This window comes from Podarcis bocagei, assembly GCF_964188305.1.
Source record: "Podarcis bocagei genome assembly, chromosome: 1".
In the NCBI taxonomy this organism is placed as follows: Eukaryota; Metazoa; Chordata; class Lepidosauria; order Squamata; family Lacertidae; genus Podarcis; species Podarcis bocagei.
This window is the reverse complement of record NC_138125.1, coordinates 22093880-22165712: the sequence shown is the minus strand read 5'-3', so window position 1 is coordinate 22165712 and position 71833 is coordinate 22093880. Positions and strand designations below refer to the sequence as shown.

The window sequence follows — 71833 nt, the reverse complement described above, 5'->3', positions numbered from 1 at the left end:
TTCAGAATTGGCAAAATTAACACAAAAAATCAGAGACCAGAAAGAAACAAAGTTTATTAAAGAATGGAATAAATTCATAACCTATATTGAAGTAGATTTTAAAAATCCAAAGATCACAGTAGGCTTAATATAACCCTTCGACATACAAAAGTTTTAAAGATAAACTGCGGAAAAAATGTATTACATAACCCAAAACTGAGGTGGAGAGAAGTCAATAACTTACATGTTTGTCTTTGGCTTTTTTTTAATAATTAAGTTTTGTTTTTGTTCTTATTGTTTTTCCCCCGTGAATAATTTATTTTCTGTACATATGTGTGTATATGTGTGTATGAAAATTAATAAAGATAATTTTTTTAAAAAATAGAGTGAAAAATACGTAACTGTAGCGGCTGCTTGCAAAACAGTACACAAAATAGTGAAAATGTCAATGGGACACAGTGGAATACTCACAGAGTAAGTTCGTTTGCCCTCCTGGGGCAGGTGGCCCTCCTGGGGTGGGCGGGCACTGTGTCTCCCCTGTGAACTGGCCTATTGCCAGCCAGATTGTACTCCTGCCACCAAATTGGCCAATGGTGGCAGTGATGCATGGGGCATCACCTGGCCACGGTGCCAATGACCAGTAGTAGCACTTGGTAACTTGCCCAGGGGAAGGATAAATATCAAGCCAGCAGGGTCTTTTGGCCTCTCTTTCTGTGCCGGTTCTCCCGCCCACCCTCCCTCAGATTAGGGTTGGTGTTTTTTTTACCAGTGGTACGGCCTTGCTATGGACAATGTTGGTCGCTAGATTCAGGGCCCGGTCAGGAATTTATTTCCACCTGGCAAACTGGCTTTGGGTTTTTGGCTGCCTCATAGCAATTGTCACAACTTTGTAAGGTGGTTAGGCATTGGGTAAACCTAGTCTTGGTTGGAGGGGAGGTTATAGCCTCTGTCTGCCCCTCCATGAGTAAGGAGATCCTGTTAAAAGGCAGCTCCTGTACGATGCCCAGATGGGAGCTAGGGCCATCCCACTTTTCCAATGCGGACCACTGGCTTCACCCTCTTGGCGGACGGGCGGGAGTGTCATGCGCCATTGCTTACCTCAGTGCCTATGGCCAAACCTTTCATATCTGTAACCAATAAAGTTGTGGCCTTACTTGATCCCCAAAACCCAATAAGCTGTGTGTTGTCTAGTTATTTGCACCCTAGGGAACAGGGTGGTCATGGGGCCTTGCCATGCAAAGGGATGAAGCTTCTACCAAAAGAGTCTCTTGTCCTCCTCTCTGACTTTGAGCTAATCGTTATGTTGAACCTTTCAGCATGTTTTATTTTTTTTTCTTTTCAACTACTCATGTTTACTGGAAGTTTGCTCTTCTTAACAAATTAAAATTTGACATTCCATGGCAGGCTGCAATTTCATTGGCACTATACTCTGCTCTAAAACCCAACTACAAACACAAAAATTTGAGATCTCCACTACCCTTCTCTGTTGTTTCAGGAGCAACATTTTTTTCAAAAAGGCATAAGCGGACAGGCCATTGGTCTGATCCAGCTGGCTTTTCTATCTAGTCCATCATCCTGTTCTCACAGTGTCTCACACAAAAGAAAGATGTGAGCACAACAGCTCTTGCGAGTTTTAGATGAATGAGTATTTATCAGAGCCTTAAAAAGTTGCCATCGTTACATGTTTGTATGCCCACCTAACAGGGATATATATCTGCAACATTGTGTTTCAGGTCCCACTTATTCCCTTTAATAGTGATGTCAGCTGGTTGAATGCCTATCAGCTTGGGAAAAAAATGATCACAAAATGGAAGCAACAGGAAAGGTGGTTTTTAAATATTTGGGGAGGACCCCCTAGGTATACAGAAATGTGGTTATTCTTTTAAAAAAATAAAAATAAAACATTGTCTTTTTAAAAAAAATTAAAGCTACATAAATTCCCTGAGAAGAGCGTGTGACAACAGGTTCCTTTCAGAAGATCAATGGTACTCCAGTCCACAGAGAAAGGGAGAGAGAAACAGTCTAATGAAAGCAGGAGCCAGGCAGATTCTATCTCTCTTCAGATATTATAATGGTGGAAGGGCAAAAAAAGTAGAAAAGAGCTGTAGGGCCAGAGCTTTAGCCCTGTCCCTACTGTCATGTGGGTGCTTTCTGCTTCTTTGTCTTCTAGTGTAACTTGTGGAGCAGAAAGGCTCCTTGCGTGATTAAGGACCTTGGAAGATCAGTTTAATCACAGTGAGAGAGTCCACTGGATGACAAAAGTAAGCCTCAAGATGCAGCCACTCAGCACTTTTCTACTCAAGTTTCCCCTCATGACTGCAATGTGCCTAGGGCCCCATCCACACTGTAAATTTAAAGCAATATCATGCCACTTAAAACAGTTCTAGCTTCCTCCAAGACATCCTGGGAGTTGGAGTTTAAGAGGCCCCTATTCCCCTCACAGAGTTCCCTGGGAAAAGAGATTGACTGTAAAAGCACTCTGGAAATTGTAGCTCTGTGAGAGGAATAGCACCCTTAAACTACAGTTCCCAGGAAGCTTTGAGGGAAGCCAGGACTGTTTAAAGTGGTATGATCGTACTTTATACGCATAGTGCTCAGGAATGAGAACAGCAGGTATGCAGTATTTGGGTAGGTATGCTTATACTAAGCATCTTGGGTGGGGAACTGGGATTAGGGCTGGAATTTGCATGCCCTAATTTATGAAGATATTAATTTTCTGTGCTGCCTGTCCTGCCAAAGGAGCCCAGGATGGCAAAGAGCAAAGCAGGATGACAATACAATTCAAAAAATAATAATGAATAAGCACATAAAGATAATTAAGAACACATTTAGAACATCTAAAAACATTTACAAACAGTGGCCTATCCTTACAGCTCATAATTTCAAGGTTGCCAGGAGCAGTATCTGTTAGCAATCAAATGCCTGGGTGAACAGGGATATTTTAAAATTTCTTCAGAATGGTAATAATAACATTATTAACACAATGAATGCTAATGCTAATTATAATAGCTCCCACTCACCCCTTGAGTTATTATAGGGAGGTTTCAGGAGGAAGAAAGGAAAATGGAACCATTTCGTCTCTCAAATAAGAAAAGAGGCACATCTTTTCCCTTTTCTCAATTTCCAGCATGGAATGCCCATCTCTGCCATATAACTATAAAGCACTTAGGTTTGGGACTGGCAAACTTCTAATGGTACCCAGCACAGCAGGGGAAGTGTAGGGGGGGCAGAGAGAAAAGGTGTCTCTTTTCCCTTCCCCAGTACTGAAATTCCCTGAACAGCACTGCAAGCGTAAGAACATAGGAGTCTACTGGATGAGGCCAATGGCCCATCTACTGCAGCATTCTGTTCTCACAGTGGCCACCCAGATGCTTGTGGGGAAACCTGCAAGTAGGGCATGAGTTCATAAGCAATCTCCACTCTTGAGGTTTCCAGCAACTGGGATTCATAGCCAATAGCTAGGAGCCATTGAAAGCCTCCTCCTCCATGAATTTGTCCCACCATCTTTTAAAGCCATCCAAGATGGTGGTCATTACTGCCTCTAGTGGGAGTGAGTTCCAAGGCTCCTAATTCGGGGCTGACTGGAGCCCTGAACTAGAGCACTCCTCTTAAAGGAAATTTGTGTTGCCAGTCCCTTCAGTTAATTACTCTTCCAACTTACCTTTGAAGAAGATGTAGTTCACAAGAACCAGTATAGTGCTTGGATCGAGGTCCTCAAGCGCATGGGCTATTTTCCCCTGAGTTTTGTTCTGCACGTAATCATTTATCTGCCTTTTAGCCGCTCTGGGAATGGTGAAGTTGGTGAGGAAGCCTTCTGCTTCATAGAAGGTTTTGACATCCTCCAAAAACTTAGGCAGAAACTTCAACGACTGCTCAATGAACAAGGCATTCCCCATCTTCACCTGTGCTTTGTTATCCGGGCGGTGAAGGGCATGGATGAGGTGGCGGAATCCTTTGTGTATCTCATTCTCTTCAGTCACTGACAGGTTAAACGCGAGTCCTTTGTGAATCTGACTTTGGGTTTCCGACTTGGCACCCAGGGTCAGCAGTGCAAAAGCTGCAGAGATGCTGATTGGGGAGAAGAAAATGTTCCTTGAACCCGCGCCTGAAGCTATGTTCCTGTAGAATGCGAATGCAAAGTCAGAGTTACTGGGACCTATCTTAAGATAGCTGGAGGAATCCTGTCTCTGTTCTTCTGAAGAAAGATGTGGATGTTCCAGTAATGTCTTGTCTCCTTGGCTAGGCTGGTCATTGTTGTGTCCTGGGAGTTGATAGCACTGGACTTCAAGACTAATCAGTAACAAGGAGAGGGTGATGACCAGCTTCATTTGGGATTTGTAATTCTGCTGATAATTCCCACACAAGATGTTAAAGGATCAATCCAAAAATGCATGTGTACTCTGCAACAAAGGCGAATTCTGCCCTAGACCTATACATTTATACAACAGAAATAATTCACCTTTCCTGTGAGTGGCGTAAGAAAGAATGTTGTTAGTTTCACTAAATCACATACAGAATAGAGTTTTGATAGAAAATGGTTTCCACATTTGTGTTTTTCAGTGTTTCAATGGTTTGTGTTGGTTTTTTTAAAAAAGTTTATTATTTAAAAATAAAACTGGCACATTCTAACCATGGAATATTTCTCTGTGATACTCTCAAGTTTTCACACTTTTTGAAATTTAACATAGTAATATTAATTTTGACAACTATGTATCTATACCTATATATGCCTGTATCTATGTATATAGTTATTTTCACATATCATTTTGAAATCAACTTTTGAATAGCAAAGACTATTTCATTTTCATTCTGATGCTTACCTGAGAATCCTAACTGACTCCCTTTAGGCAACTTTGGTTTATCCCTGCTCTGTCATAAAATTAATGAAATTCTGCCATTAACTTGAATGGGATAGAACTGTGTCAGTAGTTCCAGTTATTTATGCACCTAGCCACACAAGAAGAAGGGGACGACAGAGGACGAGATGGTTGGACAGTGTTCTCGAAGCTACAAACATGAGTCTGACCAAACTGTGGGAGGCAGTGGAAGACAGGAGTGCCTGGCGTGCTCTGGTCCATGGGGTCACGAAGAGTCGGACATGACTAAACGACTAAATAACAACAAGCCACACACAGAACCAAAGAAATGATTCATATTCTTAGATGCTGGCCCGAACATGCAGGCACTTGTTTAAGAAGTGTGCAGTGGTACCCTTTCCTTTTACATAGCAGAGGAAGATTCTGACATCTGCCATATCCATGTGGTTTATGGTGCAGCAGTTGACGCTACTGGGCTGCTCTGTACCACCTGTCGTGGAACTTCTGAGCTTCCAGTTTGATGAACCAGTCCTGTAATAGGAGTGGGTGAGATTTCATGCTACCATAACAAGTTGCTGCATCTGAGATTAAGCCCCACTTAGAATATAGCCATTGATCTAGCCTATAAATCCCGATCTGTCTGAACATTAAACAGAGATTGATTTAGATCTGCATGGATGTTAACCCAGAAAAGGAAATGAAATAAACACTGGATATCATAAGCTATGCCAAAACAAGCTAGAGAGAGGAGTGAAAAAGAATGTATAGCTTACTTACAGATCACCAAAAGAATATTGCAGCACCCTTCTGCACTACAATCCTCTTAAACCTGTAATTTATATACCAGGCTTGTACGCAGTATTTATTATTAACCATTAAGCAGAGCAAATATGGGTTGCCAAAGGGAGTCGGGTACAAAATGTGATGCAAGGGATTTGTAGCTTCCGGCCGACCTTTGTGCAATGGTACTACAGGTTGATAAAGAGCTGGATTTTAAATAAATAAGCATGAACTTCCCTGACCAAAGGGATCTCAAGCCACTCGTTTCTGAGTAGTCCAAGCTCATATTGTGGCCATTTATTGTGGCACCCACCACTGCTTGCTCAGAGGCACAGATACCTGACTATATTCCTGGACTAGATGGTCCTCATGGTTCCTTCCAACTCTACAATTCTATGATTCTATATTTCATTATTATTTTAAACCATGTGCAGAGCCTCAGTTGTTGGGCAATCTGAAAATACTATAAATAAGGGATACCTTATTGCACCAGTCTGAATCTCCTCCACTTATAACAATGCCTCAGGAAAGGCAGATTCCCACTCCTCCACTTCCTTGACAGAGCAGCTAACTAAATGATAACGGTATGGGAGTAGAAAATGAAAGGGTTAAAGAGAGCAGGGGTATCTGGAATAATGGACTAAGGGGGAGAGAGAGAGATGTGCAAAGACTCCATAGAGAAGGTGACAAAGTGAGAAAGAGGAAAGGGGAAGGCGGGGATAAACACTGAGAGGGAGGAGTCAGGGGAGAGCCCATGGGCTATGGCGGGTAGGGGAAGACCTTTCTCAGCTCATGGGTCACATTTCCTTATGGGCAACATACAGGGATCACATGCCAGCCGCGGGTTGGACAAAAGTGGGTGGAGTAACAAACATGCCTCTGATCTTTCTACAGTAGGTTACATTCAGTCAAGAGGTTTCTCTATGTCCATGCCTGCATCTCTCCATCCTCCAACTAGGGAAGAAAGAGAAGCAAATGAGAATTCCTAGATGACTAGAATTTATATCTTTAGGTCTAGAATTTATATCTTCAGATTTAAAGAAAAAGAGAGGCGTTGAAATATACGTTAACCCGAAATTTGAAGCAATTTTTTTTAAGGACAATGAAGGTAGAATTCTGGGTATACAAGTGGGGAAAGGTAACGAAAAATTTGTGATAACAGGAATTTATGCTCCAAATAGGAATAAGACAGAGTTTTTCAAGGTAGTGGAAGATAAGTTGTTAGAATTTATAAATGAGGAGATTATATTGCTAGGAGACTTAAATGGAGTTACCTCTTTGGAATTTGATCATACAGACGCAGGAGGTAGACCAAGAGGAAGACTCTCCCCTACTTTTTTTAGTATGGTGGAGAGTTTGAATCTGAAGGATGTGCAGCGTTACAAGCACCCTATAGAGAAAAAATTTACCCATCATTCCCAAGCAAAAAAGACAACGGGCAGGACTGATGAAATATGGATAACTAACAATATACTACTGAAGATAAAGAAAATCAGATATTATATTTAGATCGATAACTGTTCACAACTTGGTTACAGTAGAACTAAGAAACAGGAGAAGGGTAAACTAAAGATGGAGAATGAATGAGAAAATCCTAAACGATGCCATTTTTTTTGGCAAAGCACAAGAATTACTGTATTTTTCACCCTTTAGGACGCACTTTATCCCCTCCAGAAATGAAAGGGAAATGTGTGTGCGTCCTATGGAGCTCCAGGAACGTTCCAGGATCTCCAGACCTGTTCTGGGGGCTGGGGTCGGGGGAAGCTTGGGCTTCCCCTGCCCCCAGCCCGGCAAGCTCCGGGAGTGAAGGCGAGGTTGCGTGCAACCTTGCCGCCGCTCCCGGACCCGTTCTGGGGTCGGGGAAGCTTGGGCTTCCCCCACCCCAGCCCCGCGGCTAAAAACAAAGCCACGACAGCTATCTTGCTGCTTGCTGTCTTGGCTTCTGCCTTCTCCCGGCTTCTCTCCTTGGCTTCTTTGCTCTTTGGGGCTGGGGGGGGGAAATATATTTTTTTCTTTATTTCCCCCCCTAAAAACTAGGTGTGCCCTATGGTCCGGTGCATCCTATGAAGCGAAAAAATATGGTACTTATGGAATTCTTCCAAAATAACATGGTGCAGGATACGGATATTAGGGTAATATGGGATGTGAGTAAAGCATTTTTAAGAGGCTTTTATATTCAACAATCAATTCAAAAAAAGAATAGGGAAGCAAAGATGGATAAAATTAAAAAGGAAATTGAAGAAAATGAAAAAGTACTAGCCAAACATCCTAAAATGAGAAAGCAAGCAAAAATGGTAAGCTATTACAAAATCAATTGTCAGCATTAGTTAATCAGGAGATAGAAAATAACTTAAGGTGGATGAAACGGAGGTATTTTGAGTCAGCAAATAATACCGGGAAATTACTGGCATGGCAATTGAAGAAAAGGCAGAAAGATCTACTAATAGAATAATGGATGAAGGGAAGATCATAGATAAAACGGAAGAAATCACCAAGAGGTTTGTTAAATATTTCAAAAAATTATACAAAAAATGTAATGAAAAGGAGGAGGAGATAGCAGAATACTTACAAAGCAGATCTCTACCCAGAATATCGGATGAAAAATATATATATGCTAAACTTCCTGGTTACTATGATTATTGAAAATAATAAAAATTAATAATAAAAAAGAGAGAGAGAATTCCTAGATGCCAAGATCCAAGTTTGGGGCAAATGCTCTTTGGTGAAAAAACCCCCACAGAGATTTAAAATCACAAAACATTCAGCTAAGTAAAGCGTGGAAGTATAGGCTATTATACCTTTAAATTACACAGCGGATGCAGAATGCCGTGGCGAGACTCCTTATGGGGTCCTTGCCGCGGGATCACATTCACCTGGTGCTATACCTACTGCACTGGCTCCCGGTGGAGTACAGGATCAGGTTTAAGCTGCTGGTTTTAACCTTTAAAGCCCTATACAGCCTAGGACCCCCATACCTACAGGACCGCCTCTCCTGGTATGTCCCATGGAGGACTTTATGGTCTTCAAACAAAAACACCTTGGAGGTCCCAGGCCACAGAGAGCTTAGGCTGGCCTCAACCAGAGCCAGGGCTTTTTCAGCTGTGGCCCCGGTCTGGTGGAACGCTCTGTCACAAGAGACTAGGGCCCTGCGGGACTTGACATCTTTCCACAGGGCCTGCTGTTGTAAATAAAAATATGCCCTTTTCCCTTATGGGGTATCCAAGAGCCCATATAGAGTCCTTACATAGGTTCCCTATTGGTAGGAGAGAATAACAGAGGCCAACCAGAGAATATTGAGAAGCAAAGCAGCTAGTAAGCTTGAACTTTATTGATCTGTTGCAACAGGGTGCTCCCCTCACTCGCAGGAAAGGAGGAGGACCCACAAAAATGCTGTGCAAAGGCTTATAAAGACTTGAAATTCCCATCCTGTAGATCAAAACCACCCCCAGAAACATTATACATACATCACAGAAGGGGTGTAACCTAAGACTACCCCTCAGATACATCCCATCTACATCACAGAAATTTAAATGTTGTTTTTCTCTTGTCCTTGTTTATCTCCTGTCTGGCAAGTTACTTGATTGGATTTCCTTGGTAGCCTGGCCAGTCTTTTGTGGTGATAAGGCTCACACCCTTATTCAAACACAGACATACCCCCAAGACAGGACTTGTGAAGGAAAAGGACAATGGGGAGGTTTTTCCAGTTTGACCTTGCAGAGAAAACATTTGCTCAGTTTAGGAATCAAAATGGTTCCACATTGGCCTTCCTGTGGTGATCTATGTATGTGAGGTTATGAACATTACCATATATCTAAGACCATAAAATTCCTATCATATTATCCCCCCCTTTGGGCTAGAATTTTTCTTAAAAATTTTTGCCCCACAAATAATAACATCGCATGTTGTAAATGGATGCCTTTGTGTAAAAAAACCCACATGTTGCGTTTTGTTACTAAATTACTTGCGGCATTCTAACACTTTGGGAGAGACCATTTACTCAATAGTGTTTTATGCTTTACACCTAGCAGGAAGGTCCACTAATGACTGAAAAATGCAGTTGGTGTTTTATCCTTCGCCATTTTTTGTGTTCTCAGGTGTCAAGGTAGCTCTTCTGTGGTCTCACACCGGTATAGTAGTATAGCAACATATCCTCGGGGCTTTCATTTAACTATGTCGGCTGGCATTCACCATAGCTGGCACAGGTTTGGACACCTCATGAGAGAGATGTCTTTGCCTTGGCCTTTCTATGAGATTTTATTATTTTATTGGCGTTGGTCTTGCACTCTACGAAAGTTGCTCACTTGCTCTTAAAGGACCAAAAAGCTAATTGCAGCCTGGATACACTTGCCCAATTCAAACTGAGTCCAATTTGAATTTTTATATGCCCATGGTTCTCAACTTATCAAAGCAAACTGTTAAAAGAAAACCATTCTTAGAAGGGCACTTGTTCAAGTAAGTCAATTTAACTATATAAGGGATTATTCCTGCTAAACCAAAGCATATACACCTTTCTGAAGCTTCTCCTTGGTAAAATCAAAATTCGGTAGAGAAGAGTAAGCACACAATTTGGTTGTCCAATTGAGATGAAAAAATGAGAGCAATTATGGGGGAAAAACCTTAAGATTCACTGTGTGCAATCTGGGGGCGAAACTATATGAAAATGATATGCAGATATTAGCAAAAATAATAATAAAATAAATAATAATGTGTTGGAGATGTAAACAAAGTGAAGGAACCTTATTCTACATATGGTGGATGTGTCCTCAAATAAATAAATAAATAAAATTTGGGACATTAACCACACCCATTTCCATTTGGCATTATAATGAAAACATCCCAAATAATAATAGTGTTGCTTCAAAACTACCTGATAAAATATGGTTCCAAGAATAATACTTGGTTGTGGTCAGATTAATTTCACAGCTATACGGGAAAACCGAGATTAATAAATAAACACAGAACAATTGCTACTTAAAGACAGTACTGAATCTGCAAGGGATACAGAGAAGTCATAGAAGGGATTCAAAATAGTTTTCTGGAAGATTAAGAAAGTGACTGCAAAGAAAGAAAGAAATAGTAAAAAGCAATTTCTTTCTGGGAACTTCGTGTATAGAAAAAACAAATCACTATTTGTGTCCTTTGAATAATAATAAAAATTATTTTTTGTGACAAAATTAAAATAAATAAACAAATAAACAAACAAATAAATAAATAAATAAATAAATGGGTAGAGAAGGTTGGCACACTGCAGAGTGCCAGGTGGGACAAGCAAATATGATCATCACTGATCTATCGGAAAGCATGTAATATATGAGAATCCTCCATGAAAAAAACTTGGGGTGTAAGCCAAACCCTTCTGTTCATAGTTATGCACCCTACATTATACAGAAACAATTACACACAGAAATTTTGTCCCCCCTTTGTGGGGGTAACACACTATCAAACACATCTCAGCATTCCTACATAATAACACATACTACACAACAAACTAATTAAATATCAGTTGCATATCTTGAGACAATCTTCTCAATCCTGGAGCACAGTCTTAAGGTTCAAAAGTGAGAAAATGTCCTTGCAATTCAACTCCTCCCCCCTTTGTCAGCCCCACTCCCCCATCAGTCTATATCCTTTGAAAGAGATAGCTGTGGGCACTTTGAAAACTTTGGTGCTGCTGTTGTTGCAGGTAATAGTCTTGTGGTGGCGAAGCTTTTTCATCATAGGTCTGTAGTAACACATCTGTAGAAGTGACATCCTGTAAGGGGGCAGGGTTTTTAAGGACTTAAAAGACAGAAAAGGAAGGGGCAAAAGCCCCCCAATCTCCTTGAGTTATCTTAGCACGTTAAGCATTTTACTCATTTTAATATTATTATCACATTTCCATATAATTACTGTTATTATCTGCTAAGTTTGTTTGCTTTCCTTCACTTAGGTTTATTATTATTATTATTATTATTATTATTATTATTATTATTATTATTATTATTATTATTAAATAAAAATTACTCCACATGTATAGAAAGAGAACTGTAAAAAATACAAGAAAGTTTAAAAAATAAAAAGAAACCAAAAATTAGATTACCAGTCAGATGAAAATGGACTTGACACAAAGACATCAGATTCAGAAAAGAATTATTATTAAATAATACAAAAATATTATCAAAACCACACAGATTACTACTGGACTAAAAAATGGGAAAACAATGGGAAAAGGCTTAAAATTCAGCATGTGCTATCTGATAAGTAGAACTTGATGAAAATGACTTTCAACATGTTATGGACATGTCCCCAAAGTAAACACACACACACACACACACACACACTGACCTATGAGGAACCAAAAATAAATAAATGCTAAGACACACAATTTTTAAGAAACCTGAAGTAACCTAAAGTAACCTGTTTTGGCATTCTAACATCCGAAATGAAAATAAAAGAGTGTTTTTTGATGTGACAACATCGGCTAGAATGTTAATAGCAAAATACTGGGAAATGAGTTAATACCAAGAAAAAATGAATGGCAATTTAAAGTAGTGCAAGTACCTTGAACTAGCCAAAATGACAGAATTAATAAGAAATCCTCAGGCAAAAAGGTAAACAAATACCATTCCACAAACAATGTTTGGTTGTGCTTCGATTAATTTCATAGATATAATGGAAGAACTGATTTAATAAATGAAAACAGATTATTTGTAACCTAAAAAAGTGTCAAAGCCACAAAGAGATAGAGGGAAGTCACTAATATAGCAGGGATTCAGACTTGTTTTGCAGAACAGAAAGAAAGTGACTGTTTGGCTGTAAGGGAAGAAAGATGAAATACAAATGCAATTACTTTTTATAGAGTATTTAAATCACTGTTTGCATTCCCTCATTATCATTTGTGCAGTTATAAAATTTAAATCCCATTGGGGAGGTGAACTACTCAAGAGAGGAACTCACAGTGTGAGTGCTTTGATATTTACCTGTGAAAAGAATTTGGCATGTTAAGATTTGAAACTTGACTTTTGATGGTCCAGTACTTAACCCTTTTGTCTTAAGTAGCCCCTGGAGCAAAGGACACATTAAGGGTGATTTCCCTCAATGGTTCCAAGTTTTACATAAGGAAATTTGAATAGGTTTCTCCCTGCAGCACATGCTCTCCAAACCTCCTCTCCCCCCCTTCCTCTCTCTCTCTCTCTCTCTATTTTCTTTTAAGCTGATCTAGCCTCTGTGCATGTGCAGAGTTCATGTCTCAGCAAACCTTTTATACTATTGAAAATGTTGCATCTTTTGGCTAAATTACCATTTGAATAAAGGAAATGAAAGGTAAGGAGTAGATTTAAAAAACAGGGCTAGATTTTAAACAAAACAAACTCAGCAATTCAAGTATTCACCAAAGCTAGCAGTTTTTTAAGGGATCATGTTTCCTGCAGCCCAAGCAAAGAGTGCTTCCTTTATTTACAGGAAATTGATAGCAGGTGTTATTAAAAAATGTGGGCTATCATTTTGTGTGATTTCCCTCTGGTCATTCATGGAACAATCAGCCACACACTTATATATGGAAAAAAATGGCCAGAGGCAGAATTCATAGGATCTTTAACATTCTCAGTCATTTCAGCCTTACTATTTGCAGACAAAAAAATGGTGTGGGGGCCCCTGCTATACAAGAATTGTGTAGCCTTTTTGGATGACGTCTTAATCTATTCGGACAATGAGAAGCAACATGTCAGAGACATCAGGGAAGTGCTACAGAGACTGCAGAAGCATCAGTTGTGGGTCAAGCTGGAAAAATGCCAATTTCACACCAGGGAGGTCGAGTTTCTGGGGTACAAGTTGTCAGACAAGGGCCTAGCTATGGACCCAGGCAAGGTGAAGGCAGTGCTGGAATGGAAAGCCCCCAAAACCCGGAAAGATGTGCAAAGGTTCTTAGGCTTCAGCAACTTCTACAGGAAGTTCATAAAGAACTTCGCTCACTTGACAGCGCCCATAACAGATTGTCTCAGGAGCAAGAAGATCACCAATAGTCAGCATGGATTTCTGAAAAATAAGTCATGTCAGACTAACCTGAATTCGTTTTTTGACAGAATTACAAGCCTGGTAGATGAAGGGAACACAGTGGATGTAGCCTACCTTGATTTCAGCAAGGCATTTGACAAGGTGCCCCATGATATTCTTGTAAAGAAGCTGGTAAAATGTGGTCTTGACTATGCTACCACCAGTGGATTTGTAACTGGCTGACTGATCGAACCCAAAGGGTGCTCATCAATGGTTCCTCTTCATCCTGGAGAAGAGTGACTAGTGGGGTGCCACAGGGTTCTGTCTTGGGCCCGGTCTTATTCAACATCTTTATCAACGACTTGGATGATGGACTCAAGGGCATCCTGATCAAATTTGCAGATGACACCAAACTGGGAGGGGCGGCTAACACCCCAGAGGACAGGATCACACTTCAAAACGACCTTGACAGATTAGAGAACTGGGCAAAAACAAACAAGATGAATTTTAACAGGGAGAAATGTAAAGTATTGCACTTGGGCAAAAAAAAATGAGAGGCACAAATACAAGATGGGTGACACCTGGCTTGAGAGCAGTACATGTGAAAAGGATCTAGGAGTCTTGGTTGACCACAAACTTGACATGAGCCAACAGTGTGACGCGGCAGCTAAAAAAGCCAATGCAATTCTGGGTTGCATCAATAGGAGTATAGCATCTAGATCAAGGGAAGTAATAGTGCTACTGTATTCTGCTCTGGTCAGACCTCACCTGGAGTACTGTGTCCAGTTCTGGGCACCACAGTTCAAGAAGGACACTGACAAACTGGAACGTGTCTAGAGGAGGGCAACCAAAATGGTCAAAGGCCTGGAAACGATGCCTTATGAGGAACGGTTAAGGGAGCTGGGCATGTTTAGCCTGGAGAAGAGGAGGTTAAGGGGTGATATGATAGCCATGTTCAAATATATAAAAGGATGTCACATAGAGGAGGGAGAAAGGTTGTTTTCTGCTGCTCCAGAGAAGCGGACACGGAGCAATGGATCCAAACTACAAGAAAGAAGATTCCACCTAAACATTCGGAAGAACTTCCTGACAGTAAGAGCTGTTCAACAGTGGAATTTGCTGCCAAGGAGTGTGGTGGAGTCTCCTTCTTTGGAGGTCTTTAAGCAGAGGCTTGACAACCATATGTCAGGAGTGCTGTGATGGTGTTTCCTGCTTGGCAGGGGGTTGGACTCGATGGCCCTTGTGGTCTCTTCCAATTCTATGATTCTATGATTTCCACTGGTGGTAGGTGGGAACTCATCATGCAATCTCATCTCTCATGGAAAGGAGGAGCCAAAAATATTTGCTATTCCAGCTATGATAATTAAGAGGCACCAAAATCCTATCTCTCCCTCTGCTATAGCCTAATGGCATGAGTTGAGATGGGACTTGATGAGATGGGACTTGATGACAGTTGAGGGGGGAGCCCCAATGCAGCTGGTCTCCCAACAGAACTGATGGAGAGACTCTTAAGCCCCAGCTCCCCCTCTTCCCTTGGTCATGCTATCTGGGGCTGATGGGATCTGTAGTAACGTTCCACTCGCCCACACTACCCCTCCATGACCTGACTCTGCTCTCCGGCCAATTCAGGTTTCTGGAGTAGGTTGGCGAGGGAAGTTACTTTTCTCAAACACAGACTGAAATCACACCGGTAAGGCTGCCACCACTCCCTTTAGTTCAGGGGGAACCCAGAGACACACTCCAGGGAGAAGAGTGTGTCTAATTAACCTGGCAATCCCCCCTCCTTACAAGCTGCATCCACAGGCTTGCAGGCAGAAGTTCACTCGGTAAAGCGTGACTAAGCAGAAGGCTTGGATTTAGCTATTCCCCCGGAAAAGGCACAAATACCAGCAGGCTCTATTTTAAAAGTTTATTTTAAAAGAATAACCAAAAACATGTGGAAAAACCACAGGCACATCTTAAGAATCTTACAAACATAAAAATAACAACATTGTACAATATAACTAGCTTTTACATACTCACAAAAGGAACAAACTTAGAGTAGAGAGAGTCCTTTCAAGCTGTTGCGTAATGGAGCTGTTTGAGGATTTCCATTTCAAAAGGACGAAACGGCTGCTAACGATGGAAGATGCAACCGGGCATCTGTGCGAGTTGCAAAGCAATGGCATAGAGCATCGAACAAAACATCCCTTGATCTTTTATCCACAATTCTGACTTTGCGTCGTAACTTTTGGGCCAATCAAGAGTCTTAATTTGATCAGCTCATTCTTTTGCAGCTGGGTCAGTTTTAGGTTTGAACCCTTAATCAAAGGATCTTCCTCCCACCTGTGGAAATTAACCAGATCCCCAATTCTCAGCAATTTGAAAACAAACAACCTCCGGGGAGGAGGAGGGGATTCTTACCACCAGCCCAGGTGTCAAACCTTCCATTAATCAAGGACCCCTTTCCTCCCATAAACCTCTCATGGCAAAGAGCCAGAAAGTCTGGGTTTTAAAGATACACAACTCCCTTTCCCAGGGTCCTTATGGCTGACAAAGTACCCACAAGGCCACATTCTTTCACTTGACCAAGGAATGATTTTTCTAACAATGATAACTTTACCACACGCTCTCCCCTAGAGGGAATATAGGGTTAAGTCCCTTTATTCCATCTAAACTATTTTTACACTGAGGTAGGTTTTCTTGGACCAGGGGTTCTTCAGCAGCTTTTAAACCACACACACAAATAGCACCCCCCCAATCCACTATTTACACAGTTCCAAGATAATTTCTCAGCGGAAGATGCGGCAAAATACATATCCATACTTCATGGAACGGATTGGTACATCCTAGAGAGGGTGTCTGCAACCACATTTTCCTTTCGAGGAATATGAGTGACCTTAAACTGGAAGTCTTGCAAGGCCATACTCCACCTGGCCAATTTCTGGTTAGAATTTTTTCCTCTTTCCAACCAACACAGTGGAGAGTGATCAGTCTGGACCTCAAAGAAAGTACCCCATAAATAGGGACGCAGTTTAGTTAGAGCCCAGACCAAAGCAAAACACTCCTTTTCAATGGTAGAATAATTTTGTTCCCGGGTTAGCAATTTCTTACTCAGGTAAACCACGGGACGCCAATTTTTCTCTTGGTCTTCCTGTAACAAAACGGCACCCAATCCAAATTGGCTAGCGTCCGTCTGTACTTTAAACGGCCGTCTCTGATCTGGGGCCAACATGACTTGATTGCTCACCAGGGCATGTTTCAACAAATCAAAAGCTCTTTGACACTCCTCAGTCCATTCTACCTTAACTGGCAAGGATTTCTTGCAAAGGTTGGTGAGAGGAGCTGCCAGGGTTGAGAAATGGTTGATAAAACGCCTGTAATAATTTACCAACCCTATGAAGGACTGCACATCCTTTTTCACCACAGGGCGAGGCCACTCTTGAATACATTGTATCTTAGCCTCCAGAGTTTTGATGCTTCCAGACCCCACTCTGAATCCCAAATACACCACTTCTCCTTGAGCAAACTGGCATTTAGACATTTTTACAGTCAGGTTTGGATCTTGCAATTGGGCCAAGACACTCTGCACACGCTTAAGGCGTTTTGGCCACAAATCAGAAAAAATCAGCTTAAGTTCGTCCAATCCCTCCCATTTTCCTCTAAACATACCCAACAGATTTTGAACGCAGGGATTGGGCAAAATGGACTTCCAAGCAAACCTGAACACATTTTTGCTCTTAACATCATCATACTGTTTCCTAGGACTGAAATTCTGTAAAAGACCCACCAAATTCACTTTCTCCTTGACACAACCATTTGCATTACAAAACATTGTTTGAAACACAATAAACACATCAGCAGGGTCTCTAAAGTCTTTAAGCTGTGGGCAGAAAAGTTCTTTGTTAGCCACAACAGAAATAAACTCAGTCTCATAAGGTGGAATTCCTTCAGCTTCCGGGCAACCTAGGAAAGAATGATCAAAAAACTCAAAAGTTCTTACAGCTGCTTGAGTGGGTGGAGTTGACCCCCCTCCTTCTGCTTGCCTCTCAGCGTTTGGCTGACAGGAAACACTTGCATAGTTTACAGTTTGTGCTACTAGGGGGTTTTCTGCAAGCGGCTGCACTGAAACTGCAGAGCTCAAAACATTTTCACCCAAAAGAAAACTTCCACTAACTTGGGGTCTAAGACCTGGATCAAAAGATTCCCCCATACAACCCTTGGAGATAAACAAATCAGCAGTTGCAGGTTGGGGAGTTAAAGTTCCACAACCAGGATTACTCTTCTGGAAGTCCGGCTGGTTCCATGGAGACAAAACTGAGTCCTTTGGTAAAGTCACGGTAACAGAGTCCATACTTTGAAAAGAAGGCACAACAACTCGATGAACCCTGGGGATGACGTCAGACGCTGAGCAGGACTCATTAACACAAGGAGTGGCAATATGTATCAAGCCAACCCTCCTCCCAACCAATGTCTCAGGTGTCACAGTCTCAACAGTCTCAGTAGTTTTGGGAGTTATAGTATCAGGCGCCAACTTTCCACCCTTCCTATCCGGGACAAGATTCTCCACAACTTTTGCTTCTAAGGGGACTCGTTGTAACTCATTGGGGAGATTATCACAGTCACTTCCCACCTTCTGACCCAAATCCCCCAGTTCAACAGAGGCATCAAAGTCCTTTTTGGGTTCCGTATCCAAGACTGGTAACTCTCCCTCCCCTCCGGGTTTTCCATCCAACCCTGTCTCAGGCTCAACAGAGTCTGTCCCTGCCTGAAGCAAGGTGGGGGCAGGTGCTACAGTTACCGCATGCACCTTGGATTGTTGTTGCAAATAGACTTGAAATCCAAGATCGTTCCCAACCAAAACGGGGCTTTTGCAAACTTGTGGGTCATGAACAATCACCAAATGGTTCCCACTATAGCCTTTGTATTTAAGGGGAACTATGGCTGTTGGCTGATAAATCTCCTCTACCCCATACGGACTAATTTTCAGAGGCTTTGCCTGCATCTGGCTAGGCAAGACCAGATCTTTAGATACGCTTGTAATATCTGAGCCAGTGTCCCGATACGATTCCACAATATTTTTATTGACTTCAATAGGGGCAGAAAACTCCAACTTCGCCCAGTTCACATGAGGGGTTTTGAAATTACTCCCCGCACTCACCGGACCCACATTAACAGCAGTTATTGGGACAGCAGGTGTTTCAGCTTTAGGCGTTGCCCCACCCTCCTCCTTTAGAGCCAAACTCTGCTCCACTCCGGATTTTAGCTCCTCCTCCCAATCTTCCTCCGGCCGCTGGATCATCCGCACAGCGGGAGTGGACGTAAGGATATGAGGCTTTTTATCTCCCAACTGGGGACAAGCTGCTTTCACGTGTCCCGGCTTCTTACACAAGAAACACAGTCCAGATGCCGGAGACAGCTTCGAACGCTCTCCCCCTGTTGCAGCAAAGTCTTTAGCAGGGGTAGGAACACCTCGGCTAGGTTCCTTGATGGGGGGGGCAGATCTTCCAGACCCAATCATAGGTTTATTAGCATGGTTCCCCCCTTTTGTGCCCCAATGGGTGCGATTAACCCTGAAAGTCTCGGCAAGGGAGGTGGCTTCCTCCAAGTTCGTGGCTTTTGATCTGCAACCAGGCTAGCAATTTCTGGGGACAGGGACCTCATCAACTGCTCAATTAACAGGAGCTGCTTGATATCCTTCGCATCCTGAGCCCCCTCGGCGGCAAGCCACAGTTCAAAATTCTGAGCCATCTTTGCAGAGAAAACGGCTATATTGTCAGTGAGCCCACCTTTCTCCACTTTCCGAAAAGCCTTTCTATATTGCTCAGGGTGTAATCCAAGCCGTCGCATAACTAGCCTTTTAAATTTCTCATAGTCATTTAAGTCATCTTGGGGAAGGGTTCCCATCAGTTCTGCCAAATCCCCACAAACCAGGGAGCGCAAAACCACCATGTACAGTTCTGGTGCAACCCCCATGTCCTTGCAAGTCTTCTCAAAAAGATTTAGGTAACACAGTACATCAGTAGGAGGTTGGTACCTTTGAAACACCTTCCAATTGAGGTTATTCAAAGTCAGTCCTGGAGGGGACGGTTGTTGCTGGTTTCCCCCCCGCACAGAGACCGGCTCATACCTTGGAACTCTGCTGGGCGGCATCCACCCATCTGGGCGTCGCGGTTCCGCCGCTGTTGCATATTCACGCTGAGGTCTCCGGTAGAACTCCTCCTCCTCCACCACATACCGACGCACCGGCGCGTGAAGCGGTTGAGCGTTGACGGGCGAGTAGGTCTTTCCCGGGCTAAACGAAGGCTGTCCCACCTTCCTGCGCACGTCTGGCGCATACGCCGCTCGGCTGTAGCCCTGCTCTGTCACTTCAGGTTGCTGTTGTGGCAAGCTTTGAAAATCATACGCCATCCGGTCGTATCGTGGTGCTAGGCGAATAGCTTCACCGACTTTTGGACACTTCTCACGGGAACGGAATCCACCATCCACTGGATCTCGTATCCATTCCACATCAAGTCCCTCCGAGAAATCCATCTCTCTGGACTCTGTGTAGACAGGAAAACTTTCCCTAGGACGTGCAGAAGCTGCCTCTGCTTGCACCTCCTCTCGAGGAGTTAGGGTTTGGTACTCTGACGCAGCCCTCCCTCCTTCCACACGGCAGGTCTCTTGCTGACCCCTCCGAATCGTCTCTGGGATACTGGAATCCACCAGCTCCTCCTGGGACCCATCGGAAAACCAGGACGCGGACTTTTCACTAGGACTCGGAGTCCTGATGGGGTTGGTTTCCACCGGTAGGGAACTAGCTCCTCCTACCACCCCCCATTCATCAATAGTTTTCATAGATTGTTGTCCAGTTGCTAAAGAGTCCTCCATCCTAACTATCTCTATCCAAAATAATAAACCGTTTGTAAGCCACAAAAGATACGTGCCAAAATATTTTTAAAACGTTACAGTGCTTTTCCGCAGGGAAGTTCCAGATCCCACCAAGCTGCCACCATGTAGTAACGTTCCACTCGCCCACACTACCCCTCCATGACCTGACTCTGCTCTCCGGCCAATTCAGGTTTCTGGAGTAGGTTGGCGAGGGAAGTTACTTTTCTCAAACACAGACTGAAATCACACCGGTAAGGCTGCCACCACTCCCTTTAGTTCAGGGGAACCCAGAGACACACTCCAGGGAGAAGAGTGTGTCTAATTAACCTGGCAATCCCCCCTCCTTACAAGCTGCATCCACAGGCTTGCAGGCAGAAGTTCACTCGGTAAAGCGTGACTAAGCAGAAGGCTTGGATTTAGCTATTCCCCCGGAAAAGGCACAAATACCAGCAGGCTCTATTTTAAAAGTTTATTTTAAAAGAATAACCAAAAACATGTGGAAAAACCACAGGCACATCTTAAGAATCTTACAAACATAAAAATAACAACATTGTACAATATAACTAGCTTTTACATACTCACAAAAGGAACAAACTTAGAGTAGAGAGAGTCCTTTCAAGCTGTTGCGTAATGGAGCTGTTTGAGGATTTCCATTTCAAAAGGACGAAACGGCTGCTAACGATGGAAGATGCAACCGGGCATCTGTGCGAGTTGCAAAGCAATGGCATAGAGCATCGAACAAAACATCCCTTGATCTTTTATCCACAATTCTGACTTTGCGTCGTAACTTTTGGGCCAATCAAGAGTCTTAATTTGATCAGCTCATTCTTTTGCAGCTGGGTCAGTTTTAGGTTTGAACCCTTAATCAAAGGATCTTCCTCCCACCTGTGGAAATTAACCAGATCCCCAATTCTCAGCAATTTGAAAACAAACAACCTCCGGGGAGGAGGAGGGGATTCTTACCACCAGCCCAGGTGTCAAACCTTCCATTAATCAAGGACCCCTTTCCTCCCATAAACCTCTCATGGCAAAGAGCCAGAAAGTCTGGGTTTTAAAGATACACAACTCCCTTTCCCAGGGTCCTTATGGCTGACAAAGTACCCACAAGGCCACATTCTTTCACTTGACCAAGGAATGATTTTTCTAACAATGATAACTTTACCACACGCTCTCCCCTAGAGGGAATATAGGGTTAAGTCCCTTTATTCCATCTAAACTATTTTTACACTGAGGTAGGTTTTCTTGGACCAGGGGTTCTTCAGCAGCTTTTAAACCACACACACAAATAGCACCCCCCCAATCCACTATTTACACAGTTCCAAGATAATTTCTCAGCGGAAGATGCGGCAAAATACATATCCATACTTCATGGAACGGATTGGTACATCCTAGAGAGGGTGTCTGCAACCACATTTTCCTTTCGAGGAATATGAGTGACCTTAAACTGGAAGTCTTGCAAGGCCATACTCCACCTGGCCAATTTCTGGTTAGAATTTTTTCCTCTTTCCAACCAACACAGTGGAGAGTGATCAGTCTGGACCTCAAAGAAAGTACCCCATAAATAGGGACGCAGTTTAGTTAGAGCCCAGACCAAAGCAAAACACTCCTTTTCAATGGTAGAATAATTTTGTTCCCGGGTTAGCAATTTCTTACTCAGGTAAACCACGGGACGCCAATTTTTCTCTTGGTCTTCCTGTAACAAAACGGCACCCAATCCAAATTGGCTAGCGTCCGTCTGTACTTTAAACGGCCGTCTCTGATCTGGGGCCAACATGACTTGATTGCTCACCAGGGCATGTTTCAACAAATCAAAAGCTCTTTGACACTCCTCAGTCCATTCTACCTTAACTGGCAAGGATTTCTTGCAAAGGTTGGTGAGAGGAGCTGCCAGGGTTGAGAAATGGTTGATAAAACGCCTGTAATAATTTACCAACCCTATGAAGGACTGCACATCCTTTTTCACCACAGGGCGAGGCCACTCTTGAATACATTGTATCTTAGCCTCCAGAGTTTTGATGCTTCCAGACCCCACTCTGAATCCCAAATACACCACTTCTCCTTGAGCAAACTGGCATTTAGACATTTTTACAGTCAGGTTTGGATCTTGCAATTGGGCCAAGACACTCTGCACACGCTTAAGGCGTTTTGGCCACAAATCAGAAAAAATCAGCTTAAGTTCGTCCAATCCCTCCCATTTTCCTCTAAACATACCCAACAGATTTTGAACGCAGGGATTGGGCAAAATGGACTTCCAAGCAAACCTGAACACATTTTTGCTCTTAACATCATCATACTGTTTCCTAGGACTGAAATTCTGTAAAAGACCCACCAAATTCACTTTCTCCTTGACACAACCATTTGCATTACAAAACATTGTTTGAAACACAATAAACACATCAGCAGGGTCTCTAAAGTCTTTAAGCTGTGGGCAGAAAAGTTCTTTGTTAGCCACAACAGAAATAAACTCAGTCTCATAAGGTGGAATTCCTTCAGCTTCCGGGCAACCTAGGAAAGAATGATCAAAAAACTCAAAAGTTCTTACAGCTGCTTGAGTGGGTGGAGTTGACCCCCCTCCTTCTGCTTGCCTCTCAGCGTTTGGCTGACAGGAAACACTTGCATAGTTTACAGTTTGTGCTACTAGGGGGTTTTCTGCAAGCGGCTGCACTGAAACTGCAGAGCTCAAAACATTTTCACCCAAAAGAAAACTTCCACTAACTTGGGGTCTAAGACCTGGATCAAAAGATTCCCCCATACAACCCTTGGAGATAAACAAATCAGCAGTTGCAGGTTGGGGAGTTAAAGTTCCACAACCAGGATTACTCTTCTGGAAGTCCGGCTGGTTCCATGGAGACAAAACTGAGTCCTTTGGTAAAGTCACGGTAACAGAGTCCATACTTTGAAAAGAAGGCACAACAACTCGATGAACCCTGGGGATGACGTCAGACGCTGAGCAGGACTCATTAACACAAGGAGTGGCAATATGTATCAAGCCAACCCTCCTCCCAACCAATGTCTCAGGTGTCACAGTCTCAACAGTCTCAGTAGTTTTGGGAGTTATAGTATCAGGCGCCAACTTTCCACCCTTCCTATCCGGGACAAGATTCTCCACAACTTTTGCTTCTAAGGGGACTCGTTGTAACTCATTGGGGAGATTATCACAGTCACTTCCCACCTTCTGACCCAAATCCCCCAGTTCAACAGAGGCATCAAAGTCCTTTTTGGGTTCCGTATCCAAGACTGGTAACTCTCCCTCCCCTCCGGGTTTTCCATCCAACCCTGTCTCAGGCTCAACAGAGTCTGTCCCTGCCTGAAGCAAGGTGGGGGCAGGTGCTACAGTTACCGCATGCACCTTGGATTGTTGTTGCAAATAGACTTGAAATCCAAGATCGTTCCCAACCAAAACGGGGCTTTTGCAAACTTGTGGGTCATGAACAATCACCAAATGGTTCCCACTATAGCCTTTGTATTTAAGGGGAACTATGGCTGTTGGCTGATAAATCTCCTCTACCCCATACGGACTAATTTTCAGAGGCTTTGCCTGCATCTGGCTAGGCAAGACCAGATCTTTAGATACGCTTGTAATATCTGAGCCAGTGTCCCGATACGATTCCACAATATTTTTATTGACTTCAATAGGGGCAGAAAACTCCAACTTCGCCCAGTTCACATGAGGGGTTTTGAAATTACTCCCCGCACTCACCGGACCCACATTAACAGCAGTTATTGGGACAGCAGGTGTTTCAGCTTTAGGCGTTGCCCCACCCTCCTCCTTTAGAGCCAAACTCTGCTCCACTCCGGATTTTAGCTCCTCCTCCCAATCTTCCTCCGGCCGCTGGATCATCCGCACAGCGGGAGTGGACGTAAGGATATGAGGCTTTTTATCTCCCAACTGGGGACAAGCTGCTTTCACGTGTCCCGGCTTCTTACACAAGAAACACAGTCCAGATGCCGGAGACAGCTTCGAACGCTCTCCCCCTGTTGCAGCAAAGTCTTTAGCAGGGGTAGGAACACCTCGGCTAGGTTCCTTGATGGGGGGGGCAGATCTTCCAGACCCAATCATAGGTTTATTAGCATGGTTCCCCCCTTTTGTGCCCCAATGGGTGCGATTAACCCTGAAAGTCTCGGCAAGGGAGGTGGCTTCCTCCAAGTTCGTGGCTTTTGATCTGCAACCAGGCTAGCAATTTCTGGGGACAGGGACCTCATCAACTGCTCAATTAACAGGAGCTGCTTGATATCCTTCGCATCCTGAGCCCCCTCGGCGGCAAGCCACAGTTCAAAATTCTGAGCCATCTTTGCAGAGAAAACGGCTATATTGTCAGTGAGCCCACCTTTCTCCACTTTCCGAAAAGCCTTTCTATATTGCTCAGGGTGTAATCCAAGCCGTCGCATAACTAGCCTTTTAAATTTCTCATAGTCATTTAAGTCATCTTGGGGAAGGGTTCCCATCAGTTCTGCCAAATCCCCACAAACCAGGGAGCGCAAAACCACCATGTACAGTTCTGGTGCAACCCCCATGTCCTTGCAAGTCTTCTCAAAAAGATTTAGGTAACACAGTACATCAGTAGGAGGTTGGTACCTTTGAAACACCTTCCAATTGAGGTTATTCAAAGTCAGTCCTGGAGGGGACGGTTGTTGCTGGTTTCCCCCCCGCACAGAGACCGGCTCATACCTTGGAACTCTGCTGGGCGGCATCCACCCATCTGGGCGTCGCGGTTCCGCCGCTGTTGCATATTCACGCTGAGGTCTCCGGTAGAACTCCTCCTCCTCCACCACATACCGACGCACCGGCGCGTGAAGCGGTTGAGCGTTGACGGGCGAGTAGGTCTTTCCCGGGCTAAACGAAGGCTGTCCCACCTTCCTGCGCACGTCTGGCGCATACGCCGCTCGGCTGTAGCCCTGCTCTGTCACTTCAGGTTGCTGTTGTGGCAAGCTTTGAAAATCATACGCCATCCGGTCGTATCGTGGTGCTAGGCGAATAGCTTCACCGACTTTTGGACACTTCTCACGGGAACGGAATCCACCATCCACTGGATCTCGTATCCATTCCACATCAAGTCCCTCCGAGAAATCCATCTCTCTGGACTCTGTGTAGACAGGAAAACTTTCCCTAGGACGTGCAGAAGCTGCCTCTGCTTGCACCTCCTCTCGAGGAGTTAGGGTTTGGTACTCTGACGCAGCCCTCCCTCCTTCCACACGGCAGGTCTCTTGCTGACCCCTCCGAATCGTCTCTGGGATACTGGAATCCACCAGCTCCTCCTGGGACCCATCGGAAAACCAGGACGCGGACTTTTCACTAGGACTCGGAGTCCTGATGGGGTTGGTTTCCACCGGTAGGGAACTAGCTCCTCCTACCACCCCCCATTCATCAATAGTTTTCATAGATTGTTGTCCAGTTGCTAAAGAGTCCTCCATCCTAACTATCTCTATCCAAAATAATAAACCGTTTGTAAGCCACAAAAGATACGTGCCAAAATATTTTTAAAACGTTACAGTGCTTTTCCGCAGGGAAGTTCCAGATCCCACCAAGCTGCCACCATGTAGTAACGTTCCACTCGCCCACACTACCCCTCCATGACCTGACTCTGCTCTCCGGCCAATTCAGGTTTCTGGAGTAGGTTGGCGAGGGAAGTTACTTTTCTCAAACACAGACTGAAATCACACCGGTAAGGCTGCCACCACTCCCTTTAGTTCAGGGGAACCCAGAGACACACTCCAGGGAGAAGAGTGTGTCTAATTAACCTGGCAATCCCCCCTCCTTACAAGCTGCATCCACAGGCTTGCAGGCAGAAGTTCACTCGGTAAAGCGTGACTAAGCAGAAGGCTTGGATTTAGCTATTCCCCCGGAAAAGGCACAAATACCAGCAGGCTCTATTTTAAAAGTTTATTTTAAAAGAATAACCAAAAACATGTGGAAAAACCACAGGCACATCTTAAGAATCTTACAAACATAAAAATAACAACATTGTACAATATAACTAGCTTTTACATACTCACAAAAGGAACAAACTTAGAGTAGAGAGAGTCCTTTCAAGCTGTTGCGTAATGGAGCTGTTTGAGGATTTCCATTTCAAAAGGACGAAACGGCTGCTAACGATGGAAGATGCAACCGGGCATCTGTGCGAGTTGCAAAGCAATGGCATAGAGCATCGAACAAAACATCCCTTGATCTTTTATCCACAATTCTGACTTTGCGTCGTAACTTTTGGGCCAATCAAGAGTCTTAATTTGATCAGCTCATTCTTTTGCAGCTGGGTCAGTTTTAGGTTTGAACCCTTAATCAAAGGATCTTCCTCCCACCTGTGGAAATTAACCAGATCCCCAATTCTCAGCAATTTGAAAACAAACAACCTCCGGGGAGGAGGAGGGGATTCTTACCACCAGCCCAGGTGTCAAACCTTCCATTAATCAAGGACCCCTTTCCTCCCATAAACCTCTCATGGCAAAGAGCCAGAAAGTCTGGGTTTTAAAGATACACAACTCCCTTTCCCAGGGTCCTTATGGCTGACAAAGTACCCACAAGGCCACATTCTTTCACTTGACCAAGGAATGATTTTTCTAACAATGATAACTTTACCACAGGATCCAAAAGCATCAGGAGGGCCACAGTTTCCCCACCTCTGAAACAGAATTTTCAAGAGCAGATGATTTGGCCTTTAATGTTTTTGTTAGAAATTGGAATTGCTGTCTCTTTTTTATCAACCTGTGTAGGACTTCTCGTAAAATTATTATTTCTTTCCCATCTATGGTTAACTTGTTCTTACTCTTTGTTTGGAGGATCTTATCTCTCATCCAATTTTCCTTTGCTGCTGCTTTTCTTTCTTTGTCCATTCGGTGTCACTGTGTTCTTATTTATTCAACTCGCCAGCTTCTATCCTCATTTAAACCTCACTTTCACAATTTTGTCTTTGTCACCTCCTCCTTCTCAGTGATTACTCAGTGTCTTCAAACCCTCGTCATCATCTTATTTGTTAAATTCCCTTCCTTCAACTTCAAAGTGGCTGCTCTACTCTACCCAGCTCCAATAACAGGCAGCCTGCACCACTCTGCGTTTTCTAGTAAGTAAGTCTGTTTCAGATGGTGTGCTTTTCAAATACTTTAATTGCAATCTGAGTGATTTCTTTACACTCTCTCTATATATTTCTGTTCTTCTGTCTTCCCTTTACCTTTGTGGTAGCATTGTATCCCCTCCACTATTTTTACTCTTTATTTTGTTTTGGGTTTACTCACTCCACGAGGGTCCCCCCCCCGAGTTCCCCTTTTTTCTTCTTGTCTTATTTCCTTTTAGGTTTTGTTGCTGCTGCTACTACTTTACATTTATTTTAATATAGAAATAGAGATTTTACCCTCTTGTCGCTGCTTCAGTGATGTGAGGCTTTTCACTGGTCTGTTTGATCTTCTCTGTGCCTGGATTGCCCCTCACCTCTGCCATTTTTCTTTCGGCGAGGGACACCAAAAAGACACTGCCGAAGTTCCTTTGGCTTGAGCTTCCTTCCAAGCCTTTTCAGGGGTCATTTTGCCAAGCGTTGCCCCTCACAGTTCCGGTATACTTGCTTACTGCAATCCAAGCTCACCCGTTGCAGCTATGGTAAAAACTTCTGAGGGAGTCCATTCCGCTGTTGGACAGCTCTTAAGTCAGAAAGTTATTCCTCACGTTTTGTCAGAATCTCATTTTTTTTATGGTCATTTGAATCCATTGCGTCTGGAGCAGCAGAAAACAAGCTTCCTCCACTTTCCATGAGGCAGCCCTTCATATATTTGAAGAGGACCCCCATATTATCTCTCAGTCTTCTGTTCTCCAGACCAACTCCCTCAACTCTTCACCATAAGCCTTGGTAGCTAATTGATCCAAAACAAGAGTGCAATGTACCACTTAAAACAATATGGTAACAGGCATTTTTAAAAGTGGGTTGTTGGCAGTAAATAAAACAAAAATAAAGTAAAAGCTACAGCAGTGAGCTTTTTCAGTAGCTTTTCTTAAGGAAGGGGGCAGGTTGATTAATCAACTATTTAAACTTAATTTACTAGCCACCTAATGAGCACCCATTGTTCACTCCCTGTCCCCAGGAGGCTAACAGAAGTTGAGCCACACACCCTGATCTTATTGCCTACTACAATAGCTGGGAGGAGCTACTCAGGAGAATATAAATTTAGAACCAGAATCAGCTCTGGCTCATAAAGTGCCTCAGATATATGAGTTCATCAGCAGGGCGAGGAGACCAGGGCACCCCCATTCTGCCCAATGTAATCCCTAACTCTTAATCGGATAATGAAAACAATGACAACGACAACATAACCAACCATGCATGTAGAAAGTCGGTAGGGACATGGAGGGATTTCCATGGTTTTGCACCCTCGGCCATATGTATGATTATCTCCCCATGGGGCAGAAGTCATGGGCATGTCAGAGGTGCAATGAGTTCCTGGTCCCCTGGGATCAAGTTCATTCCTTTGAGGCCATGGTGGCAGAATTAGAAAGTGTACAAGAAGCCAAGACAGACTGCAGGAGGAATTGCCTGCCTGGTGTGAGGATTGCAGATGTTGCTTGTCACCTAGATAGCCTGGGGCCTAGCTGGGAGTAAGCCCCACTTCATTCAATTATACATGGATAAGATTGTGCTCTGAGTCCTTAAGCTGCGACAAAACTCTTTGCTCCAACGGACAGGGAAACAGCTGCTTGCTAGGTGAAAGAGGTTTGGTATACTGCTTTCTTATCACAAAGAAACACAAATGTGCGCACACAAACAATCTTGCTTTATTTTACCTCACTCCAACCTTAATAAAGGCTTTAACAAAGATCACTATGCTTCTAACATTCTGCCAAAAGAAAAGAGAGTTTTTTTAACATACTGCCAGAAAAGCATATAAGGGTTGAATGACTCAAAGGCAAGCCATTGCAATGATGAATTTTGAATGTGATTTGTCTTGACAGACGACTTCCAGAGGAACACAATGTCTCACCTCTACCTGTGTTTGCTTCTTGCTGGTCTCTGTGCTTTTGCCCAATGTCACTATACCCCTGACCAAAAAGAGGATCATGACCATGGCCGTTCTCCTCCTGCTAAAGGTGAAAGAGATCTGCCTTCTGTGAAGATAGCCCCAGGAAATGCTGACTTCGCCTTTCGATTCTACCACCACGTTGCTTCGGAGACCACTGAGAAGAACATTTTCTTTTCCCCTCTAAGCATTTCCACTGCCTTGGCCATGGTGTCACTGGGAGCTAGAACAACCACGTTGAGTCAGCTTTTGTCAGGACTTGGCTTTAACCAGTCATTTATCACTGAACAGGAAATACACGAGGGTTTCCACCATCTATTACACATGTTGAACCTCCCCAATGCTGAACTCCACCTGAGCATTGGGAATGCCCTATTCACAGATGACCAAGTGAAACCCCTGAAGAAGTTCCTGGATGATGCCAAACATTTTTATGAGACGGATGTTCTTCCGACTAACTTCAAGAATCCTGCAGTAGCTAAAAGTCAAATCAATAGCTATATAGGGGAAAAAACAAATGGGAAAATAGTTGATGCTGTCAAAGGTCTTGACCCAGAGGATCTAATGGTTATTGTGAACTATATTTACATGAGAGGTAAGTCAGATGGACTTGTTTTATACAGGTTTTGCTTCTTGGATCTTCTCAGTTTAACGTTTAAACTTTAAGCCGTGGTTGAGATTTGTTGGTGCTTTAGTCTAGAGTCATTATCTGCCCATTGTGTGAGAAGAATCTTCTCAGACTTCTCATCACAAAGAAGTACCTTTAATCAATCAGAAAATTGACCTCCACCATTATCGAAACAAATCAAATATATTGTGAGTACCTTTTTCTGGAAATGAGATTAAGTAATTGGAAACTAGATTAAGAACAGAGCTGCAAAGGCAGGTATCTCAGCACAGTAAGATGCCACTAAAACAGGAGCTTTTATTAAAAGCTCTGAGTATGACAATTAATATATTGAAGAATTAAATGCCATGTATGCTGTTATTGTTCTTTCCATAAGCCGATTGGGAAAAACCTTTCAATTCTCTGAATACAAGAGAAGGAGACTTCTATGTGGATGAGGAAACAACGGTGAAAGTCCCTATGATGAACAAAGTCAGCTGGTTTGAGACTTACCATGATAAGATCCTGTCCTGCAAGGTTGTGAAGCTCCCTTACAAGAGCAACGTTTCAGCATTATTTATTCTTCCTGACAAAGGAAAAATGAAGCAGTTGGAAAATGCTCTTAGCAAAGACGTTTTGTTAAAATGGAGGAATTCAACAAAATCACAGTAAGTGCGCATGCTGTAGTGGAAAGAGTGTAGTACATATTTGTAGGTGTAAATATATCGTTGTGAGTTTGAGGGGTAGTGATAGGCTGTGTAATGACCAAGTCCGTTGTAATTCCAGAACAGGATCAATTGAGCCTAGACATTGCTGAGTCAGGAGTGCAAACATGCTTGGAATGTGGGCTTGGGAGAGCACATCTTTGATTAGAATTCTGTCCTCCATATGACACCCAAAAACCTCCTGGCACATTTGTTTTTCAAAGCAATACCTCACAAGCCTCTGGTTCCTCTTTCAACAGGAGAATAGATCTATTCCTTCCAAAGTTTACAATCTCTGCCAACTATATTATCCAAGGGATCTTAAGAAGAATGCATATTACGGAGGTATTCACAGATCAAGCAGACCTCTCTGGAATTACTGGGAAGCCTGAGCTGAAGATTTCCAAGGTAGACTTCTCAAAATTCAACAGGTTGATCTATATTTTCTTGCATCCTCCATTTTCCACCAGAGGTACCCTCTTGTCTGAATTATGTTCAAATGAACATAATTTGGGGTACTTGAACCACAATCCCATCTCTCATGGAGAGGAGCCAAAAATATTTGCTATTCCGGCTCGGATGATTAAGAGGCACCAAAAACCCATCTCTCCCTCTGCTATAGCCTAATGGCATGAGTGGTGCTTGATGACAGTTGAGGGGGGAGCCCCAATGGAGCTGGTCTCCCAACAGAACTGATGGAGAGACTCTTAAGCCCCAGCTCCCCCTCTTCCCTTGGTCATGCTATCTGGGGCTGATGGGATCCAAAAACATCAGGAGGGCCACAGTTTCCCCACCTCTGACACAGAATTTTCAACAGCAGATGATTCGGTACCAATTGCTTTGCAAAGACTGCAGTTAGCATTGGAGAAGGAGGAGAAATCTGATATATTTGCAAGCTTTGTGCAGACAGTCTCGTTTATCACATACCTGCTTTAGTATGACCTGCTCAGGCACTGTAATTTTTTTTACGATATATACGATATCTTTATTGTCATTGTGCCACACAGAACAATGAAACTGAAAATCTACATAAAACATTCAAAAACCCCTAAAAACTCTGAAACCTCATTTAAAAATGCAATATACTATAGTGCTGATGAACCAAATGCTGTGTGTATTACGCAGCATAATTTTAAAGTATATTACTAAATATGTTTTTTATCCAGTTATATAAACTTTTGCATTTATCTGTTTATGTGCTGGCTACTTTTGGAAACCTAGTGTTTATAATATAGGAGCAATAGGGTAATATTATATGTGGTATATATATGAAAGAAGTGTTCGTATTTTTAGCATAATCAGCCTGGCATTGGGATCTTGCTTCTCATCAAGAGTAAGGGAGAGAGACAAGAACTAGGAAAAAATAATTATGGAGAAGATTGACATCAAGATTTTCAGAAAATTCCTTCAGTTCCTTGAGGCTGACTGATACACAAATATGATGCTCAGAACTGGTTAGAGGAACCAGATCAATAGGTAATCAGAGTGAGAAACGACCACATGATGTTGTTTCTTAAGACATTAAGTGGATTTGTTTGTTTTGAAGGCCTAGATTTTCTCATGAGAAAACCCTGAGTCAGATGCAATCTTGCACTAATTTTTGTTGTATTTCTTTGCAGGCTATTCACAAAGCTTATTTAAATGTCTATGAGAATGGCACTGAAGCTGCAGCTACTACTGCCATTGAAATTATTCCTATCTTCCTTCCTCCTGTAATAATTACGTTAAATCAACCCTTTCTGTTGGTGATTGTTCATGAGGATACCTTCATCTTCATGGGAAAAGTCACGAATCCTACTGAGGCATGATTGCTCAACTTGTGTTGCAGCACAGAAAACATGGAGTTTCCAGTACGAAGCATGATTGATAAGATGCTTTTAGGTATCAGAGTGATAACTGTGACATGTTCCCAAACTGAACAAATAAAACACTGATTGAGTTGTCTGCAAAATCACTTGGTGTTTTTCTTTCTTTTTTCACAATTTTAAAAACTATGTTGTTTATTTTAAGTGTGCTCTCTAGTATTCACTCCATGATAATTTGGGGATGTAGACACCTGTGCCATTTGAAAGATCAGGTTAACAGTATTTTATTATTATCTCTCATGCCTAGCTTCAATCTCAAAGCTGTCTAACTCTTCCCCTGACTGTGTGGCCTCTAAATATGCTTCTGGGAATGTTGAAGGAAGATGAATCCTCTCCTTCTTTCCCTGTTACAGGCTGAACTGTCTGCGACTGCATTCCCCCATCTTCAGAGTCAGACCAGTCTCTGGCATCCGATTCAGACCAGCCCCTGACATTGGATGCTTTTTTGTGAACCAGACACTCTTCACTTTAAAAGAAAATGTTCTTATAAGCAAGCCTGGAAGCAAGCTGTCTCGGAAATCAAGCCTATATCGGGAGTAACTGGCAATACTCCCAGGCACCCGGCTTGGTCTCCTGTTTTTTTTTTTAAAAGATATTTATTAAAGTATTAAAGTTTCAACATATTACAAAAATAAGAGAAAAAAGAAAGAGAAAAAAATAGAAAATGAAAATACAAGGTAAAAACAGTTAAAAACAGATCAGTCTTTCCATATCTTATCCTTCATTTGCTTGTTTCCCTGACCTCCTCACACCTCCCTTTTTTGTATTTTGATTCCAGTTCAATTAGTTAATTCAGCAAATCCTTTCCCTCTTTGATTTTATCTTAATCTTTTATCTTAATATATTATAACTTTAGATTATCACCTGTTAACAATCCATTTTTACATATTCCTTTATAACATTGCTGCTAAAAACCACTTAACTTCAATCCAACATCATTCTAACATTCATTAATTTTACAGTATTTCTTTAGATAGTCTTTAAATTTCTCCCAATCTTCTTCCACCGACTCTTCTCCCGGTCTTGGATTCTGCCAGTCATTTCCACCAGTTCCATATAGTCCACAATTGTAACAACGGACAACGTTCAAAGCAACAGCCTGTTCTTCACTAGCAATAGCAGTGGGGGTGCCAGAACTCCGAGCTTCTCTCCCCCTGTCAGCGACATCTATTGCAGCAAGTCTGTCTTTCTCATTCAAAACCACGGCACAAATTCTTTCCACCGTAAGATCTGCGGCAGGTAGAGAACCCAGTTGACTTGCAACGGTTTTATAAGTCCGATTAAGGCTGTTAATAATCATGAAGCAGAAAATCTCTTCCTGTAGAGGGAAATTGCGTTGCGCCATCGGCTGGCGTAAGAGTTTCATCTCTGTCAAATGCACTTGCACATCTCCATCAGGCGCTAGCCTCATATTGGTCAGCTTTTCAAAATGCAGCAACGCTGAAGAACCAGCATCTCTTCGATGTATTCTCTGTCGGATTCTCAGGCCGCATTCAGAGGTAACTGGCCACACTTCTGGCATTCGGCTCAAGACCTTTGTTGACCTCCCCGTCTGCGTCTCCCGGCAGACTACAGGCAAGGTCACTATCGGTGATCCCACTCAGCGTGAGAGGGACACACCTCTCCTCCCTCCTCCCTGCTTCCCTCGGGGGGGGGGGGAGAGACAGACAGAAATCTATTTACATGTCTTTATTTCTGTCATTCCAGCAGTACAGAGAAACACGTCTGCACTCTCCAGACTCCAACAGTAGAGAGAGAAAACTCCACCCCTGTACTTCCAGTACAGGTCAGATGACACTCTGAGCTAACATCCGGTGCTCAGTACAGTGAATAGACTGCCCCTTTGTTCCAATAGTACAGTCCCAAACATCAACATCCTGTTTTGCATTCCAGCAACTTGCAGCTTGCTCTCGCATTGCTGCTTTTTCCTGACATCCTCCCCCAAAAGTATCAATGTGCGTTGCGAGCAAAACATGATCCAGAGAAGAATACAAACAGTTGTTATACATATAACACTCCCCTGTTGTTTCAGTTCCACCCTTGGAACTCCCCGCCATTGGTTTCCCCAGTGTACCTCTCTGGTTGTCTGGCTTCCAAGGAATGAGTGCATCTGCATTACCTTGGCTTGCAACTCTCCGTTGTGTCTTTGACTTTGACTTTGACACAGCTTCAACCTGTCCTCGGTTGTGTACAACAGCAACACATGCAACAGCTAAGTTAGCAAACTCTTTTGAATACCTCTTGGGTGGTACACCCTTTGTAACACTCTCAGACCTGCGTATGAGGTGCTGATCCTCTCTGCTTACTGGTTCAGCCTCTGGACTCTTAGGAGAACCAGATCCAATAGTAAACAGTGGTTCTTCCTTCATCTGTGAAGGCCTATCCATTGTGTAAGACTTCCTCTCAATGACTGTGTCAACTGAGCTCTGTGAGCTATCACTGTCATCATCACCACTGTAATCAGTAAAATAATAATCATCTTCATCATCTGAATTGCCCTCAGTGGGAAATGTGTGAACAATTACTCTTTCCTCTTCAGGAGCACTCTCTAGAAATTTTGTGAGAATCACCTGACCAGATTCAGACAAAATTACTCTGTAGAGACCCTTTTCATATCCCACAAAAATGCCTCTGGCATTCTTTACTCCACCTGGAGCTTCTGTTCTCACTTGAGACCCAAAAACCTTAAAATAGGCAACAGAAGGTTTTCTATGGAACAGCTTCTCAAAAGGAGAACTTCCCAACTCTTTTGAAACCTTTCTCAAACACGCATGACAATAAGACATTAACGACTCCGCCCAATATTCATGTGACAAATGTGAACTAAGCAATTGCGCATTCATCCCCTTTTGCAATTCTTTGTTCACCCTTACACAGATACCCCTGTTCCACGCTTCCGCTGAAACAGCAACCTGGTGGTTAATCCCTTTCTTATCCAGGAACTTCTGAAACTCCTGTAACAGAAAAATTGGCTTCTCATCTGTGAAGAGACAATAAATGTTAGCATCATGCACATTTTTAACCTTGTCACAAAACTCCTTAAACCTTTCTAAGGTTTCTTTTGGCTTCTCTAACGTATATACCCACACATAATGAGAGAAACAATCCACACACACAAGATAATATCTTGCATTGCCTCTAGATGGTGCTAGAGGACCAATCACATCAGCATACACCCGCTGAAGTGCTCTGTTGACCCTGGCCACCTTCCGGGCACTCTTGGTCACACCTGCAAAAGATATTTCGTTAGAATCAAATGCATTACATTTCATGTAATCACTGTGATCAAACGTCAACAAATACAGTCCATCTTTCTCTCTGGCAGAAAGATACAGCTCTCCATCTTTGAAGATCTTTCAGCTCTTATCATCATAGGACAGTCTCAGTCCTTTCTTTGCAATCTGCGAAACACTCAGCAGATTGAACTTCAACTCAGGAACCAGGTACACATTGTTAATAGTCAAGTTCAGACTCTCAAGATACACAGTTCCAACCCTGGTCGCTTCCAGCTCCTGACCGTTGGCCTGCTTCACAGTGAAGCTTTGCTTCTTAAACGTCGAAAACAGACCTCTGTGTGGGGTCATGTGTTTCGTGGCTCCAGTGTCAATTACAAACGTGTTCTCCACCTCTGGTGTGGTTCCTTTCGACATCAAAGCCTTTGCAGGTTTCACCTGGGACTTGGTACGGCTTTTGCCTGACGCCTCAGGCTTCGCAGAGCTCCCCTTGGCTCCTTTCTGTTGACGTGGCTTCTTACAGTTCCGCTAAAGATGCCCAGTCTGTCCACAATTGTAACACCGGACAGCGCTCAAAGCTACAGCATGCTCCTCAGTAGCTTCAGCAGTGGGGGAGTCAGAACCCTCTGCTACTCTCCCCCTGTCTTTCACATCCAGTGCAGCAAGGCAATCATGTTCATTGAGGACCACCGTACACACTCTCTCCGCGGTGAGTTGCGCGGCCGGTAGGGAACCAAGCTGACTGGCAACCGTTTTGTAAGTCCGATCAAGGCTGTTGATAATCATGAAGCAAAAGACCTCCTCTTGCAGACGGAAATCTGCTGATGCTCCGCCATCTGCTGATGCAGGAACTTCATCTCATTCAAATGCGCTTGTACATCTCCATCAGGCGCAAGCCTCAGATTGGTCAGCTTTTCAAAATACAGCAACGCTGAAGAACCAGCATCCCTCTGATGTGTTCTACGTAGCATTTCCCAAATCTCTCGTGCGTTCAATAAATCCCGGATATGCACGAGTTGCTTATCTGAGACACACAGAATTATAGCCGTCCTGGCTTTCACATTCTATGAATTCCAACCCGGCATTGGTGCTGCAGGAATGGGGTTCCTGACATTCTCTGCAGTGTTTGCCAAATCTCACGCGCATATTCCAAATCCTCAATATGCATGAGTTGATCATCAGAGACACACAGAATTATGGCCGTCCTGGCTCTCACATTCTGTGAATTCCAAACTGGCGTTGGTGCAGCAGGGATGGGATTATCAATCACCCCAAAAAGCCTCTGATTCTGAAGCAGGGCTTTCATCTTTACAGACCATGAGGAATAATTGTCATTAGTCAGTGGAGGTGGGTAAGGTAAGCCTCCCCCCTTCTTGGTATCCATTTTGAATCTAAGCCTCAGCTCTCACTCTCGAGCCTGTAAATTCCAAAAGTCTATTGGTTGTTTACTGCCTTGCACCTGGCAGCTAAATGCAGGCTGCTTTGGAAAATCCCTCCAAGAGCAGTGAGATAACAAACAAAACACCAGTGTTTTTCCAGCCTCTCACAGTCCCAGCCTCACTTGGCTTGTAATTTTCCACTTACTTTTCAAGCTAACTAGCTCAGAAGTAGCTGAAAATTACATACGTCTCGTTGCTTAGCAACTGGACTTAGCAGGCTGGCAGTTGCAGAGCTTATCAGTCCTAAGGAATTTGAAGAATGTGGCTCTCTCTCAGTGCTGTTTTTTTATCCAAAAAGCAGCTTCTGTGAACCAGAGAAGAATCAATCTGCGTTCACTCTTTTAGCCCATCAAACATTCAGCATACCTTTAGGGGTTCCGTTGCTCATAGCTTATCAGCAAAAATGTTTCCTCCAGTGCTCAGCCGTCCTTGTAGCCGTCCCATCCGCCCCCTACCATATCTTCCTTTATCTCCTTGCAGAAGATGAATACGATCCATCAACCTCTTTTGCAGCTTTCATAAATCGAAACCATCGGCTTCGTGCTACCAGATGTCGGAAATCAAGCCTATATCGGGAGTAACTGGCAACACTCCCAGGCCCCCGGCTTGGTCTCCTGTTGACCTTCCCCAGCAAGATCCAGGCTAGGTCTCGATAGGCGATTCTTCTCAGCGTGGGAAGAACACCCCCCCTTCCTCCTGCTCTCCCAGCAGGGAAAAGGAGATAGACAAAAATGTTTTTACATGCTTTTATTTCTGTCTTTGCAGCATTACAGAAAACATGACTGCTCTCTTCAAGCTCCAGCAGTCGAGTGACAAAGACTTCCTGTACTTCCTGTACAAGAACAAGAGGAAGAGCTCATATTACACTCTGAGCTAATTCCGGTGCATTGCCCTGTGAATTGACTGTCCCTCTGTTTCCCACGGAACAGTCCCAACATTCCATCATGTGGTGTTTTCAAGCTAGCAGTTTGCAGCTGCATTGCATCCATATCGTAACAAGCTGGTGGTGTAATCTAGAGGCAAACCCAGTATTTCCTGGGACTATCTTCAAAGAGGGCAGATCACTGCCATGGTCTTCCCGGCATTCAAAAGTGATAACGGGATTAAGGATAGTTTAGCCCTCTGGGAATGGGGAAATTTATCAGTGCAGTGGACAATGTTCTGCAATTCAGTTGATATTCAAGGGAGTACCTGGATAGTGACAATTTTGTATCCAGGAGTACCGCCAAACTACAGAGCTGCTCCTTCCAAGGATGTGCAACACTGCCCAGAATGCAAAGCACCTCTTTCTTTTCAGGATTCAACTTTGGTTGTGTGACCTGACCCACATCCACCCATCAGCCAGTTCCATCTCTTGCTTCTTTCTGTCACCAGAGAAATAAAGCTGTTACTCACACACAGAGGGAGACACTTCTCCCCAAAACCAAGACCTTCCCTTAAGCCCTGGAATTTTTTTTTTACGACAGGCATTTTCCTTCCTCCCCTGCCATATGACACCCAAAATACTCCTGGCACATTTTCCCCCAAAGCAATACCTCACTAGGCTCTGGTTCCTCTAGGCCTGGGGGGCATGGCCTGCTCCATTTAACGCAGCCGCAGCCTGGGATCTCCCTCTTTGCCGCTCCCAGCTGCTCCAGTTTGTCGGAGATCTTATCTCTGCATTGCCTGCTCTGGAGCTCGTGTGCCTGCTTATTCTTTCCCCCTTTGCTTTTAGTTGCTGTGCTTGCTGCTACCTGCCTTTTCTGGCTGCTGTTTTCCCCCTTGAGAGCTGCTGTTTGCCGGCAGAAGCCGTTTCTTTTCCTGTGAGTAGCGCTTTGTCCTGCAGCCCTCTGCTGCAAGTCTCTTTCCCCGGCTTTGGAACCTTCCCCTCGTTTCAGGAGCCTTCGCCTCGACCCTGGGTGCTTTGGAGCCAATGCTTCCTAAGGTTTGGAGCTGACCAGTGTGGGATGTAAACACAGGAGCAGTCAATGACAACATTCCTAGAGTGTACATGTTATAACATGGGGAGGGATGTCAGTCCAGCAAACAGGTAAACTTCCTGGGGACGGACTTCCTCCGCATGTGACCAGAGGTGGGTGTGGCCTCATCTGTGCAGGTAAATGATAAAAGCACAGGGCAGGCAGCCGTCTCTCTCTCTCTCTGCCATCTTCCTTCGATGAGGAAAAATCTAAGGATGCTCTCTTGGCTCCCAGCCAAGAGAGGAGATAAGGTCTATCTTGCTACAAGATAGATTCTGAATGTATGTAACCTTTTTAAGCTGTCTGCCTTCTGGGATCATATTGTGAACAGAACGTGAGTAAACTCTTTTATACTTTTATAAAGACTGTGTCGTGTCTTGTATTTTAAGAGGGAACAAAAGGGGAAATTACCAGAGTAATTATTATAGAGGTTCTAGTGAACCTGTGCACACGTTACCGTTGCGAACTTAAAGGGGAATGTCTATAAACTGTGCTGATATTTTGGGAACTTGTTAGCACAAGTTGGATAAGGGTATAATTAGTCAATATATCCTCTCCTGCACCCCAGAACATTCCCACAACCAGGAGGGACTGCAGAAGGGGTTGGGGAGTAATTTGTTGCAGCAGCTGAAGCTATTGGGGGCAGGGTCGCCCGAGGGCTCGGGGTTGTGCCGGCAAAAGCATGTTTGCTGTGGCAAAGGGCAGTGCGGCATGTGGAGCTTTTAAATTGGTCACTGTAGAACATGGTCAGGGAGCACTGGGGTTGCTTTTGTGTACATTATTCTTGTTTGGGGGGTGAGGCAAGCAGGAAAAAGGGGTTGTTCTGGGGACTGCATTACCAGCCAGTTTATCAGGTTTCAGCCTAATTCCCCTCCCCCATGGCTCACGTGCCGCTGGTTCTTTATTGTTGTCAGGGTTACGGCTGCCTGACCATCACCATTTTGTTTTCACCACGTGGTCCAGCATGGGCAACCATTTTAGGAGAGGCAGTTTCTTGCAAGGCTGGCCCCTATTTTCACATCCAATGCATTTTGGGTTTTATTATTATTATTATTAAGCTCCGTTGCATGCGAGCCCTCTGGGAACTTGGATTTATCTGATCATCAGCTTTACTTACCTCCTGTGGGCTACATTGTTTATAATATAGTTAGCAGCTTTATATTGTGACATAGCTGGCTACATTGGTATTTACCGTAATTGCCTCACATTTCTTAGCCTGCAGTCCCTATCGCTACATTGTGGCTTGCCTTCAGCTTGTTGCTACTAAAGTGATACATGGTTGGTTCTGAATGCTTGGGTAGTTGGTGGTTGTGGCTTAAATTGATAGCACGTGTGAGGTTTTTGAGCCTGATTGTGGGGCAAAAATAAATAAATTATATATATATATATATATAGAGAGAGAGAGAGAGAGAGAGAGAGAGAGAGAGAGACTACAATGCTTTTCATTATTGTCAATAGGGAGAACCAAACGCAGCTGACTACACAGCATAAAAGTAAAATAAAATAATTTTAACAATAATAGTAATAATAAAATTTAATTATATCATTGCAGTTTTATTGCCTTTACGCCTGGCACAGTTGACTTGAATACATTAATTTATTATAAGTGATTTGGAAATAAAGGCCGGTGTTTGTTTTAGTATCTTTCACGTCCCCTTTTTTGGGGGAAAGGTAATACAACTCTGTTCAATATTGAGTTGTTATAAACTTGAAGCAGCTGGGTTAGCTCAGTCAGTAGAGCATGAGGCTCTTAATCTCAGAGTTGTGAGTTCGAGACCCATATTGGGCAAAAGATTCCTGCCCTGCAGGGGGCTGGACTAGATGACCCTTTAAAAATACATAAATAATAAACAAATTGATCTTCCTTTCACAATCTAATTAACCTAATTTCATTGGCTATTGTATTTACTAGTTGTTGCCTATGAATTCTTACCTATATTTTGCCTATAAGCAGTGTAAACTGTGCTGAACTAGGCTTGCTGGTCTATAGTGTATTCTAAAAAACAAAAACAAAACAAAACAAAAAACACACACCAAAAACAAAAACAAAAGAAAGAATAAATAAATAAATTAAAAAAGGGGGGAAGGGGGGGTTGGTTCAGGAAGGGAAGGTGAAGGCCTGCGGTCTTTAACCTGCACACCTGGTCTTAACCTAGTTTCAATGGCCATTGGGGATTACTGGTTTTTGAATCTGATTTCTTTCCAAGTGTGGTCGGTTTAATCAATCCTGAACTAGGCCGGCTGGGCTAAAGTGTCCTCTTGTAATAAAGGCTTAATTACAAAGGAAAAGGCACAATACCCGGTCTGCTTGACCAATTTGCACAATTAAAGTTTGGAGTACAAGGGTTACTGTTGCAGGCGATATAATGGCTTCCAAGAGAACCCAACAGGCACAATCTTCTGTTTCTGCCCAAGAACTCCCCAATATAAGTGGGTCCTGTGTTCAAGATGGGTCAGGGAAGCCTCTTGTGCCCTGCAACCCACAGGCTTTGTTGCAGTTTTTTCTCTGCTTTTGAAACCTTTTACCAACAATTCAGGCCCATGGTCACTGCGTCCTCTTCCCAAATAGTGAGTACTCCTGATTGCATACTCGTTACTGCACCAAGCAAGGAGGAGCTCCCTTGCACTTCGGCCTCCTTATTTAGTGTTCCACAATCAGGTAGCAATCCATCTATGCGTCCTCACACGCGATCACAGTCTACACGTCCCTGGGCTGCCAGTGCCAGATCCTCAGGTGGTAGGGCTCATGCTTCCAATTATAACCTTTCTGCCTCTCAGTCTATCCCAGACTTTCCCAGTATTTCCCAGGAAGTGTCAGCGGCTGCAGAACAGCACCTGGTCACCAATGATGGGCAAGGGAGAAAGAAGTCTAAGAAGAAGCAAGAGAAGTAAGCCTTCTGATTCCGAGGACAATTCAGAAATGTTTCCCTGCTGCCCACCACCCGCTGGGACCTGAGCGACCAGAATTGCTGGATGGAACACGTGGGTCCATATGTGGAAAAGAAGCAGCCAGATCCCTCTAAGTTTGGAAATTTGAAGCTAAGCGAGTCCCTCACCGTGAGGTTTTCCGGGAGTACAAAAGGGGTGTGTGCCAGGGGCCGAATTCTAAGTATGAGCATGAATGTGAGAAGTGCCTAGGTAACCACCCAGCGTCCTCATGTTTTAAAGGTAAACAGCCCTTTCAGGGTGGTAGGGGGCATTTCCACCCGGCGTCTTGAAATGCTCACAAACCCGCCCAAAGAGCAGTTGCAAACCTGTATTAATTCAGCCACAAACTGGTATTAATTTGGCCCTTGGTTTTGGCGTTCTCTTCTGTTAAGCTCTCACCTCTTAGAACCCTTCTCGATAAATACCCTAATAAAGAGGCAGCAAAGTACCCTTGGGAAGGGTTTTTCTTATGGCTTCAAGATCCCTGTTTCATTCCCTCCTAACTCAGGGGACCCCCAAAACAAAACAATACAAAAACAGGGAAATGCCAGCTATTACAAAAAAGAAAATAAACAAAGAAATTCTGGCTGGGAGGGTGGCCGGCCCCTTCAGGGAGCCACCTATAGCGGGTTTACACATTTCACCTTTAGGCATCGTCCCTAAAAAGACTCCAGGAGAGTATCGTATGATCCACAACCTATGCTCAGTCAATGATACCATAGGAACCTTGTTCTGTGAAATATGCCTCCTTTGAACAGGCTATAAAGCTTATTCGCAGGTTCAGCAGGGGGGCGCTCTTGGCTAAGTGCGACATTGAGTCAGCCTTCCGCCTCCTGCCAATTCACCCAGAGGACTTTCTGTGGCTAGGTTTTAGGTTGAGGGAGCCAGTAAAGGGCATTACACATTGCATGTACGTGAGACCGACCGTCTCAGGCCCATTCCTCATACATTTGGATGGTTCCGCTTTGCACTGCATCAGTTCATGCGTGCTATGCAAAGGGCGATTGCTGCCTGTGGTTTACCCCCAGCTGAATTTGTGGCCAACTCCTTTCGGGTTGGGGCCGCTACCACAGCAATGCATTTGGGACTCTCAGCTGAAAGGATGAAGGACTTGGGGTGGTGGAAGTCTGATACTTTTAAGGGATATATTCATAAGACCTTGTGATTGTTCACGGTATACCTGACCTGGCTTTGTTACCTTCTTTTGCTGTCAGGAGACGTTGTGGTGCACATTTGGATTACAGGCCACAGCATTGTCCACTGGGCTAGAAACCGTGCCGTCAACTGTGGCCTCGGATGCAGGCTGGATCTTCCACTAAAAAAATAAAAGTTTCCTGAATCTCACGGAAGGAATTTATGCCTGCAGTGAAAGCCAGAGCGACTTTGGAAGGTCCCCTCATGCTCTGGTTATTCAGCTGGGGGAAAATGACTTGGCCTATTGGAAATGCGTGGACTTGATGTGGGACTTTTACAATGACTTCAATGAACTGATTGCCTCATTGCCAGATTCAACCCTAATTTGGTCACCACTGATGGAGAGGCGTGTATGGAGAGACGGTCGGTGCCCTATTGCGATAAACAAAGCCAGGGAGCTTTTGGAACATTTGGTGGCGTGTAGCGTGGCAGCTCTGCGGGGTTGGGTCATTGACCCCCCCAACATCCAGTTCTGCTAAGTGGCCCTCTCCTGAGAGGATGGCGTACATCTTTCCAATGTGGGAAACGATATGTGGTCGGCAGATATGATGGTTGGGATTAGGGACTGGTTGCAGGTTTGAGGGTATTGGCGGTGAGCTTTTGCTCGAGTGGCGGCTAGGCATTGGTATTGTTATGTAGATGGAAGGGGGGAGGAAGCGCCATCACCTCCCTCGCATATCAAACGGTAGTCCGATAAAGGATTCCGGGGGGCGTGGCCCTCCCTGTCCAAAGCCTGTGGAGGTGAGGGCCTAAGGCACGCCCCTGAGTGGTGACCCCAGGGGAGTTCCTAGTTGATGTGCATCAGCAGGACTCCCCCTACTGATGGTTAACCCTTCCCGGACTTCAAGCGAACAGGCTGAAGCCGGATAGTCGGTTAGGACCAATGCCTAAGCCAATACCACTCATCACCTGTAACCAATAAAGTTGTGGCCATATTTAGCCCATTAACCTAAAATATCTGTGTCATGTGTCTTTATTTCCACTGGGGGAAGTGAACTCACCATGCAATCTCATCTCTCATGGAAAGGAGGAGCCAAAAATATTTGCTATTCCAGCTAGAATGATTAAGAGGCACCAAAAACCCATCTCTCCCTCTACTATAGCCTAATGGCATGAGTGGTGCTTGATGACAGGTAAGGGGGGAGCTGGTCTCCAATGGAGCTGGTCTCCCAACAGAACTGATGGAGCGACTCTTAAGCCCCAGCTCCCCCTCTTCCCTTGGTCATGCTATCTGGGGCTGATGGGATCCAAAAACATCAGGAGGGCCACAGTTTCCCCACCTCTGACACAGAATTTTCAAGAGCAGATGATTTGGCCTTTAATGTTTTTGTTAGAAATTGGAATTGCTGTCTCTTTTTTATCAACCTGGGTAGGATTTCTCATAAAATTATTATTTCTTTTCCATCTATGGTTAACTTGTTCTTACTCTTTGTTTGGAGGATCTTATCTTTCATCCAGTTTTCCTTTGCTGCTGCTTTTCTTTCTTTGTCCATTGGGTGTCACTGTGTTCTTATTTATTCAACTCGCCAGCTTCTATCCTCATTTAAACCTCACTTTCACAATTTTGTCTTTGTCACTTCCTCCTTCTCAGTGATTACTCAGCGTCTTCAAACCCTCGTCATCATCTTATTTGTTAAATTCCCTTCCTTCAACTTCAAAGTGGCTGCTCTACACTGCCCAGCTCCAATAACAGGCAGCCTGCACCACTCTGCAATTTCTAGTAAGTCTGTTTCAGATAGTGTCCTTTTCAAATAGTTTAATTGCACACGACCCACACGAGGTAATTAAGAGGCTGATATGGGAATATGCAGCCTCCCTTACCCCCCCGCAAGGGAATGGGGGGGGAATGCCTTGCCAGCTGTGTCCATAATTCACCCCCGGATTCGAAATAAGGGGGTGTGGGCACTTGGCACGAAGCCCTTGAGTGAGGCCGGCTCTCCCTGATGCTGTCTCTAATCCACGCACTGGTTCGCATTAGCTCGAAATATATAATTGGAAATATATAATTGGAAAGAAGCTAATGCACATACATCAAGTGAAGATCGGGAGTAAAGACTGCTGATTAATGGATCTATGTGAGCGGAGCGACAGGCTGAACAATAAATCAAGTGAAGAATCATCATTAAAAGACATTCATGTTGGAGTGAAACGGAAAGGGGGGGAAGGAAAAAACTTTTCTTTTTGGGGGTCTTATGTGAGTACCAATAACCCTCCCCTCTAGAGAGAAAAATCGTTGCAAATTATTAATCAAAGTAGGAGATCAAGAACTGAGTGGAAATGAATTACTGATCAAAGAGAGGACTGGTAGAAACATCGGGGAATGGAAAGAAAGTTTTATGACACAAATGGTGTTTCGCTAAGACAGGCTTGCACATAGAAGGACGAGGGGGAGGAAAACCAGGGTCATCGGAATGTGAATGTATGGCTATCGGAATGTGATCTTGACCTGGCAGGGCCCCCTGAGATATGTCTGGCAAGCCTGGGGAAATCAACGGACAGACGGAGGAAATGTTCTTTACGGAGGTGTGGAAATGGCGTCTGTTCTTTATGTGATATGACTTTTGGAGAGTGTAAAACCCACACAGAGGATGTTTGTTTTCAACCCGCTTGTGAAGATTATCAGAGATCGCAAAGAAAGGAATATATGATAACAACAAGAAGATGAGGAAAGTAACAAAGAGACTATCTGGAGAGAACTGGATAGAACTGTTTAATTAAAGCAGCAACATGAGTGATGTTTGGACCCCTTTCGGAGCTTGAAGTATGGGTACCCCCAACAAAAATTTAAAAATCTGGCTGTATAATTTGGAATTAATGTGATTTGGAATTAATGTGATTTGATTGGCCTGTTAATAAAAATTATATTTAAAAAAAAGATAACGGGGGGGGGGGATCCATAGAGGGAGCTGCAACACTGCCCAGAATACAAAGCACCTCTTTCTTTTCAGGATTCAACTTCAGTTGTGTGATCTGCATTTTTCTGACCCACATCCACCCATCAGCCAGTTCCATCTCTTGCTTCTCTATGCCACCAGAGAACTAGAGCTGTCACTCACACACAGAGGGAGACACTTCTCCCCAAAATCAAGACCTTCCCATAAGCCCTGGAAGTTTTTTTACTACAGGCATGAGTTCCCTCCTTTTCCTTCCTCCCCCTTCCTTCTTGGCCTGCCTTCAGGACCTTTAGAAACAGCAGGGTTGGCCCTGTTGATTTGTGCCAGAGTGCCCCTCTTAAATGGGACATTCCAGGATCCAAACAGGATCCAGGATTGGCTTCTGTGATCCATGATGTCCCACTTAAAATGGGACAATTGGGGGTATGAGATTGCCAGGAGAACCCATTGACACCCCCAATTTTATCCTCACTGGAGGGGACCATACGCTGTAGACTTGGGACTCTTGGTTTCCATCAGAGGTGGTGGAAGGTCAAGATGGCGTTGTTAGTGGTAGCATTGACTTGAGCTCCGCATCAGTTGATGCGGTTTTTATTATTTTTATCAGTCTTTTATTAGCTTTTATCAGCCTCAGTATTTTATCTCTGTCATTTGGCAGCTATTATATTCACAAACTTGAGTTAAGGGCTTGAGTTAAAAGTCTTAGAGAAAGTCTTGGAAAGTCTCGGAGAAAGCCTTAATTAGCTGCAGTGTGGGGAAATGATTGTTTGTACATAAGAGCATGAACAAAAACTTTTATTATTGCAGGGTGATTTTGTAGCAGGAGGCATTGCTTGGAGCATGATGAGCGCATGAACACCTCATGCTAGATTAATGATTGGCCCACGTAGCATAGCCTGATTTATTACGGGATTTGGTGTGTTGACCTTATGCCCATATATGGCACTCTCTTTGTCTGCGGGCAGAGGCAAAAGTTGCATTCTTCTGGTTGTTACTTTTGGAGTACGGAACACAAGAAACGTTGGGCTGGAGGCAGAGAGTATGTTTTTTTTTACTGTACACAATAAATGTTGGCTACTAAGCTCTTTGAATCCAACTTGGCGTCAGAGGGACTAAAATATTTAAGGACTGGCAGAAGACTTTTTCAAGATTCATATGGCAGGGAAGAAGGCCAAGGATCAGATTCAAATTATTAACAGACCGAAAGGAGAGAGGAGGACTGGCAGTACCTGATTTAAAATTATATTATGAAGCGGCCTGTCTTTGCTGGGTTAAAGACTGGATAACCTTAGAGGACACGGACTTATTAGACCTGGAAGGGGCTGACAATAGATTCAGTTGGCATGCCTACCTCTGGTCAAATAAAGAAAAAGTACACAAAAGGTTTTTGAGCCATATCATTAGAGGTTCTTTGTATGAAGTCTGGGAAAAAAATAAGAAACTGCTGGAATGGAGAACACCCTGGTGGCTATCCCCAACAGATATCTTATCAATTAAAAAAACAAATATGGAAGAGCGAAAATTGACATATGAAGATCTACTAGTAAGATCCCAAGACAGCTGGAAACTAAGACCATATGAAGAATTAAAGGAGAAGTTGACGGGTTGGATACAGTATCATCAAATTAATGCAAAATGGACAGAAGATAAAAAAACAGGAATGAATGAAAAGAAGTCGAAATTTCAGATTGAAGTAATTGAAAGTAAATCGAAGATATTATCTAAGATGTACAATATACTACTGGAATGGGAAACTAAAGATGAAGAGATCAAAGAAGTTATGGTCAAATGGGCGATAGATCTGGGGCATAATATAGAATACGAAAAATGGTCAAAATTGTGGAGTGAGGGGTTAAAATTTACAGCAAGCGCTGCAATTAGGGAAAATTTGGAAAAGATGATTTACAGATGGTACCTAACACCAGAAAAACTGAGTAGAATGTACAAAACTGCAGACAAGGCTTGCTGGAAATGTAAAACAAAAGAAGGCATTTTTATACATATGTGGTGGACATGTGAGGAAATCAAAAAAATTTGGGACCAGATATATAATGAGTTAAAAAAGATATTTAGATACACATTCCCCAAAAACCCAGAGGCCTTTTTACTAGGGATGGTCGGGAAAGAAATTCAGGAAAAAGATAAAACTCTATTTCAATATTCAACAGCAGCGGCCAGGATGCTAATCGCTCAAAATTGGAAAAGCACAAATCTTCCAACGGTGAGGGATTGGCAATTAAAACTATACGACTTTATTGAATTGGCAAGATTGACACAAAGAATTAGAAATCACAGAAATACAAAGCTAAAAGAGGAGTGGAACAAATTTATGGTTTATTTTGAAGGTAATTTTAAAAACTTACCAAATACAGCAGGTCTGTTTTAAAACTTCCGATGTGCAAACTAAAAATAATATACCAGCGGTAAAAATGAAACTATTGAAAGTAAATACCCGAAATCAGTAGGGAAGGAAGTCGTTGTCTTTTACGTTCTTTGTTGTAGTTTTTTGTCCCCCCTCTTTCTTACCTTATTTGATTTTTTTTTCTTTTCTCACTTCTTTTTTTCCTTTTATCTTTTTAGTATGAATGTATTTGTTTTTTCTTGTTGTGTGTATAAAAGGAATTCAATAAAAAGAATTAAAAAAAAATGAATCCAACTTGGCGTAAGGCTGATTACTGATGGCGAGCAGGTTCTCGTGACTGCAGCTCAACTCAACCTACCAACTACATATCAGCAGGAGTGGAGATTAAACACCACCTTATCGTGGGAGGACGCCAAGCTTCCTGATTTATAGCAGAAATTAGTAGCGGCTCTATCTCTGGGAAAATGTCTAGGAAAAAGACGCAACCGGCCTCATCTCCACAAGTCAGCCCACAGCAGAAGAGCAAGCAGAGTAAAATGGACGATTCTGTAAGAGCCCAGAACTCAGAACCTACTACATCAAATAGAACCCATTCCCAGGTAGGTGGGGATGCTTTAATGGGTGGAGATCACCCAGAGGAGAATCACAGAATCACAGAACTGTATGCTGAGATGAGCACTAGTGAACTATTCCATGAACTGCTATCTGAGGGGGAACCGCTCTATGCAGAAATATTCGCGGACCACTGTCTGCTGACTGCAAGAACAGTGGAGGAAATAAACATCAAATTAGAAAAGGTAACATCCTGATGGTGTTGGTGCTTCTGGCAGCCAAAAATAGCTCACTCAGTACTAAAGAGACTGACCACAGCGTTGCCCTCCCCCTAGACCATCGTGTACAGGGGTGTAACCAGTCTGGACTTGATAACCGAGAGACCACAAATAGGAAAAACAACAAAAGTGAAAGTAGGGATCTGATCCAACAAAGCACTCAAGTAGCTCTCAATATATATCCATTTAATTGTATGCTGCCCTACTGGAAATCAATCGACAGTGTGAAGAGAAACTTTAAGCTTTTACTAAATACTCATTGCAACACTCTGATCATGATAAACTTGCTTTGCACGGACCCCCAGCACACTAGACTCATGCTGACATTTTCTGACTCTGCTACCCCTAAATAATTCAAAGATAGGATACTCCATTACGCCTTTGGCAGATCCAGAATTTCAACACTCTTTACCCCAGCTGGAATCTGATCAGCCAATGCCAAGTGACGCTCCTCCCAAGGGAAATGTGACACACAGAAAGCAAGAGACAGATTTAATTGTCTTTGACGAAGACCCCCCGATGGTCCCAGCAATTCACATAACACCATCGATGCCGGGAAATTGGGAAAATGTTGCAACTCAACCCCAAGAACAACAACACTGTGCATATCCTAAGAATGGTTGCATCACTACCGAACCAGTGGGAGAGCTGATAACAATTTCCTCACCACAATGAAGCCAAGCCGGTTCTCGTTCCTAGCCGAGAAGTATACCAGGCCTCTAAAGGGTAAACTCTTCGTGGCCTCCATGTATCTGAAATCAGCATTTGACTCCATCCCCAGATCCCAGCTATGGTCTAAATTAAATCTGATTTTGCAGGACAAACGACTCCTCTTTCTTATAAAAGCCCTGTACAATGGAACCAAACTGCAGGTCTGATGCGGTCGGCAGGACACTTGTCAGTTATCAAACAGTATCCAGATGACTAGGGGGGTGAGACAGGGATGCATTTTGGTCCCCACATTGTTTTGTCTATTCTTAAATGACCTAGAAGAGAGCTTAATGGACACCTTCCAAAAATAGGAATGAGAAGGACCGCCTTGTTGTTATATGGGGATGACGCGGCCATCATCTCATGTTCCAGACCGGGTTTGAATTCTCTGCTTAGGAAATTTTCTGATTACTGTTCTGGAAATGGTTTATCCATTAATTATGAAAAATCTAAAATTTTAGTTTTCAAAAGAAGCTTCTCCCGGTCTAAATGGGTGCTGGATGGCCATAACCTTGAACAGATCAAATACTTCAGTTAACTAGAGCTCACAATTCATCATACAGGATCTTGGAAGCACCACTGGCAAACGTCCCTTCAAAAGGCGGAGATCACAAAGCTAGCCATACTCAGATTCTTTTTCACAAAGGGAGGCAAATATGTTCCAGCAGCCTTAAGGGTTTTCAACGCAAAACCCGTTTCCCAACTCCTGTACGCTGCAAATGTCTGGCATAATGGGGACCTGCCAAAGGTAGATGGCTTTCAGGCAAAATTTCTACGATCTCTGCTGCAGATACCCAACTGTGTCCCCAACTCCATACTTCTGTTAGAAGCTGTTGAATGCCCAATTTCAACTAAACCACCTCTATTGGTCTGTCACCCCTCCCAACTGTATTACCTGGGTTATGAAGGCGCCCTAAAGACGTTAAAGAAAAATTATGGGTTAATGCACACAGTGACTTGCGATCTCGATCACACACATTCTTTAGTCTGCTGGCAGTAGGAGGGGGAAAGAAAATTTTCTTCTCAAGAGTATGTATATGATTGGTTGCATTATTATCAGGTTAATGAAATGTTTAAAAGGGTTTGAAATGTTTAAAAGGGTTTGTACCAACACCTGACCAATGAGGAATTTGTCAGCAAATGGCAGAAAACTATGGCTAAAAAAGCCATCTCTATTGGTCTATCACCCCCTCCCAACTGTATTACCTGGGTTATGAAGGCGCCCTAAAGATGTTAAAGCAAAGATTATGGGTTAATGCACACAGTGACTTGCGATCTCGATCACACACATTCTTTAGTCTGCTGGCAGTAGGAGTACAATATGGTCATGTCTTTAAGTTAACAACTTACATTAAAAATCTGACAGTACCAAATTATCGAAAGTATTTCACCAAAGCCAGACTAAACGTCTTTCCTTCTGGAGTGTTGGATGGCAGGTTGAGAGGAGTTCCCTACCAGGACAGACTTTGCTCGTGTGCTCAAGACATCGATTCCATAAAACATATTTTATTGCACTGTGCAAAATATGAGCAAGCCAGGGCTGAACTTTTATTAACATTTCCTTTCCCGGGAAAATCAGAGGCTAACTATGTCAGGTTCCTATTGGAAGACAGGACAAATGCTGGAACATTAGCAGTGGCAAAGTTTTTATCGGTGGTTGCAAGAACCAACGATCCCTATATTCTGAACAAAATGCTTGTTTAACCTGGAGGTAGGCTGTATGAATTGTGTATTGCTTTGTAATGATTTGTTGGGTCTCTGGACCATAAAAAAGATTGATGATGATGGTATCCAGCAATGCAAGCCATAGTCAATATTTGTTGTTCTTGGCTTAGTCCGTTGTGTTTAATGAAGGAGACAGTGCCCCAACATAAATAGCCACATACTGCAAAGAGTTTTCCCTGCTTCTTCCCAGAGACACCTCTGAACGTTCCGTAAGTATCAAGCGTGCCTTTCCCAATGATGCTACAGCAGAGGGTGGCTTGGAGGGTACCATGGGGGTGGTCTGTGTGTCAATGGAGATGTCAGGAAAGGAGAGAAGAGGAGCAGGTATGAAAAAGGAGGTGATGGTGAAAAATGGGTTGAAAAGGAGGCTGCAGAATAAATGGGGAGTTGCAAAGGGTGGTTAGAAATAGCATCAGGCACGTACTGAAGTCATGTAGGTGGTACATGACTTCCATCAGACTAGCCAAAATATACAAATTAAAATCAAATTTGTGTTGGAGATGTCAAGAGGTGGAGGGAACTATGTATCATGTATGGTGGGGATGTGGGATGTGGGAAAATAAAAACATTCTGGAGTAACATTCACGAAGAACTAAAAAAGATGTTTAGGACATCATTTGAGAAAAAGCCAGAAGCGTTTCTACTAGGCTTAGTCTCAAAAGACATCCCCGGTGATAAGAAAAATGTGTTTTTATGTGCCACAGCTGCTGCCAGACTACCATTAGCCAAAAACTGGAAAGGGGACACCATTCCCTCAGTAGCGGAGTGGCAAAACAAGCTTTGTGAATTTATAGATCTGGCTAAAATGACAGCAGCTACTAGATTCCAATCAAATCAAAAATTAAAGAAAGAATGGGAATGTGTGGAAGAATACATGACAAAACATCATTTCAAAACAGATTTATTGATATGCATTGACTGAAGTTCGTAAAGTTAAGGTTAAAAAAAGAAAAGTGACTAATGGGGAATATGTAAATAATTTTCCGTAACACAATATTATAGTAATGAATAATATTGAAAGCTGAGCATGGATGGAGCGAAGTCACAATGGTATAAATCAGAAAAACGAATAGACAGTAATATATATGTTGATAGTATGTATTGTAAAGAATAATAAAAGGTGTAACTGAATGTAACAATGCAAAATTAAAATGAAAGATAAAATGAAAAAAGAAAAAAGAAATAGCATCAGACAAATTTTGCTGTCTTTTACCTTATTCCATTTTGGGTAATTGACAATGTTTTTAACCTGTGCTTTTTCTGGGGGCATACAGTACTGGCACCATTTATTTATTTTTTAATTGTTAAATGTTTGGAACTTCCTATAGCAACTTCATGATGAGTCTTCATGATGAGTGCTGGCACATTTGTTTCCTTTTTTAAAACAAAAACATGGGTTTTAACAAAGATCACTTTGTCCCTAATATTCTGCCCAAAGGGGGGAAAGTGGGTGTTTTTAAAATTTTCTGCCAGAATGCCAGACAATAGCTGAAATGCAAGCCAGAGTCCTCCGCACAACAGTACCAGAGAAGCTTAAGAGACCGGAAAGGACAAAAGCAACAAATAAAGATTGTCTGCCATGTTAATATAAAATAGACCTAAACACAATGCCAACATCCTTCATTGTATAGTTGCAATGATAATTTTTAAATGTGATCCCCTCCCCCCAGAGAACTTCCAGAGGAACACAATGCCTCACATCTACCCGTCTTTGCTTCTGGCTGGGCTCTGTGCTTTTGCCCACTGTCACCACAAGGGGGACGATGACCATTCTTCTCTTGCTGAAGGTGACAGAGATTTGCCTTCTGTGAAGATAGTCCAATTCTACTACGACCTTCCTTCGGAGACTGGTGAGAAGAACATCTTCTCTTTTTTTATAATATTTTTATTCATTTTCAAATACAAATTTATACGACCATTATCAGAATTTATCACATAATCTTCTTTTTTTTTACTTCCCTCAGTTTCTCAGCCAATCTTCCGTTTTATTTATTTGTTTACACATTTTCTAATTTTAATATTGCCTTTAAAATATACCCTCCCCAGCCTTTACAGTCTTTTTTACATATTTCATTTCCTACAATTCCTAAAAGAAAAGCCTCCGGTTTCTTAACAGATGTATATTTTAACATCTTTTTCAATTCATTATAAATAATTTCCCAGAAGCCTTTCACTTTCTTACATTCCCACCACATATGATAAAATGTCCCTTCTTTTTCTTTACACTTCCAACACTTATTACATGTTTTATACATTTTTGCAAGTTTTACTGGTGTAATATACCATCTATATACCATTTTCATAACACTTTCCTTTAACGCAGTACATGCCGTAAATCTTAATCCTTCATTCCATAGTTTTATCCAATCATCCAATTGTATATTATATCCAAAATCCCTGGCCCAATCACTGATTTAACTTCGTCATCTTTTGTATACCATTCCAGCAACAATTTATACATTTTTGATAAAATTTTATAGTCGTTACTTAGTATTTCTGTTTGAAATTTTGAATCCTTTCCCACATAACCACACTCTTTACAATCCTGTTTAAACATTTCATTAACCTGATAATAATGCAACCAATCACATACATACTCTTGAGAAGAAAATTTTCTTTCCCCCTCTGACCATTTCCACTGCCTTGGCCCTAGTGTCACTGGGAGCTGAACAGCTATCTTGAGTCAGCTTTTGTCAGGACTTGGCTTTAATGATATTAAGTAATTGGGAACTAGATTAAGAACAGAGCAATAAAGGCAAGTATCTCAGCACAAAATGCCACAACATGCCACAAAAACAGGAGCTTTTATTAAAAGCTCTGAGTATGACAATTAATATTTTGAAGAACTAAATGACATGTATACTGTTATTGTTCTTTCCATAAGCCAATTGTGAAAAACGTTTCAATTCTCTGAATACAAGAGAAGGAGACTTCTATGTGGATGAGGAAACAACGCTGAAAGTCCCTATGATGAACAAAGACAGCTGGTTTGAGACTTACCATGATATGATCCTGTCCTGCAAGGTAGTGCAGCTCCCTTACGTTTCATCATTTTTAATTCTTCCTGACAAAGGAAAAATGAAGCAGTTGGAAAATGCTCTTAGCAAAGACGTTTTGTTAAAATGGAGGAATTCTACAAAATCACAGTAAGTGGGCATGCTATAGTGGAAAGAGTGTAGTACATATTTGTAGGTGTAAATGTATTGTTGTGAGGTTGAGGGGTAGTGATAGGCTGTGTAAAGACCAAGTCCCTTGTAATTCCAGAACAGGATCAGTTGAGCATAGACATCGCTGAGACAGGAGTGCTAGGAATGTGGGCTTGGGAGAGCACATCTTTGATTAGAATTGTGTCCTGCCATATGACACCCAAAATTCTCCTGGCACATTTTTTTCCGAAGCAATACCTCACTAGCCTCTGGTTCCTCTTTCAACAGGAGAATAGATCAAGCAGACCTCTCTGGAATTCGTGGGAAGCGTGAGGTGAAGATTTCCAAGGTAGGCTTCTCAAAATTCTACCTGTTGATCTATATTTTCTTGCATCCTCCATTTTCTACAGAGGTACCCTCTTGTCTGAATTATGTTCAAATGAACATAATTTGGGGTACTGAAACCACAATCCCATCTCTCATGGAGAGGAGGAGCCTAAATATTTGCTATTCCAGCTAGGATGATTAAGAGGCACCAAAAACCCATTTCTCCCTCTACTATAGCCTAAGGCAGTGTTTTTCAACCACTGTTCCGCGGCACACTAGTGTGCCGCGAGATGTTGCCTGGTGTGCCGCGAGATGTTGCCTGGAGGGAGGCGGGCGAGTCGGGCGGCGAGAGGCGGGGCGGCGACGAGGAGGAGAGGCTGCCCAGCGCGGGGCTCTCGCCGTCTGCCTGCCTGGCTGCCTGCGAGCTCGGCGGGCAGCGCCTCCGCCCGCAGCGCCCGCCTCGCGGCTCTCATTCCCTGCCCCTGCCAAAGCTCACCCAGCCAAGCCGCGCTCTCCTTCCTGCCTCGCTTTGCTGCCTCCTCCCCCCCACCCCCAAAGCTTGGAGGTTCCCCGGCGCCGACCCGCAGGTTTGACCCCCTTCTCACACCTGTTCGCGCTCCTTGCACGGAATGGGGCGGATGGGGAGGAACGGGGCTCGCCGCTGCCTCCGCTCGCCCTCCCCCCCTCCGCCGGCGGTCCCGCGATTCTTGGCTTTTTGGCGGTTGGCACAGAAGGAAGGCAAGGGGGAGGGGAAAAAATTGAAACTTACACTTTCGTGCGTCCCTCCCGGCGTGACGCTGCGCGCTGACGTCACGGGGCTGTAATGGTGGTGTGCCTCGAGATTTTTTTCATGAAACAAGTGTGCCTTTGCCCAAAAAAGGTTGGGAAACACTGGCCTAAGGGCATGAGTGGTGCTTGATGACAGTTGAGGGGAGAGCCCCAATGGAGCTGGTCTCCCAACAGAACTGATGGAGAGACTCTTAAGCCCCAGCTCTCCCTCTTCCCTAGGTCATGCTATCTGGGGCTGATGGGATCCAAAAACATCAGGAGGGCCACAGTTTCCCCACCTCTGACACAGAATTTTCAAGAGCAGATGATTCGGTACCAATTGCTTTGCGAAAACTGCAGTTAGCATTGGAGAAGGAGGAGAAATCTGATATATTTGCAAGCTTTGTGCAGACAGTCTCGTTTATCACATACCTGCTTTAGTCTGACCTGCTCAGGCACTGTAATTCTTTTTTACGATATATACGATATCTTTATTGTCATTGTGCCACACAGAACAATGAAACTGAAAATCTACATAAAACATTCACCCCCCCTAAAAACTCTGAAACCCCATTTTAAAATACAATATACTATAGTGCTGATTAATTATATGCTGTGTGTATTACTGCAGCATAATTTTAAAGTATATTACTAAATATGTCTTTTATCCAGTTATATAAACTTTTTGTATTTATCTGTTTATGTGCTGGCTACCTAGTGTTTATAATATTATAAGAGTAATATGCCTTAGACTGTGTTGATCACAGCAACTATCGCAAGTTCTTAAAGAAATGGGAGTGCCTGATCACCCCATCTGTCTCCTGAGACATCTCTATGTGGGACAAGAAGCTACAGTTAGAACTCGATATGGAACAACTGATTGGTTCAAAATTGGGAAAGGCGTATGGCAAGGCTGTATATTGTCTCCCTGCTTATTTAACTTATATGCAGAATTCATCATATGAAAGGCTGGGCTGGATGAATCCCAAGCCGGAATTAAGATTGCCAGAAGAAATATCAACAACCTCAGATATGCAGATGACACAACCTTGATGGCACAAAGTGAGGAGGAATTAAAGAACCTTTTAGTGAGGGTGAAAGAGGAGAGTGCAAAATATGGTCTGAAGCTCAACATCAAAAAAACGAAGATCATGGCCACTGGTCCCATCACCTCCTGGCAAATAGAAGGGGAAGAAATGGAGGCAGTGAGAGATTTTACTTTCTTGGGCTCCATGATCACTGCAGATGGTGACAGCAGCCACGAAATTAAAAGAGGTCTGCTTCTTGGGAGAAAAGCAATGACAAACCTAGACAGCATCTTAAAAAGTAGAGACATCACCTTGCCAACAAAGGTTCGTATAGTAAAAGCTATGGTTTTCCCAGTAGTGATGTATGGAAGTGAAAGCTGGACCATAAAGAAGGCTGATCGTCGAAGAATTGATGCTTTTGAATTATGGTGTTGGAGGAGACTCTTGAGAGTCCCATGGACTGCAAGAAGATCAAACCGATCCATTCTTAAGGAAATCAGCCCTGAGTGCTCACTGGAAGGACAGATCGTGAAGCTGAGGTTCCAATACTTTGGCCACCTCACAAGAAGAGAAGACTCCCTGGAAAAGACCCTGATGTTGGGAAAGATGGAAGGCACAAGGAGAAGGGGACAACAGAGGACGAGATGGTTGGACAGTGTTCTTTAAGCTACCAGCATGAGTTTGACCAAACTGCGGGAGGCAGTGGAAGACAGAAGTGCCTGGCGTGCTCTGGTCCATGGGGTCACGAAGAGTCGGACATGACTAAACGACTAAACAACAACAACAGCAATATGATAATATTTTATATTATGTATATATGAAAGAAATGTTCGTATTTATAGCATAATCAGCCTGGAATGGGGATCTTGCTTCTCATCAACAGTAAGGGAGAGAGATAAGAACTAGGAAAAAAATAATTATGGAGAAGATTGACATCAAGATTTTCAGAAAATTCCATCAGTTCCTTGAGGCTGGCTGATACAAAAATATGATGCTCAGAACTGGTTAGAGGAACCAGATCAATAGGTAATCAGAGTGAGAAACGACCACATGATGTTGTTTCTTAAGACTGGTTTGTGGATTTATTTGTTTTGAATGCCTAGATTTTCTCATGATAAAACCCTGAGTCAGACACAATCTTGCAATCTGAGTCAGACACTAATTTTTGTTGTATTTCTTTGTATTTCTTTGCAGGCTATTTACAGAGCTTATATAAATGTCTACAAGAATGGCACTGAAGCTGCAGCTACTACTGCCACTGAAATTGTTGCTAGATCCCTTCGTCGTGTATTTGCTTCCAATCGCCCCTTTGTGTTGGAGATTGCTTAGGAGGATACCATCACCTTCATGGGAAAAGTCACGAATCCTACTGAGGCATGATTTCTCAACTTGTGTTGTAGCACAGAAAACATGGAGTTTCCAATATGAAGCATGATTGATAAGATGTTTTTAGGTATCGGAGTGAATACTGTCACATGTTCCCAATCCGAAGAAATAAAACACTGATTGAGTTGTCTGCAAAATCACTTGGCGTTTTTCTTTCTTTTCTCACAATCTTAAAAAATATGCCGTTTATTTCATGTGTGCTCTCTAGCGTTCACTCCATGATCATTTGGGGCGTGTAGACCCCTGTACCATTTGAAAGATCAGGTTAACAGTATTTTATTATTAACTCTCATGCAGGTGTAGTATCCACAAGTAGCCAACAGTTGCAGGGAGAAGGTCAGGTAGCTCAAAAGCTCAGAATAAGCTGAGGCTTTCAGGAGAGGTTACAAATAATAAAAAAGGTTTATTTGACTATGCCCAAAGCAAGAGGAAGAACAAGCAATTAGCAGGTCCTCAGTGTGGAGAACACGGAGAAATTATATTCGGTGTTAGGGTGAAGGCAGAACTGCTCAACACATACTTGGCCTCGGTCTTCACTGAAAAGAAAAGCAGTGCCCAACCTGGTGATAACAGGAAAAAAATAATAATCCATAGAGGGAGCTGCAGTCTAAGACTGGGAAAAAAGATGATAATGGAACTTAAAATGAATTCAAATCTGCAGGGCCTGATGAGCTGTATCCAAGAGCCTCTGTCTATAATCTTGGAGAATTCTTGGAGAACAGGTGAGGTCTTTGCAGTCTGGAGGAGGGCAAATGTTTTCCCCATCTTCAGGAGGGGGAGAAGACATTGGCAGTGACCTTGACTTCAAGGTCCTAGAATAGATAATTAAACAATCTGCCTATGAGCACTTAGAAAAGGATGCTGTGATTACCAAGACCCAGCATGATTTTCTCAAACAAATATCTGTATATTTTGTCTCTTGTCATATGTCTTAGGCATGTGCATTTTATCCTACAGTGCTTTGGCTTCCTTGGATTGCTGTTAAATGCCCCTGCAGTTTCATTGCCTAGTTGCCATCCTTCCCATTTAAAGTGTCATAAAATTTTCACTCTTATCACTATTGGATGTCACTATCGGAGTTTCCCCTCTCTCTGGGAGCTTCCAATAAGGATTAAAGAGCCTCAGGCAGGTATATACTTCATTTGATTTACAACAACAACTACCGAGAGCAGCCCTGGGCCATCTTCCATCAGGATGTCAGTTGCTCACTCTGAATCCCCTCCCCTTCCACAGCAAGAAGTGCACCAAAGGTCTGCTCCCCACCCTTGTGCTTCCATTGTTCATTAACATTTTCAGTCCTCTGAGTTCGAGGGGAGGGAAGGAATTCCCCGCCACTTTCAATTGAAGAATATCCCAAACTCTCCCTCCCTCCTGGTTCCCTGGCTACCATATCAAAGCTGTCTAACTCTTCCCCCAACTGTGCAGCCTCTAAATCTGCTTCTGGGAATGTTGAAGGAAGAAGGGGATGAATCCTCCCCTTCTTTCCCTGTTACAGGGTGAACTGTCTGCAACTGCATTCCCCCATCTTCAGAGTCAGACCAGTCTCTGGCATCCGATTCAGACCAGCCCCTGACATTGGATGCCTTTCTGTGAACCAGACACTCTTCACATTAAAAGAAAATGTTCTTATAAACAAGCCTGGAAGCAAGCTGGTGGTGTAATCTAGAGGCAAACCCAGTATTTCCTGGGACTATCTTCAAAGAGGGCAGATCACTGCCATGGTCTTCCTGGCATTCAAAAGTGATAATGGGATTTAGGATAGTTTAGCTCCCTAGGAATGGGGAGATTGATCAGTGCGGTGGACAGTCTTGCTTATCTCTGTCACCAGAGAACTAAACCTGTCTCTCTCACATATAGAGGGAGACACCTTTCCCCCAAAACCAAGACCTTCACTTAAGCCCTGGAAGTTGTTTTGTTTGTTTGTTTGTTTGTTTTTACTACAGGCAGGTGTTCCGTCCTTTTCCTTCCTCCCCCTTCCTCCTTGGCCTGCCTTCAGGACTTTTAGAAGCAGCAGGGTTGGCCCTGTTGATTTGTGCCAGAATGCCCCTCTTTAATGGGACATTCCAGGATCCAAACAGGATCCAGGATTGGCTTCTGTGATCCATGATGTCCCACTTAAAATGGGACAATTGGGGGTATGAGATTGCCAGGAGAACCCATTGACACCCCCAATTTTATCCTCACTAGAGGGGACCGTACACTGTAGACTTGGGACTCTTGGTATCCATCAGAGGTGGCGGAAGGTCAAGATGGCGTTATTAGTGGTAGCATTGACTTGAGCTCCGCATCAGTTGATGCAGTTTTTATTATTTTTATCAGTCTTTTATTAGCTTTTATCAGCCGCAGTATTTTATCTCTGTCATTTGGCAGCTATTATATTCACAAACTTGAGTTAAGGGCTTGAGTTAAAAGTCTTAGAGAAAGTCTTGGAAAGTCTCGGAGAAAGCCTTAATTAGCTGCAGCTGAACTCAACCTACCAACTACTTATCAGCAGGAGTGGAGATTAAACACCTTATCGTGGGAGGACGCCAAGCTTCCTGATTTACAGCAGAAATTAGTAGCGGCTCTATCTCTGGGAAAATGTCTAGGAAAAAGAAGCGACCGGCCTCATCTCCACAAGTCAGCCAACAGCAGAAGAGCAAGCAGAGTAAAATGGACGATTCTGTAAGAACACAGAACTCAGAACCTACTACATCAAATAGAACTCATTCCCAGTTAGTGGGGATGCTTTAATGGGTGGAGATCACGCAGAGGAGAAAGCTGAGATGAGCGCTCATGAACTATCCCATGAACTACTATCTGAGGGGTCACCGCTCTATGCAGAAATACTCGCGGACCACTGTCTACTGACTGCAAGAACAGTGGAGGAAATAAACGTCAAATTAGAAAAGGTATCATCTCTCCTGACGGAGTTGGTGCTTCTGGCAGCCAAAAATAGCTCACTCAGTACTAAAGAGACCGACCACAGCGTTGCCCTCCCCCTAGACCATCGTGTACAGGGGTGTAACTGTCAGCATATGAGCTCATCACAGCTGCAGACATCCAGCTTGTTGACATCATGTGATTCGGCTGACTGTGGGAAACAGCATTCCAGTCAGTTCACAGGGCAGTTCACCGGAATTTGCTCAGAGTGTAATACGAGACCTTCCTCTTGTGGTTGTACAGGAAGTCTTTGTCACTTGTTTGCTGATGTTTGAAGAGAGCAGTCATGTTTTCTGTAATGCTGAAGAGTCAGAAATAAAACCATGTAAATAGACGTTTCTGACTATCTCTATTCCCTGCCGGGGAAGCAGGAAAGAGTGGGTGTGCTCTTCCCACGCTGACCTGCGTTTTCTGGGGAATGCAGCCAGGGAGGTCACCAGAGATGAAGCCGGGTGCCTGGGAGAGTTGCCAGCTTCTCCCGATAGAGGCTTGATTCCCAACATCTGGTAGCACAGGAGCTGATGGTTTTGCTACTTGTGGTAGCAAAGAGGTCGATGGATCGGATTCATCCACTGCAAGGAGATAAAAGGAGATGTGGTAGCAAGCAGATGGAAGCTACAAGAACGGCTTAGCACCGGTGGAGATAAGCTACGTGCCAAGAAACCCCTGAAGGTGTGCTGATTTTGTGGCTGAAAGAGTGAACGCGAACTGAAGCATTCTTCGGTTCACAGAGATGCTGCTTTTGGATAAAAACAGCACTGAGAGACAGCCGCATAGTTCACATTCCTGGGGACTGATAAGGTCTGCTGCCGCTGCCTGCCAAGTCCAGTTGCTAAGCAACAAGACGTGAGTACGTATGAGCTAAAATTTTTCCTTTGAGCAAGTTAGCTGCAAATTAAAGAGAAAAACAAGCCAACACGAGAGGGAGGCTGGGCTCGAGAAGCTGGAAAAAGTAACTGTTGGAAATTCAAGTGTTTGTTTGTTATCTCACAGACTCTTGGGAAAGGGACTTTCCAAGCAAGCTAGGCTGGCTGCCAGCTGCACACGCAGCTAGTAAACAGAAAATAGACTTTTGGATTTACCAGCTCGTGACTGAGAGCTGAAACTTGAAATGAAGATGGCCTTATTCACTCAGAAACTGAGTGGGCAAAACTGGGAAGAATGGTGTTTTGCAATGGAATATTTGCTAGTGGGAGAGCAACTTTGGCACTTACTGCAAACCCCACAGCCTGATGCTGTACATGCACAGGGGAGGAAAGCTGCAGATCAAAATGAGCTAAAGCAGCGTGTGATCAGAATTCTGGCTGAAAATGTGGAAGCTTATCTTGAGCCAATTCTATTGGGTGCTGAGGGGCCAAGGGTCGCTTGGGAATCCCTCCGGAAAGCTTGTGAAGCTGGGATGGGAAGCAAGGGCCAAGAGTTGGCTGCACCACCAGAGGGAGAGAGCCAAGAAAGTGATAGCCAGATTCTTGAAAGCTCATTGAAAGCTGAGAGGAGCTTTGACCCCAAAAGGGGGAGTGAAGGAACTGTTGCTGCTGTTCCTGTTCCTGTTTTTGCTGCAATGGATGTTGCTGACAGGGGGAGCGAAGCTCAGAGATCTAGCACCCCCACTGCTATTGCAAGGGAAGAGCAAGCTGAAGCTCTGAACGTTGTTTGTTGTTGCAACTGTGGCCAACCTGGGCATATTCAGAGGAACTGTAAGAGGCCACGTCAGCAGAAAGAAGCCAAAGAGAGCTCTGCAAAGCAAGAGGCTTCAAGCAAAAGTCATACCAAGTCCCAAGTGGAACCAGCTATGGCTTTGATGTTGCTAAAAGCCACATCAGTGGGAAACGCTTTTGTTTTGGACATGGGCTGCACGCAACACATGGCATCGTGCCGAGAACTGTTTTCTACGTTTAAGAAGCAAAGCTTCACTGTGAAACAGGCCAACGGTCAGGAGATCCAGGCGACCGGATTTGGAACTGTTTATCTGGAGAGTCTGAACTTGACTATAAACAATGTGTATTTGGTTCCTGATTTGAAGTTCAATCTGCTGAGTGTTTCGCAGATCACAAAGAAAGGACTGGTTTTGTCCTATGATAAGAAAAGCTGCAAAATCTTCAAAGATGGAGAGCTGTATCTTTCTGCCAGAGAGAAAGATAGACTATATCTGTTGACATTTGAGGAATCTGATTACAATATGTCTATTGCATGTGATTCTAACATTATTTCTCTTGCAGGTGTATCGAAAGACGTCCAGAAGACAACAAAAGTTACCAGTGCTTTTCAGCGAGTGTATGATGTGATTGGTCCTCTAGCACCATCTAGAGGCAATGCAAAATACTATCTTGTGTGTGTTGATCATTTCTCACATTATGTATGGATATATATTTTGCAGAGTCCCAAAGAAGCCTTAGAAAGGTTTCAGGAATTTTGTGATAAGGTTAAGAGTGTTCATGATGCTAACATTGATTATCTTTTCACAGATGAAAAGCCAGTTTTTCTTTTACAGGATTTTCAGGATTTCCTGGAAAAGCAAGGGATACAACATAAAGTTGCTGTTTCTGCAGGTGCATGGAACAAAAGTGTTTGTATAAGAGTGAACAAAGAATTGCAAAATGGCATGAAGGCGCAATTGCTGAGTTCACATTTGCCACATGAGTTTTGGGCTGAATCTTTATCGTGTTATTGTTACAATTGGTTGAGAAAGGTTTCAAAAGATATGGAATGTTCTCCTTTTGAAACGTTATTCCACAGAAAACCTTCTGTGGCCCATTTTAAGGTTTTTGGGTCTCATGTCTTGTCTGAAGCTCCAGGTGGAGTAAAGAATGCAAGAGGCATTTTTGTGGGTTATGAAAAGGGTCTCTACAGAGTAATTTTGTCTGAATGTGGTCAGGTGATTCTCACAAAATTTCTAGAAAGTGCTCCTGAACAGGGGAGAGTAATTGTTCACAGATTTCCCACTGAGGACAATTCAGATGATGATTCGGATTTTTATGATTTTTCTGATTATAGTGGTACTGAGAGTGACACAGATAGCTCAAACAGCTCTGTTGACACAGTCATTGAGAGGAAATCTCACACAGTGTCTAGACCTTCACAGGTTAAGGATGAACCACTGTTTACCATTGGAACTGGTTCTCCAAAGAGTCCTGAGAATGAACCAGTCAGCAAAGAGGATCAGCACCTCATATGCAGGTCTGAGAGAGTTACAAAGGGTGTACCACCCAAGAGGTATTCCAAAGAGGTATTCCAAAGAGTTTGCTAACTCAGCTGTTGCATGTGTTACTATTGTTGACAACTCAAGAAAGGTGAAAGGTGTGTCTAAGTCAGAGACAAAGATGCAACAGGGAATTGCTAAGCGTGACACTAGCCAAGGTAATGCAGATGCACTCATTCCTTGGAAAGCAGACAACCAGAGAAGTACACTGGGGAAACCAGTGGCGGGTAGTTCCAAAGGCGGAACTGAAACAACAGGGGATTGTTATATATATAACAACTGTTTGTTTTCTTCTCTGGACCAAGCTTTGTCAGCAGCTAACGAAGATTCATATGGGGGAGGATGTCAGCATATGAGCTCATCACAGCTGCAGACATCCAGCTTGTTGACATCATGTGATTTGGCTGACTGTGGGAAACAGCGTTCCAGTCAGTTCACAGGGCAGTTCACCGGAATTTGCTCAGAGTGTAATACGAAACCTTCCTCTTGTGATTGTACAGGAAGTCTTTGTCACTTGTTTGCTGATGTTTGAAGAGAGCAGTCATGTTTTCTGTAATGCTGAAGAGTCAGAATCTCCCGATAGAGGCTTGATTCCCAACAGTAACCAGTCTGGACTTGATAACCGAGAGATTACAAACAGTAAAAACAACAAAAGTGAAAGTAGGGACCTGATCCTACAAAGCACTCAAGTAGCTCTCGATATATATCCTTTCAATGGTATGCTGCCTTACTGGAAATTGCATTGCAACACTCTGATCGCGATAAACTTGCTTTGCTCGGACCCCCAGCACACTAGACTCATGCTGACATTTTCTGACTCAGCTACCCCTAAAATGCTCCTGAAATATAAAGCCCTCTTACAGGATTATAATATTGAGTTGAGGCGCATTTTTAAAGACACAGAACGAAAACAGCTACTGCCCAACTTGTCGTGTAGTTGGACTGACCCCAAGCAATCAAGCCCTCTCCACCGAAGGGCTTTCACCATAGGGCCATGATTCATTCGGAAGGGCCGTCAAATATGGATACGTGCGGTGAACCCAGCCGTAACACTCCCTTGGGGAGGAAAACGTCAGAGCAAAAAGGCCAAACACACAAAGAATGCCAGCCCAATCTAGATAAATCAAAGATAGGACACTCCATTATGCCTTTGGCAGATCCAGAATTTCACCACTCTTTAGCCCGGCTGGAATCTGATCAGCCAATGCCAAGTGACGCTCCTCTGAAGGGAAATGTGACACACAGAAAGCCAGAGACTGATTTAATTGTCTTTGACAAAGACCCCCCCCCCGATGGTCCCAGCAATTCACATAACACCGTCGATGCCAGGAAATCGGGAAAATGCTGCAACTCAACCCCGAGAACAACAACACTGTGCATATCCTAAGAATGGTTGCATCACTACTGAACCAGTCTGAGAGCTGATAACAATTTCCCCACCACAATGAAGCGAAGCCAGTTATGGAACATGCAGCCTTAACATTATCTCGTGGAACATAGTGGGTTGGGCCAACAAACTAGGGGACGAGCCATTTCGTGAATATATAACATGTTTTGACATAATAATGCTACAGGAAATGTGGGCAACTGACCACATGGTTCTCGACGGTTACCACGCCTATGAAATCAAGGCCTCTAAACCGCTCGGAAGGGGATGACTGAGGGGGGGGGTAGTAATTCTGGTTTCCACTCAATTGGTGTCACAGGTTACTGAGTGCTCAGTTTTCGAGCAGCTGGCACTAGGGATCACTTTGCATCTGGAATCCAAGAGTATCATTCTTGTTTCAGCTTATATCCCACCATATACAGAGCAAACACAGATCGAGCGCACATGGCGTAAATTCCATAGTTTCCTTTATTCCCTACAAATTAAGTACCCTGGATCGCCTTTTTACCTAATGGGAGATATGAATGCCAGAATAGGCTCAAATGAAGATAGCTTGGAAATAAAATTCCCAATATTAAGAGATCTAAAGGAAAATAGCGCCCTCTTTCTAAACCCACCCCCTCGTAGACATTCAAAAGATTGTCAAATCAACTATGCTGGCTTCTGCCTGGCTTTTTTTTACAAATAAGTCTTGACCTTATCATTGCTAATGGGGTGCTCCCCGGGGACAGAGAAGGCGAGTACACATTCATAAAAACAAATGGAGGCAGCATAGTAGACTACTGTCTCACTAACAGGGAGGCCTTCGCATCAATTAAAAAATTCAGGACAGGAAAATTGGCTTCCAGGTGGAGAAATCAAAACTAGAAACAGAACTGTTAGAACCCAATGCTAAGAATTTGTCAAGAATGTATAACTTGTTGCTGAAATGGAATACACAAGATGAAACAGTTAAATCAGCTATGATTAAGTGGGCACAGGACATTGGTCATAATATTATGTTTGCTGACTGGGAACAGTTGTGGACCACCGGTATAAAATTTACGGCATGTAATGCCTTAAGAGAGAATATTATGAAAATGATCTACAGGTGGTACATGACCCCAGTCAAGCTAGCAAAAATCTACCACTTGTCTGATAATAAGTGTTGGAAATGTAAAGAAACTGAAGGTACTTTTTATCACCTTTGGTGGACGTGCCCGAGGATTAAGGCTTTCTGGGAAATGATATATAATGAAATGGAAAAGGTACTTAAATGTACTTTCCCCAAGAAACCAGAAGCCTTTCTCTTGGGCATTGTCGGCCAATTGGTGCCAAAGAAAGATAGGACCTCTTTTATGTATGCTACTACAGTAGCAAGAATTCTCATTGCAAAGTATTGGAAGACACAGGATCTACCCACTCTGGAAGAATGGCAGATGAAGGTGATAGACTATATGGGATTGGCTGAAATGACTGGCAGAATCCGTGACCAGGGGAAAGAGACGGCGGATGAAGAATGGAAGAAATTTAAAATCTATCTTAAGAAACATTGTAAAATTAATGAATGCTAAAATGTTGAGGTTTTAGAAAAATGGGGATTACGGCTGTAGAAGATTAAGTAAAAGAAAAGAACAAGGTGAAAATTAGATAAATTTAAGGGTGAGGATTTGCTGAAACAAATTTGGAAATTGGGATGCAGAAAGGGAAGGTACGGGGAAGTCGCTGAAGTAAGGTTTAAGAAAAAAGGATCTGAAATTATACATGTTTGTTTATGTGTTTGTTTGTTTGTATTGTTTTGTGTTTATATAAATTGTGAAAAACCAATAAAAATCTTTATTAAAAAAACCAAAAACGAATCAATTAAAAAATTCAACATCGATAATTGGACCGAAAGCGACCACCTACCTCTAATTGTCTCCACTACTGGCCAAAATTCAATTCAGCTCTCTTACACAGAACATGAGGAAATAGATAAAGCAAATGATCCAGCATTGCGTAGGGAAAAAAAAGACACCTGAGACAGCAATTGCAGTTGAGAATAGATTGAATTCACAAACTGCAATTAAGTTAAGATCAATTATAATAAACAATTTATCAATAGATGCCTCCCTGACGGCTTACAAAAAACTCATTGAGTCCTTGCAGGATGTGGTCTCTGTCAACATAAACTCAGCCGGCAAGCCACACACTGCTAAAGGGCGCTGTTGGTTTGACCAAGAGTACCGCACAAAGAAGGAAGCCTTAAGGAACGCTTATTTGGCCTATAGAAACGCTGCACTAAATTACTTAAAGGTAAGGGGACCCCTGACCATTAGGTCCAGTCGTGACCGACTCTGGGGTTGCGCGCTCATCTCGCTTTATAGGCCGAGAGAGCCGGCGTTTGTCCGCAGACAGCTTCCGGGTCATGTGGCCAGCATGACTAAGCCGCTTCTGGCGAACCACAGCAGCACACGGAAACGCCGTTTACCTTCCCGCTTTATCTACTTGCACTTTGATGTGCTTTCGAACTGCTAGGTTGGCAGGAGCAGGGACCGAACAACGGGAGCTCACCCCGTCACGGGGATTCGAACCGCCGACCTTCTGATCGGCAAGCCCTAGGCTCTGTGGTTTTACCTTGATCTTATTTCAAAATCAAAAAAGAGTATAAAGCCCTTTTGGCCTCAAAAAAGGCAGTCTGAAAAAAATTCCTGGTCCCTGCTATTGAATGCCTCACTAAACAATGAAACTAAACTCTTTTGGCAATTCTTCAGCCCCCAGCTGTGCCATTCCAGCTCAGGTTTGGGAGAACCACTTCAGAAATATATTTATGGAAAATCCAAACCTCCCTTCCAGCTTCCAGGATGATGACAGGGCAGAATTGCCACTGCTCCCTCATTGGAGGCCGGTTACTGTGGAGGAAGTCCATACATGAATTGGGAATCTGAAGAGCGGAAAGGCTCCGGGGAAAGACTTTATCCCAGCGGAACTGATTACATCAAACCAGCACTGGTGGGCTCCGCTTCTGGCAGCACTTTTTAGGGTAGTAAATAACTCGGGTAAAGTACCATATAGCTGGAAACATGCTATAGTAGTCCCAATCTCTAAGAGAGGCCACCCAAATGTATCCTCCAATTATAGGCCAATTAGCCTGCTTTCAATAATTGGGAAGCTGTATGCCCGATTCCTCAGTAGCAAACTGACAACTTTTCTAAATGAACATAATATAGTATCTGAAGCCCAGGCAGCCTCTCGTGAGAACTATTCAACATCAGACCACTGTCTAATGCTCTCCTTCCTAGCCGAGAAGTATACCAGGCCTCTACAGGGTAAACTCTTTGTGGCCTCCATGTATCTGATATCAGCGTTTGACTCCATCCCCACATCCCAGCTATGGTCCAAATTAAATTTGATTTTGCAGGACAAACGACTCCTCTTTCTTATAAAAGCCCTGTACAATGGAACCAAAGTCAGCAGGGACAGTTATCTAACAGTATCAAGATGACATGGGGGGTGAGACAGGGATGCATTTTGGTCCCCACATTGTTTTGTCTATTCTTAAATGACCTAGAAGAGAGCTTAATGGACACCTTCCAAAAATAGGAATAAGTTATATTCCTTGTTGTTATATGTGGATGACGCGGCCATCATCTCACATTCCAGACCAGGTTTGAATTATCTGCTGAGGAAATTTTCTGATTACTGTTCTGGAAATGGTTTATCCATAAATTAAGAAAAATCTAAAATTTTAGTTTTCGAAAGAAACTTCTCCCGGTCTAAATGGGTGCTGGATGGCCATAACCTTGAACAGATCAAATACTTCAGTTATGTAGAGCTCACAATTCTTCATACAGGATCTTGGAAGCACCACTGGCAAACCTCCCTTCAAAAGGCAGAGATCACAAAGCTAGCCATACTCAGATTCTTTTTCACAAAGGGAGGCAAATATGTTCCAGCAGCCTTAAGGGTTTTCAACGCAAAACCCGTTTCCCAACTCCTGTACGCTGCAAATGTCTGGCATAATGGGGACCTGCCAAAGGTAGATGGCTTTCAGGCAAAAGGTAGATGGCTTTCAGTCCCCTGTGGTGAGTGCCTGAGGGCCCCGCTCTTGCCATTTACCATCTGGCTTGGGGCGGGGCCTGCGGCCTCACAAGGACTGCTCTGCTGCCCAGGAAGACTCCCCTGTGGTGAGTGCCTGAGGGCCCTGCTCTTGCCATTTACCATCTGGCTTGGGGCGGGGCCTGGGGCCTCACAAGGACTGCTCTGCTGCCCAGGAAGACTCCCCTGTGGTGAGTGCCTGAGGGCCCCGCTCTTGCCATTTACCATCTGGCTTGGGGCGGGGCCTGCGGCCTCACAAGGACTGCTCTGCTGCCCAGGAAGACTCCCCTGTGGTGAGTGCCTGAGGGCCCCGCTCTTGCCACTTACCATCTGGCTTGGGGCGGGGCCTCACAAGGACTGCTCTGCTGCCCAGGAAGACTCCCCTGTGGTGAGTGCCTGAGGGCCCTGCTCTTGCCATTTACCATCTGGCTTGGGGCGGGGCCTGGGGCCTCACAAGGACTGCTCTGCTGCCCAGGAAGACTCCCCTGTGGTGAGTGCCTGAGGGCCCCGCTCTTGCCACTTACCATCTGGCTTGGGGCGGGGCCTGCGGCCTCACAAGGACTGCTCTGCTGCCCAGGAAGACTCCCCTGTGGTGAGTGCCTGAGGGCCCCGCTCTTGCCATTTACCATCTGGCTTGGGGCGGGGCCTGCGGCCTCACAAGGACTGCTCTGCTGCCCAGGAAGACTCCCCTGTGGTGAGTGCCTGAGGGCCCCGCTCTTGCCATTTACCATCTGGCTTGGGGCAGGGCCTGGGGCCTCACAAGGACTGCTCTGCTGCCCAGGAAGACTCCCCTGTGGTGAGTGCCTGAGGGCCCTGCTCTTGCCACTTACCACCTGGCTTGGGGCGGGGCCTGGGGCCTCACAAGGACTGCTCTGCTGCCCAGGAAGACTCTCCTGCGTGAGTGCCTGAGGGCCCTGCTCCTTCTTGCCACTTACCACCTGGCCTAGGGAGGGCCTGATAGGCCTCACAAGGACTGCTCCTGCCACTTACTATCTGGCCCAAGGTGGGGCCTCACAAGGATGGTTGTTGGCATTGATGCTGCTACTGCCCAGGAGGACCCGGAGGAGTGCAGAGCTCTTTTTAACATGTTTTGTTTTGTTTTTGTTTTTTAATATTTCCCTTTCCCTTTCGATTCTATATATGGGCGTGGGATGGATGTTTGGGTGGGCTGGGGAATTTGTTAGATTTTGATGAATTTGTAATTTTTGCAGTTTTTGTTTGTATTGTTTTATTGTTTTCTGGGTTGTTTTTGTTTTTTGTTTTTATTGTTTTAAGGTTTTATTGTTCTAGGCTGCGAAAGAATAATATTAATTGCCATCAATGGAGGCCACTATGAGGCCTGGGATTGCTACCGTGGAGGGGCGAGGGAGGTATGGCGGTGGGGGCAGATGTTACAGGCGAAGGGGATCGAGATATGGATACGCTCGTACCCTTTCCAATCTGCGCCCCATCCCGAGGGACGAGGGTAGGGTGAGCAAGGATTACTCACCTCCGTCACTGGTGCTGTGCAATGCCAGGTCTATAGGCAATAAAACCGCCACCCTGCGAGATTTCTTTATCTCGCAGGGGGTCGACCTGGCTTGTGTGATGGAGACCTGGGTGCGCGAAGGGGCAACAGTTACCTTACGAGAGATGGCGCCCCCGGGTTTCTCTGTCCTCCACCAGTCGCGGACTGTGGGCCGGGGGGGAGGGGTGGCATTATTAATCCGGGAAGATTGTCCTTTCAGGGCTCTACCATCGCCATCGATCCCCGGCATCGAATGTGTTGGCC

At 43.7% G+C, this 71833-nt stretch overlaps 3 protein-coding genes across 3 annotated transcripts in view; 2 read left to right on the top strand and 1 right to left on the bottom strand.

Annotated features, from left to right (window-relative positions):
- Positions 1–4443, bottom strand: part of LOC308575365 (alpha-1-antitrypsin-like) — a 15793-nt gene extending 11350 nt beyond the window's left edge. Inside the window, exon 1 of the mRNA XM_081173962.1 lies at positions 3641–4443. Within this exon, the coding sequence (XP_081030088.1) occupies positions 3641–4307 (667 nt within the window). The 5' untranslated portion in view covers positions 4308–4443. The remainder of the gene's footprint in view (positions 1–3640) is intronic.
- Positions 4444–27033: 22590 nt separating this feature from the next.
- LOC308575062 (serpin A3-5-like) lies at positions 27034–32655 on the top strand. The gene is made up of 5 exons (XM_081173475.1): positions 27034–27454; positions 29329–29988; positions 30398–30668; positions 30965–31112; positions 32324–32655. The coding sequence occupies exons 1-5, from the start codon at positions 27142–27144 to the stop codon at positions 32510–32512; spliced, it is 1581 nt and encodes a 526-aa protein (XP_081029601.1). The 5' UTR covers positions 27034–27141; the 3' UTR covers positions 32513–32655.
- Positions 32656–44067: 11412 nt separating this feature from the next.
- On the top strand, positions 44068–58622 carry LOC308575473 (serine proteinase inhibitor 2.4-like). The gene is made up of 5 exons (XM_081174198.1): positions 44068–45041; positions 53514–53693; positions 54728–54989; positions 55278–55338; positions 58307–58622. Exons 1-5 carry the CDS (start codon positions 44546–44548, stop codon positions 58439–58441), a joined length of 1134 nt encoding a protein of 377 aa, XP_081030324.1. The 5' UTR covers positions 44068–44545; the 3' UTR covers positions 58442–58622.
- The last annotated feature ends 13211 nt before the right edge of the window (positions 58623–71833 follow it).

What these genes read in the sequence shown, in the direction of transcription:
- LOC308575062 (XM_081173475.1), top strand. Translation starts at nt 27,142, where the DNA reads ATGGTTAACTTGTTCTTACTCTTTGTTTGGAGGATCTTATCTCTCATC. An exon ending in GCACCACTCTGCGTTTTCTA is followed by an intron (nt 27,455 to 29,328) that starts GTAAGTAAGTCT and finishes TTGTCTTGACAG; the next exon opens with ACGACTTCCAGAGGAACACA. An exon ending in AGGAATTCAACAAAATCACA is followed by an intron (nt 30,669 to 30,964) that starts GTAAGTGCGCAT and finishes CTCTTTCAACAG; the next exon opens with GAGAATAGATCTATTCCTTC.
- LOC308575473 (XM_081174198.1), top strand. Translation starts at nt 44,546, where the DNA reads ATGCTATCTGGGGCTGATGGGATCCAAAAACATCAGGAGGGCCACAGT. An exon ending in AGGAATTCTACAAAATCACA is followed by an intron (nt 54,990 to 55,277) that starts GTAAGTGGGCAT and finishes CTCTTTCAACAG; the next exon opens with GAGAATAGATCAAGCAGACC. An exon ending in GTGAGGTGAAGATTTCCAAG is followed by an intron (nt 55,339 to 58,306) that starts GTAGGCTTCTCA and finishes ATTTCTTTGCAG; the next exon opens with GCTATTTACAGAGCTTATAT.